The sequence below is a fragment of the Mesocricetus auratus genome, unplaced genomic scaffold (assembly GCF_017639785.1).
Source record: "Mesocricetus auratus isolate SY011 unplaced genomic scaffold, BCM_Maur_2.0 Super-Scaffold_100022, whole genome shotgun sequence".
NCBI classification, from domain to species: Eukaryota; Metazoa; Chordata; class Mammalia; order Rodentia; family Cricetidae; genus Mesocricetus; species Mesocricetus auratus.
Window position 1 is genome coordinate 17,629,230 of NW_024429203.1, and position 61,764 is coordinate 17,690,993.

Here is a 61,764-nt window from a genome sequence, read left to right on the forward strand (position 1 = left end):
TTTAAGGGATTTGTTGATTTCTTGCAATAATAGTAAAGGAAGCTATTAGGCTCATAGTTGACTATAGTCATGATATCGATGTGTTACATGGTTCAGTAAAAAATCCAGGGATCTAGGATTCCCAACAGTATAGTCTGATCCACCATCCCCGGGTTCCAGTTAAAGGTATGGTGAAGAACTGAGAAGGAAGGTTTAATCAATGAGGCCCTTTAAGGAAACTTACAGATTATTTAGGATGATTCAACATAGGTTCACAAATGCATGATCCACTTACTACTGAAAGGGTGGTTTGAAGAGTAGAACGAGCTAATGACTTCAGTCCTAAACTCCCACATAATTTAGGCAAGAATATTAACTGAAAAAAAGATGTCACTTTCCTGTTTGTACAAGAGGGCTATCTCAGAGACACACTAAAACAACGATTAAGTTAGAAATACCCACAGAACATCAACATGACCTGTTAATTTTAGATACTTAGAGAACATGAATACTATACTAGAGGGAGTTTAAAACTATTAGATCAATTAAAAAATTAAAAATTAATTTGAAAATAACATCAACAAAAATATAAAAAGACAAACAGTGCATTGCACAGAATGAACTATTAAGGTTCATTTTCAGCATGAGGTATTCTTTACCTATCAGGGTAATAGAAAATAAAGAAGCTGTAAGTACCCTCCTTCCCTAAATGGTAGCTGATGTCTACCAGTCTTGTAGCTCTAAGAGCTAAAGAGTGAGATTGTCCTATGTGACTGAGACCAATCTCCAGGCCCACGATATTAACTAAACGTTTTTTTACCCTGAATTTACAAGTATAAGTGAATTTGGGAAGGGAGCCTACGCTAGAAGAATGTTAAGGTTTTAATGGCTTGGAACACCAGGCTGTGGAATAGAGACCAAATTCCTTGTGGTCAGGGAGTTGACATTCTAAAAAATACTTATTAATTTTTATTTTTTGTGTGTTTTCAGCCTGTATGTATGCCTATTCACAATGTGCAATTCAGTGGCCATAGAGGCCAGAGAGGGATCACCTCCCTTGGACCTAGATGGTTGTGAATCCCATTGTGGGTACACAGAACCAAACCCAGTCTACAAGATCTGCTGGTGATCTTAACTACTGAGGAATCTTCCCAGGGCCACTATTTTATACTAAATCATTATGCTAGTGAGTTTTGCTTTTTCCTATATTAAAACCTCACTTTCAATAGTCTCTAGAATTTGTTACTACAGACTAAATGTCTTTTTTATCCCCAAAGAAACTGACTCATTATTAACATTTAGAAATGAGGTTAATCAGAAGAAAGGACCTTATATAAGATCTCAGTGTGGGACAGAATTAGAAAGAAAAGTGCAATAATTTAGCAAAATCATTCCAGGACCTCGAATGGAAGGGAAGCCTCCCTTTATGTTTCGCAGAGTAGCTTCATTAATATGAAAGTATAGTGCATGCACATATGGAACTCTCAGGGTTAATAAAGACACTATTTAGTCTTTATTTATTTTTCTCTCATATATTATATCCTCTCCATCCTCTTCTCCTACTTACCCCTCCTCCCACCCTCTCCCTAAGCACTATTTTTTAAAGCATGATAATAAGAGAGATAGGCAGAAATTCTTCTCAATGCCATTGTTCACTTGTAGTGTTTGGGAAATGTGCACAGCACTTAAGCTTCTAATAAAGCTCTACTTTCATTAAGGAAAGAGAAATGAACCAAACACACACACACACACATACACACACACACACACACACACACACACACACACACACACAAAATATTGAGATAAGTATGATGAGATAAAAGAGCTCTTAACTGCAGTTACCGGAAGTCTTTGACATTTCTCACTTAGAAGTATACTGAAGTACATTAAGGCAGAATCAGCAAGTCTTGAATAGTAGGAAATGTAAGAACTTAAACACAGTGGGGGTTTCTTCAGCTGTCAGTTAGAGATTTGACTAGAACTGGCCTAAGAGATCCCAAGTCTTCTTTCTTCAACTCATAAGATCAGTTGAAAGACTGTCCCTCTTGAACTGTCAAAGGTACCCAACAACTCCTCTTTATCCTCCTTAGCTAATGTGTCAGAGTATCCGAGATCTTCCAGCCAGCAAGAGCTAAGAGCTCTGAGTGCAGGATGTAGTGTAAATATGAGGAAGGTGGAAATTAGGAGAAGACACTTATCATGGAGGCTGGAAGCTGTTAAGGTTGACATTTCAACAGGAACTGTAAAGAAAATAAAATCACACACACACCACACACACACACCACACACACACACACACAAATACACACAGACACACACACCCCACATTTGGTAAGATCCATCATTTTAAATATTTTTCTTTCCTTAAGTGATGCACAGCATCTGGCAGCCTGGTTTAGCTTCTTTCCTCTTGTTATACATTACTTTGACAAAAATCATCTTATGGGAAAATGGGTTTACTCAGGTTACAGTTCCAGAGGAACACAGTTCAGTATGGGAGGGAATACATGGCAACGGGCAGTGACAGCATGGTCGTGGTAGCATGAATTTGGTTGACTACATTACATCGGCACTCTAGAAATAGAAACAGAGCAGGCAGAAAACAATCTTATGAGATAGGTGTAGTTATTGGGTGAATTTCACAGGTGAGCTAAAAAGGTTCACAGCAATGAACTGACTTCACTAGCTTAATCACCATTCCAAGTGGGACCACTAAACTCTAGGGCCACAAGTAATACTCGTTCACACAGGTTAATTTCAGAGCAATTACAAAGGATGGTAGGTCACTTTTTAATGTGCATTAGCCAGGCCTCTGCTTCCTACACAAAGATAATGTGAGGAAATCCACACAATCCATTGATGGGTCTGCATATGGAGCTCAATATAAAAGTCCTTCATGGCACTGCAGAAAAGGTCAACAGATGTTGCCTAGCATGAGACAGAGGCAGTTCCCTCTCACCATTGCTTATAAAATAATAGAAAGAAAATGAAGACCATGTTGATGAGGACTTGGGATTCTGTTTTTTGTTAGCAAAAACATTTTTCATGTGACTCTCTGTGTGGTGTGCATGTGTGTGTGATGTGTATATGTGTGTTTGCAGGTCTTTAGGTACACATGTGTGTGTATATATAGGTATGTTTGTGTTTGCATACTTATGGTGGCCTGAGGGTGATGTCACTGAATCTTCCCTTATTGATCTCCTCCTTAGTCATTGAATAAGGTCTTTCAGTAGAACTCAGAGCTGGCCAATGCAGCTTGATTCACTAGTTAGCTTGCACTATGGACTCTTTGTCTCTATTTTCTTAGGCTAAAATTATATGTAGATGTCACCCCACTCAGCTTTTAAGTGGGTTCTGGGTATGGAAACTCCAAAACCCATGTTTATTTGGTGTATGCTTTAACTACTGAATACCTTCCCTGCCTTGGTTATTTCTTAATTATACACAAGAACAAGATATGCTCTGATATTGCTCTATCTGCACGATTATTAATATCACTCCATTCTTTCTACCTCTTCTTTCCTTGCACCTATCACACCCTTCTCAGTCTCTCATCATATTTTCTTTGATGTGACTTGGATCTTTAATATTCTTCAATGTTCAAATTCCAGGAGCTAAGTTCACAGTGCCATGATGTTCCCAGATGAGAGCTTCGAGAAGAAACTGATCAAGAGGGATCTGCACTCATCAAATGGTCAACACATCAATTCAGTTGCAGACTTGTGAGAGGTTGTGGAATCTTTACAAGTTGATTCATAGTTATCCTCCTGAGGACCCCTCCTGGGAAAGTTTGTCATTGATTCCCAAACGTCTAGGTCTGGCTATGAGCAAAAAAGTGCAAAACTAGTAGAGAAATAAGAAAGGAATTTATTCAATATAGTAATACCAGTAAGGAGCAGAAGAGAAGCCAACCATCTTCATTACTCTCTCCAGAGAGCTAACATAAAGAAGGAACAGCAGTTGGGAGTAAAAGGAGGGAGGCAAGAAGCATGTACAACCAAGCAGGCTTCGTGTTTAGAAGCTTAATCTGGATTGGGCATACGTGATTCACAACAATAAGAAAGCAGGTGTTGTCTGGTGGCAGTTTCTCCTCTAGTCAAAGGAAGTTTACTCTTCACATCTGCTGTTATTGGAATCCAGGATGAAGGGAGGAGATCCTGACTCACAGAAAAGGATAAGTCCAAAGCCCCTGGTGCATCTGGTACCTTTAGGGTTACTGTAATGACTGGGGAACTCTGGGTCATGCCTTAGTGATGGGGAGCATGATGACGGAAGCCTGGTGGTTGACAACATGCTCATTATCATGTCCCTGTAAATCCTGAAAATATCGTTTTTCTCTTTACATTTTTTTTCAATGCATAATTCTATTGTAAGAAGAGATCTTTGTAACATAAGGATTCCATTGTTTTTACAGTTGGATACAAGAGATTGTTATATATGCATTTGTGTTTAAATTATTGTGCCATTTTGTAACCAAAATTATTAGTGAAAATTAAAACATGTGATACAATGAAAGAAATTACTTTAAAATATGAAATGCAGTTTTTATGCTTAAAGTTATAACATTAATAACATAGCAGAATATACCTCATTTGTAACGGTTAAATTGAAAAGAAACAAAAAACTTAATTCATGAATGCTTAAACTTCTGAATGCTTAAAGTTCTTGATAAGAACTTTTAGAGTTCTTATCAAGAGATACTTTATTTTTTAACAGTAGGATTTAATAAATATAATGTGTTAGCATTATTCCTACCCCCATCTCCACCATCTACCTCCACTTTAAAATTTTTCATTATTTATTTATTTAACATCTCTGATTCAGTTTCCCTTTCCTCCTCTTCTCCAAGTCACTCCCTCAACCACTACCTTTGTTCCCATCCTTAAATGCACTCCACTTCTGCTTCTCTGTAGGAAAGAACAGGTCTCCCATTAGTATCAACATAGCATGGCCAATAATCCTGCAGCAAAACCAAGTACCTCCCCACATGTTAAGGATGGCAAGGAGAACCACCATGTGGAATAGGGTCCCAAGAGTCAGCAAAAGAGTGGAAGACAACCTCTTTTCCCACCTACCTTTGAAAATATCTTGGTGTTTCATTCTTGAATAAGAAGAATTGTTATTTTTTATTTTATGTTTTTCTTTTTCTTTATTATTCTCACAGAACTTACATACTGGTTGCAGCCTCCCTTTAATTGCTTCCTCCTAACCTACTCGTACCCCACCATGTTCCCTTTCTCCCAGACCACTATTCTTTTCTTTCCCCTTCAGAGAAGGACAGAGGTTCCAGTGATGTCAACCAAACATGACAAAATGAAATGCAGTAAGATTTTGCACAAATCCTGATATCAAGGCTGGATGAGGCAATCCAGTAAGAGGAAAAGGGTCCCATGAGCAGGCAAAAGAGTCAGAGACATCCCACTGTTAGGAGTTCCCTAAAACCTGCAAAGTAAACAACCACAGCATGTATGCCGAGTTCCTAGTGAAGATCTGTGTTTGCCACTTCAGTCTTGAGCCCTTATAAGCCCCGTTCAGTTGATTCTTAGGGCCATGTTCTCCTGACACCCTGGAATCTTCTGGCTCTTTCAATCCTTCCCATGCCTCTTCTGTGGGGATCCCCAAGCTTTGCCTCATGTTTAGCTGTGGGTTTCTTCATATACTTTCATTAGTTGCTGAATGAAGCCTCTCGGATGGGCTAGGCATCAATCTATGAGTATAGCACAATATCATTAGGAAACATTTGATTCACTTTGTTTTTGGTCCATCCTTTTTGGTTCTACCCTATGTTTCTGAGACATTGAGCTTCTGGATCCCGGCCATCTGATCAGTGTCAGATCCCATCTCCCTATAATGGTGTGGGCTCCAAGTTAGATCTGTCATTGTTTGGCTACTCCCATAAGCTCTGAACCACAATTGCCCCAGCACATCTTGTAATCACGATAGGTGGAGAATTGAAGGTTTTTTGGCTGGTTTGCTGTCCCAGTCCCACCACTGGAAGCCTTGCCTTGTTGTAAGAGATGGCTCCATCAGTCTCCACATCCTTCATTGCTAGGGTCACCCTCATAGGTTCCAGGAAGTTTCTACTGCTCCAGGTTTCCAGATAGCTCCCTAAATGCCCAGTCATATCCCCCCATACTCTCTTCCTCTTTTCTTCAATTCCCCGTCTTTTCCCTCCTGTTTCCATCCCCACTGGCCCTCAGACCACCCACAAAATCTATTTCCCCTTCCCAGGGTGATTCATACACTCCCCTAGAGCCCCCCTTGCCACTTAGCTTCTCTAGGTTTCTGGATTTTAGTGTGATTATTCTTTACTTGATAGCTAATACAGAGGGATAGGATAATTATTTATCTGAGTGTTTCTTAAGTGATTACCATGTATACTCTGAAACTGAGATGCAAAATTAAGCTTCAGACACCAAGATTTCATCCTCTCACTGGACATCTGCATGACCATGTAGAACACCTGTGCTCATTAGCAGACTGTCTCTTAAATTCCTGGTAGAGTTTTACAAGATCAACAAAAATGTGGCCTTTTAATTTTATATTAGTTTTATTAATTTTGAGAGTTTATACCTATATAAAGTATTAGGATCATATCTACTCCTTACTCCTTTTTGTAATTCTTCCAAAGCCAAGCTCAACCCTTCTGACTTAACATTCAATTTTATTGCCCACAAATTTCACTCTGTGATATATATATATATATAAAATGATGTTATACCCTGAACTAACAGTATGGTGAATTTGGGAAGGGATTGTGTGCTGAAAAAATGTTAAGATTGTAATATCTTTGAGCATCGGGCTGTGGGTTAAAGACAGACCAAATTCCTTGTGATCAGGGAGTTTAGATTCTATAAATGATTTATTTATTTTTATTTTCTATGTTAGTGTTTTCAGCCTGTATATATTCCTATTCACAATGTGTAATTCAGTGGCCATAGAGGCCAGAGGAGTATCAGATCCTGTGGACCCAGATGATTGTGAGTTCCAATACAATACAGGGCACCAAACCCAGGTCTCTGTAAGATCAACTGGTGATCTTAATTGCTGATCCATCTCCCCAAGGCCACTGTCTCACAGTAAATCATTATTCCAGTGATTTTTGCTTTTCTCCTACTATTAAAAACTCACTTTCATGGCAGACTTTGAAGATCCCACATGAAAGGTCTCACAGTCCTTGGAAAGCAGAAAGGGGATGGGATAAGGGGTTGGTGTGGGGGAGGGGAGGAGAAGAGGGAGAGCAAATTGGGATTGACATGTAAAACAATCTTTTTTCTAATTTAAATAGAAAAGGAAATAAACCTCACTTTCAATAGTCTCTAGAATTTGTTTTCATAGACTGTGTCTTGTTTATCCCCAAGGAAGCTGATTCATTATTACCATTTAGAAATGAGGCTAATTAGAATAAAGGACCTTATATCAGATCTCAATGTGGGAGAGGATTAGAAAGAAAAGCACCATAAATTAACAACAGCATTCCAGGATTTTAAATGCAAGGGAAGCCTCCTTTTTTGGTGTGGAGGGGAGCCTCATTAGTATCAAAGCATATTGCATGCACATATGGAAATCTCAGGATTAATAAAAGCACTATTTAGTCTTTATTTAATTTATTTTCTCTAATATATTATATCCCCTCCATTCTCTTATCCCAGTTACCCTTCCTTGCCTCCTCTCACCAAAACTATATTTTCATAGTATAAAAATAAAAAAGATAGGCAGAAACTCATATCTATGTCATTGTGCAACTGTAGTGTTTGAGACATGTGCACAGCACTGAAGAGAAGAGGCTCTAGTGAAGCTCCACTTTCATTCTAGTAAAGAGAAATGAACTGGGAAAAGAGAAATGAACCAAACACACACACACACACACACACACACACACACACACACAAACACACACACACACACACACACACTTGACAAAGTGTTATGAGATAGAAGAACTCTTAACTGCAATTAATGAAAGTCTTTGACAGTTCTCTCTCTTTTTTTACTAAAGTATACTAAGGCAGAATCAGCAAGTCTTGAATAGTAGGACATGTAAGAACTGAGACACACCAGGGGCTTTCTTCAGCTGTCAGTTTGAGACTTGACCAGAACTGGCCTAAGAGATCCCAAGTCTTCTTTCTTCAACTCATAAGATCAATTGGAAGACTCTCTACCTCTTCTACATCTATGTCCCTATTGAATTTTCAAAGATTCCCACCCACTCCTCTTTAACCTCCTTATCTAATGTGTCACTTAGAGGATCTGAAGTATTCCAGTCAAAAATACAGACAGAAAGGGAAAAGGACTAAATAAATGGATGTGTGACAACATCAATAGGAATCATATTGTGAACTGTCTATGTCTATATATTAATAAGACAGTAATTCATGAAATAAGTATATGAATATACATAAATAGTTCAAGAGAATTTAAGTGCCTACCACCAGAAACAGCATTCACTTTGGAAATAGTACCCATAGATACATAAGTAAAAACTATTCTGAAAAATTTACTCCCTGTAGTCTTGTGTCAGTGTAAAAGTAAGTTTTATGTGAACCTTTATGTAAAAGGGGGAAATGGGATGTTAAGTAAGGAATTCTGATAGAAAGAAAAATAGTGTCCCACTAGATAATAGCACACAACTGTAAAAAAAGAATTCCCAGGGATTACTCCTCTTGACTTACAGAAGGTTTCATTTTCATGATAATTTGTAATTCACAAAGTTTAAAATTAGGTTTTTTCTTCCTAATAATCATGCTTCATGTTAAAGGACATTGCGTTTGCTTTGTGGATATTCTAAAAATTCTTAAATGTTATGTTTATTTTAATATATTTCATATTTCCTTTGGTGAAAACAAAAATCTGATTTTCAAGACTCATCAAGATCTTCCTATTCTTTTCTTGATTATTCATTTTTCTCAAGTATACTCACAATAAATTATAGACATAAGCATGTCAATTCTACCCATTTACTGTCATTAATAATATAAACTGAACATGATTTAACTTTCCACATGAAATATCAATGGTTTATTCAGTCATTAATTTTTCCATTATTTCATATTTTCATGTTAACTGAATTTATAACATGTTTACTTCCTTTTTTCAAAAGAAATGATGTGAATGAGTAAACTTTCACAAATTCATAGTGGATATTTCCTTTCTTCATCTCTTCCTGCTGATGTATATTTGTATTTTGAAACATTGTCACTCTACTCAACAAACAGAAACAATCAATACATAATTTTTACACTTGCATTTGCCTGATGATTAGTATTGTTCAAAAAATGTTTAAGCATTTGAAGACTGTATGTACTTTCCTTCCATACAGGATCTTTTCAGTTCATTAACTCATTTGTTGGTTGGAGGCTTTATTTCTTTATTTGCAACTTCTTCAGTCAATTGAAACCATTTGATATTAGCCTAAAGTCTAAAGTACAAATGGGAAGTGTTTTAACTCATATGATGTTCTGATGATAGTTTCCTTTGCTCTACAGAATATTTTTTCAGTTTTTTGTAGTTGAATCTTCATTAATTCTAGCTCTGTCTTTCATATCTGAGGCTAATATGTGTGACACTGGCACTGTATTCAGTAAGTTTCTGACTACACCAATATCTTGAAAATTATTAGATGTTCCTTCCTTTACCACTTTCTGTATTTCATTTTTAAGCTATGGAGTGTGATTCATTTTGAGTTGATTCCTGATAACCAATGTGTCAGCTGTATTTGTTGTATAGGCTATATGTTCTCAATTGCCTCTTTTGACTCATTGGTTAAAAAAATAGTTGTCTGTTCCTTTTGTGTTTAAGGACAAACATTTATCTAGAATTAGCCGCACACTACAGTATAATGCTTATCATTAAAAAATGAATCAAATGTATTTGAAAAGTTTTGTTTAGGAGATAAACTTATTTTCTGTGGGGGGGTGCATGAGAAAATATAAGGATATTGTGGAAATCATTTTGCAGGCTCATCAAACATTTAAAATAGATATAAAATTACTAATAAACCAGTTATTCCACCTCTAACCTCATTTTCAGAAAGCTATCCATCCTGTATTGAAAATTTTCTGTCTGTGTGAATAACATTCTTTTTTTGGTTTTTGTTGTAGCTGTGCTACTTTGTAATTTTAAATTTTTTCAAATTTACTTTGTTTCATCACACATTTACATTTATTTCAATGTGTTTACATAACTAGACATATTTGTAACAAATTTTAGTCACTTCTTCATGATGTAAATATTCTATTTTCTTTTCTAACTTTTCAAATTCCGGTGGGTGCATTGAATTTGTGTATGACATAGTTAAGTATGAATACTTTTGGTTCTTGGGAAGAGCTTTTAAATTCTTGGAAAATTGCCTTTTAATCATTAAAATATTTCTGTATGTGTATTCATATGTATATATATTGCCTTTAAAAGCACAGATAAAACTTTTTTATAAGTTGATGGCAATTTTCCAATATGCGCAACATATCCTGCTTTAGGAACAATAACATCTCAAAGGTAATTTATATCCTTATGGGAGATGTTGTAGAACCAGATTTTGGAAGAGAATGAAGGAAATAGTATGACCAGAACTTTTTATGTAAAACCTCAGGTTAATTGTTCCAAATAAGTGTTCAGGAACATAGTCATTTTTATTTATTTTAGCCATGTGGTTACTTTAATTAATTATGGATGTTTATTTAATATTAGTATTAGTTATAGCATTACTATGAGCAAAATGACCTAGGGCAAAGTCAACACTTCAGGTTGCAGGAGAATTTTCTTATAATCAGTTTGTTATTAAGTACATGACATGTACAACAAGCATAATCCATATGTACAGTCTATGCATAAATAACTATAGGGGACAAATTGTAATAAACCAAGTTTTTATGATCTACAATTTTATGACTAAATAATGTTGGGAATAGATTTTATGTGTGGAAATGACTAAATATTAATGATCTCTTCATGGGAAATATTTCTGTTCTCCTTAATAGTGAAAGTAACTCATCAATGGTTCTCTCATGGCAAAAGAAAAAAAGTACGTCAAACTTCTGGTAAAACACAACTGGGGTCAGGGCGTGAAGTACTAATTCAATTGGTATTTGAATTTCCAGAGATACTAGTCACTCAATGAACTGAGATGTCCTCTTCTTCTCATTATCTAATTGATGTTTAAAAGAATATTTCAATTTCACAGTAAAAGAACCAGATTACAAAATTAATGATTTTGAAGTGTATTATTGGGTATGATCCTGTCTGTTTATCATTACTCAGAATTTGGTTCTGTTCTTTAAGTTACTCTCTGAAAATTCTTGATCACGTATACATAGATTTTATAACATTTATGTTTCTACTAACTAAAATATAGATAAATTGTTTGTTCCACAAAGATAACAATTAGCAAGCTACATTAACAAGTAACTTGGGACACATATAAAAGATCCTCTTTTTAAAATTTGATAAAACTACTCCATAATGTTGCCTAAATTTACGTCTCTCTGTGTAGTGAATGGGGGTGTGGTGAAGAGATACAGGCAGGGGATGTGAGGACTCGAGGTAGAGGGAAATGGTATTAGCATGTAAAATGAGATTATATTAAAAATTCTATAAAATTGTCTTTAATGCCTTTATAATTGACTTATGTAAAAAGACTATACAATAGAAGCCTGTGATTATAATTGGTCATTTATTGTAACTCCCATGTTTCAAAGTGAAAGCAGCTCCAATATGTAGGAAATGAGTTTGAGGAATACTTGAAAGAAATTATTTTGACAGAGTTTTGCTAATAATGAAAGGCCAAAGCTAAAATTCCAAACAAATGACATTGAGATTTCAGTCCTGCTAGACACCAACACTGATGTGTTTATCATGTTTCAAAACTCCAAAAATCCCAACTGGCCTTTACAAGAAGTCTCTACTTAAATTTTGGACATAGGAACCTTATCTCAGGTAAAACGGAATGTAGAATGGAATAAACAAATAGGGCCTGAAGGGCAAATAGAGATATGAAAGCCTTATTAAAGATGTAATCACAGTCTAAAGGAGATGGTTGTTAAACAGAAGAGGGTTATGAGGACCCCTAACGATAACTACATGAAGCTCTACTAGCTTTAAAATTTTTAAACACTAATTAAACAGGAACAACAGCTGTTGAAAAACATTTGATTATGGAAAAAAACTGCCCAATTATGTAAGCCTGTGTAAAACCAAGGAAAGTGTTGAGATGGAGCAGAGGGTATGCTTATGTTTCCACAGGAGATAAAAGGTTGTGGACACTATCAAAACTGATAAAAATCTGGCATGATAAAGAGGAATCTCTTGAATGCTTAGACTTCTGCGTTGCCTCTTGGAAAGAAAAGGTAGGGAAGGACATTGGAGAAGATATCTCATCCACCCAGCTGCAGCCAGCATATAATTTGTAAGACATAACAGAGGCACTTATTTGAATCTCTCAGAAACACTGTAATGCTACAACACTGTTACTTGCTATGTGATATCTGTGTAGGTAGTAGAGACTGATCATAGTTACTGACCCTATAGTCACAATCATACAATTAACTCAGCATTTAAGTTGGACATATATGGATAGTCCTGTGGTGGTTAAGGGATCTTCTTATCTACCCGGTTCTTATGACAAGTGAGGTTCTGCTCAGTTAACGGAGGATGGTGAAGAGATTAAAGATTATACTTTGAGAATACAACGAATTGATATTTGTATGGGGAAATGTAAATAAATATCTAAACATAACCATTCAAATATATACTCAATACTACCCAACATCATCCCTACTAAGTTTTTATAAACTTTATTCATCTGGTTTTAAAGGACATGAGATTAATGCTACTAGTTCTAAAAATCTACCCCTCTGTTGTATGTGTGATACCAGTAAGGAATCTTACTGGGTACATTAGGAACAATGGAAGAGTGAGAAACTAGAGTGCTTAATAATATCTCCCATGGAGAAATCTTCGACTGGAGCCTTTATGACTTCCCTTGAGGAAAATTTTCTCATTCAGTCAAGATGATGGTTGTATAAACCATGTGCATTCAATAAAGCCTCAAGTGCTTTGGAGGAGATAAAGAAGAGGAAGTGTTTGGACCTATACTGGGTGGTTAGAAAATGCTGTGTCTTTTGAGGTATTATCTATAAATATATTCAAATCAAGATAGGAGTTTTAAAAATGATGGGCAGAATCTAGTCTCTACCAATCCAAAGTGTTGCCTTGGGTTTAGGATTTTGTTGTCTCTCAGTGTTTTCCCTATTGTTTCCTATTTGAAATTTCCTTCAGGTTTCTTATGGACCATTTGACATTATCCTGACTGAGAGACACCATTTCCCTTCTCTCTACCAGACAGCACCCAAAGGACACATCTCTGTCACATGCCATTGTCCTTTTGATGCTGGTTCTCATAGATGACCACAAAGGGGCTGTGATTCTCTCAGACCTGAGAGGAGAGATGGACAGCTTTTATATAAAATGTGTGCAGCTTTTACAGAAATGATTCCAAACAATGTGATTTCCTTTTATTTTAATTCTTATCAATTTTCCAGCCCATGATAACAACTGCAACTGTGGTTATCATTTATGGTGACAACGAGTCTTTAAGTGGAATAATCTTATATATAGGTTACTATTTAATGAATTGGAAAGTATAGGTCATGAAGTTCCCATAGGATATAAATGTTTCTATTTACTTTTCCATGTTGGATTCATTACACTAGAGTCTCATTTTTGCACAACATCATGTTCAGCTTTCTGAATTTAGGAAGTTTATCCAGGCATATAATACTTCCAAATACCAAGATGCCCATTATCTTGCTCTTCTTTGGAATACATATTTCAATTGCTCTTTTTCTGTACATGATTGTAAAATTCTGGTTAACTGTATACCCAATGTTTCCTTGGAAATATTACCTAGAATTGCCTGGGAAATGGAAATGACTGAAGAGAGTTACATTGTATACAATTCTGTATATGCTGTGGCTCACAGTCTTCATGAGATGACCATTAACCAAGTGCATAATTATCCCCAAGGAAATGGAGTGGTAAACATTAACCCTTGAAGGTAATTTTCATTTTGCATATTTTAAGAATAGCACTGTGACAAACTGAGTTTCTCATTTAAATTAGAAGCAAGCTTGCTTCATATATCAATCCCAGCTGCTTCACCATCTCATCCTCTGCTGCCCCATCAAACCCCACAACCTGCCACCCCACTGCCCTTCACTCTCCAGGGTGTGAGTGTGAGGACCTACATGGGGGATCTCCAAAGTCTGTCATATCATCCAGGGCAGGGCCTAGGCCCTCACCCATGTGTCCAGTTTGAGAGAGCATCCATCCATGTGGAATGGGCTCCCAAAGTTCATTCCTACTCCAGGGATAAATACTGATCTACTACCCAAGGCCACATTGATTTCCAAGGCCTCCACACTGACACCTGAGTTCAGCGGGTTTGGATCACTCCCATGCTGGTCTCTCAGCCATCAATCTGGGGTCAATGGGTTCCCCCTTGTTTAGGTCAGCTGTCTCTGTGGGTTTCACAAGCCCATTATTTACCCCTTTCCTCAACATTCCTTCCTGTTTGCACCTGGGTTCCAGGATTTCAGTTCAGTGTTAGCTGTGGGTGTCTGCTTCTGCTTCCATCAGCCACTGGATGAAGACTTTAGGATGACATATAAGGAAGTCATCAATCTCATTACCAAGAAATGTCATTTAAGGTAGCCTCTCCACTATTGCTAAGATAGCTAATTGGTGTCATCCTTGCAGATCTCTATAAATCTCACTATTACCAGATCTCTCCTCAAACCTATTATGGTATCTCTTTTCTTGCGCTCTTCTATTCTTCCACCAACTCAAACTTCCTGCCTCCCCTTGTCCTCCTCTCCAATACTCTTCTCCTCCTTTGTTTCTGCCTGCTTCCTCTAACCCGCATGATCCCATTCTGCTCAGGAGATCTTGGCCCATTCCTCTTTTCAGGGGAAGCTTGCATATCTCTCTTAGGGTCGTTCCTGTTTACCAGACTCTCTGTTGGTGAGATTGTAGGCTGGCACTCCCCTGCTCCATGACTAAAATCCATATATGAGTACTACATACCATGTTTTTCTTTTTGTGACTGACTCAGGAAGGTTTCTACCTTCCATTTGCCTGTGAATTTCAAGATTCCTGTGGAAATATACACATTTTCTCTATACACTCTTCAGTTGAGGGGCATCTAGATTCTGGATATTGCAAATAATTCTGCTATGAACATAGCTGAACAGATGTTCTTATTGTATGAATGTGCATCTTTTGGGTGTATGCCTAAGAGTGGAATTGCTGAGTCTTGTGGTAGACTGATTCCCATTTTCCTGAGGAATCTCCATACTGATTCCCTGCAGGGTCCTCCCTGCAGGTAGAGTGGGGGAAAGGGGCCATTCATCCAGTCTCTTCCTGGGGGCTGAGCAGGATGATGCATGTTGACGACTCAGATGCCCCCCAGTTAGTTACCGGGGAGACAAAATACACACCGTGTCAGGAGTCTGTCAAAGCAGGATCTCGATTTATTCTAACAGGCAGGAATTTATATAGGGCTGAGGTAGGGGATGGGAAACATAGGACAGGGTAAGGTGACATGAAGAGAAAGGGCCAATAGTATTCCAGCAAACAGGCAGGTAGACCTGTAACCCCTATGGAAATAGAAGCAGTCATCAAAAGTCTCCCAATCAAAAAAGCCCAGGGCCAGATGGCCTGAGTGGAGAACTGTACCAGAAATTCAAAGAATAGCTTGTACCAATTCTTCTCAAAGTATTCCACACTATAGAAGCAGAAGGGTCTTTGCCAAATTCTTTCTGTGAGGCGTCAATAACCTTGATACACAACCCACACAAAGACACAGCTAAGAAAGGGAACTTCAAGCCAATATCCCTCATGAGCACTGATGCAAAAATACTCAATAAAATACTGGAAAATCAGATCTAAGAACACATCAAAACAATCATTCAGCATGATCAAGTAGGTTTCATCCCAGGGATGAAGGGAAGGCTCAACATATGAAAACCCTTATATTAGCAGAAAAATCCATCAATGTAATCCACCATATAAATAAGCTGAAAAACAAATATCACATGATCATCTCACTAGATGCAGAAAAAGTCTTTGACAAGATCTAGCACACCTTCATGATAAAGGTCTTGGAGAGATACAGGATAACAGCAACATACCTAAACTTAATAAAAGCTATATACAGCAAACCAACAGCCAACATCAAACTAAAGGCACAGAAACTCAATGCAATTCCAGTAAAATCAGGAGCAAGGCAAGGCTTCCACACTCTCCATACCTTTTCAATATTGTACTTGAAGTTCTAGCTAGAGCAACAAAAGGAGATCAAGAGTGTACAAATTGGAAAGAAAAGGTCAAACTTTCACTACTTGCAGGTGATAAGATAGTTTATATAAGTTTCCAAAAAACTCTACCATGGAACTCCTACAGCTGATAAATACTTTCAGCAAAGTGGCAGGGTACAAGAACAACTCAAGAAAATCAGAAGCCTTACTATATACAGATGATAAAAGGGCTGAGAAAGAAATCAGAGAAACATCCATTTTAAAATTGCCAAAAACAACATAAAATACCTTGGGTTAATGCTAACCAAACAAGTGAAAGACCTGTATCACAAGAATTTTGAGTCTTTAAAGAAAGAAATTAAAGAAGACATCAGAAAATGGATAAATATCCCATGCTCTTGGACAGCAAAATGGCAATCCTGCCAAATGCTATCTACAGATTCACTGTAATCCTTATCAAAATACCAGCACAATTCTTCACAGACCTTGAAAGAACAATAATCAACTTTATATGGAAAAACAAAAGATGCAGGATAGCCAAACCTACCTTATTCAACAAAGCAACATCTGCAGGAATCACCATCCCTGACTTCAAGCTCTATTATAGTCCTGAAAACAGCTTGGTATTGGCACAAAAAATAGACAGGTAGACCAATGGAATTGAACTGAACACCATGATATTAACCTATTCATGTATGAACATCTGAACTTCTACAAAGGAGCTAAAATATACAATGGAAAAAGGAAACATCTTCAACAAATAGTGCTGACACAACTGGATGCTGACATATAGAAGAATGTGGATAGATCCATGTCTATTGTCATGTACAGAACTTAAGTCTGAATGGATCAAAGATCTCAACAGAAATCAAGCCAAACTGAACCTCTTAGAAGAGAAAAAGGGTGGTATCCTTGAAAAAATTGGTACAGGAGACTGCTTCCTGAATATAACACCGATAGCACACACAGTGACATCGACCTCCTGAAACTGAGAAGCTTCTGTAAGGCAAAGGACACAATCAATAAGACATAAAGGTAGCCCACAGAATGGGAAAATATATTCACTAACCCCATATCTGACAGAGGGCTGATCTCCAAAATTTACAAAGATATCAAGAAGCAACTCTCCAAAACACCAAAGGATCCAATTAAAAAGTGGGCTAAAGAACTAAGTAGAGAATTCTCAAGAGAGGGGTCCAAAATGGCTAAGAGGCACTTGAGAAAGTGCTCAACATCCCTACCCATCAGGGAAATGCAAATCAAAACAACTCTGAGATATCATCTTACTCCTGCCAGAATAGCTAAAATCAAAAACACCAATGACAGTTTATGCTGGTGAGGATGTAGATAAAGGAGAACAGTCTTCTACTGCTGGTGGGAGTGCCAACTCGTACAGCCACTTTGAAAATCAGTATGGAGATTCCTCAGAAAAATGGGAATCAGCCTACCACAAGACACAGCAATTCCACTCTTGGGCATATGTCCAAAAGATGCACATTGGTACAGGACATCTCTTCCACTATGTTCATAACAGCATTATTTGTAATAGCCAGAACTTGAAAGCAACCTAGATGCCCCTCAACTGAAGAGTGAATAGAGAAAATGTGGTACATTTACACAATGGAGTACTATTCAGCAGAAAAAAAAAACAATGAAATGGTGAAATTTGCAGGCAAATGGATGGCACTAGAAGAAACCATCCTGACTGAGGTAACACAGGACAAACATGGTATGTACTCGCTCATATATGGATTTTAGACATAGATCTGGAGAGTACCAGCCTACAATTCCATGGCCAGAGAGTCTGGGAAACAGAACCTTCATCCAGTGACTGATGGAAGAAGAGGCAGACTCCCACAGCTAAACACTGAGCTGAACTCAAGGAATCCAGTGACAGAGCTGACCCGAACAAGGCGTATCACTTGAATCCCAGAATGATGGCTGAGAATCCAACATGAGACTGATCAATACCCCCTGTATGTGAGTGTCATTGAGGAGGCCTAGGTAATCTATGGGGACTTGGCTAATAGGTCACTCATATGTGGATTTTAGACATGGATCAGGGGAGTGTCAGCCTACAATCCCAGTGCCAATGAGTCTGGGAAACAGGGAGGTTCCCAAAAGATATGCATGATACCCCAGGGAAGTGGAATGAGGCAAACTCTCCTGAACAGATTGGAAACATGGGGGAGCAGAAAGGGAACCAGGAAAGAAGAAAGGGGGATAAGAGACTGGGAGAAGAAGACATGGGGGAGCAGGAATTTTGAGTCGGTGTAAGAATAGAGGAGCGCAGGATGAGAGATACCATAAGAGATGGAGGCATTTAAGTTTGAGGAGAGAGCTGACACTAGTGAAATTTCCAGAGATCTACAAGGATAACACCAACTGGCAAACTAAGCAATAGCTAAGAGACTACATTAATACCCCATCCCTAATGATAAGGTTGATGACTACCTTATGTGCCATCCTAGAACCATCATCCAGTGACTGATGGAAGCAGAGCCAGATACCCACAGCTAAACACTAAACTGAACCCCTCCAAAACAGTGACAGAGATGGAGGAATGATGAGCAACAGGGTCAAGACCGTGCTGGTGAAACCCACTAAGACAGCTGACCAGACAAGGGGGAGCTCTTGAACCCCAGACTGATGGCTGAGAGGCCAACAGAGGACTGATCGAAATTCCATGAGTGCAGTGTCAGTGAGGAGGCCTCAGAAATCTCTAGGGCCTTGGGTACTAGATCGGTGTTCACCATGGTCTACAAATGAACTTTGGGAACCCATTCCACATGGAGGAATGCTCTCTCAGCCTAGACATGTGGGGAAGGGCCTAGGTCCTGCCCTGAATGAAATGATAGACTCTAGAGATCTCCCCAAGGTGGGCCTTACCCTCCCTGGGGAATGATGTTGGGATTGGGCCTGAGGCAAGGGGGCTGGTGGAGGGACAAGGGGAGGAGGAGTGGGAGAGGAAGGTGGGAATGACATGTGAAGCATGCATGTTTCTAATTTAAATAAAAATATATATTGAGGAAAAAATACAAGCAAATTCACTTTTTTCATTTTGACTAATATTTTGTGAAATTCCTTTTCTAACTACATATATTTTGTTGAGTCATTATAATCTCAACATAATACCACATTCCCTGTGAAGACATATCATTATACTTAATTTCTTTGTTTTATCTAAGATTCCTGATTGAGAGTCTCATGGGCCTACTACTCTGGGATTATTTTCTTTTTAATTTTAATTAGAAACAAGCTTGCTTCCTTGCTTCACATGTCAATCACAGTTCCCTCTCCTACCCCTCCCTCCCTGGACACATGGGGGAGGGCTTAGGCTCTGCCCTCAATGATATAAAAGACTTGATGTGGAATGGGCTCCCAAAGCCCATTTGTATGCTAGGGATAAGTACTGATCTATTATCTGAGGCCCCATATATTGCCAAGGACTCCTGCCTGACATGCACATTCAGGGGGTCTAGATCAGTCAGTCCCATGTTGGCTTCTCAGCAACCAATCTGGGTTCGATTAGCTGCTGCTGGGTATTTTGCCAGCCGGGTCTTGACTCCTTTGCTCATCACTACTTCCTCTCTGCAACTGGTTTCAAGGAGTTCAGTTCAGTGTTTAGCTGTTGGTGCCTGCTTCTACTTCCATCAGCAACTGAAAGAAGGCTCCAGGATGGCATATAAGGTAGTCATCAATCTCATTATCGGAAGAGGGCATTTAAAGTAGCCTCTCTATTATTGCATAGATTTCCAGTTGGTGTCATCCTGAAAAATGAAACTAGTGTCAATCTCGCCACAAACCTATAATAGCTCCTTATATTATGGTATCTCTCATCCTGCATTCCTCTATTACCCTGACACAACCTTCCTGCTCCCCCATGTCCTACTCTCTCATCTTCTCACCTTCTCTTTCTCCAAGTTCCCTCTCCTGTACCCTCTCCATATGTGCCCAATCCATTTTTTCAGAGGTCATAGGCCATTACCCTACCCAAACAGGTTAATCTGTTAGCCATTTTAAGGTGTATCACCAGCATCCTGTAACTGTACAGTCTGTATATGCTGCAACTGTTTACCATAGTGCCTTGCAATATTCTTTCTACCCCTAACAGCTTGCTTATAATTCATATCTGACACAGTTGAAATGTTAATGGGTATTCCATTGTTGTAATAAATCATGGCCCCAGAGATTCACAGCAATATCTGTGACTTATAGCCTCAATCTTCCTCTCTGTCTTTCTGGCCCAATATATTCTATCCATCTCATACCTTATTTCACTTGAGATAGGGTACTGATTCCTAAAAGTTGAACATTTACTTATTTTAAAGGCCAAATTGGGGGCCAGTTTTTTTGAGTTATTATGGTGACATCAGAACCAGACTCAAGATCCCTGGAAAATACCTTATTATTAACTTTAACTAGTAATTTGGGTCTATGATCCTGTACAGAAGTTTGCCAATATATATGTTTTTTGTTTCCTCTAGTATCAACTGGTTCCTCGTCAATAACTAATCTCTCATCCACAGTACCATTAGACTTTACAATAGGCAGTGGATCTTCTAATTGTCTTCAGAGAAGTCTTTCTCTACAATGACTGAGAATGTCTGGACAACTTTTGATATGAGGGCCTTCGAGAGACCCCTTTAGGAGTTTCCTGATTGTAGAGGGTTACCTAGCTTGTCTGTGATAGACCTACATTCATTGGTCCAGTGTCTTCCCTTGCCACATCTCCTACACAAACCAGAAGTCTGAAGCTTTCTGTTTGACTCTTTCCTGGGAGAAGCATTATTTCTAGCAATGCTTTGTCTACATCTCCTACTCAGATTGCCTTTTCTACCACAGTTAAAACATCTAGTGTTTTGAAGTCTTTTTAAACTTCTGGAGATTGCTTCCCCAACTCAGGTCTGTATCTCCTCACAGTAAGGCCATTTTCCATCTCATCTTGATGCCTCCTTAAGCCTTTAGAAATGGCCTCTCCTATCCAGATTCCTGCCTCTTGACCGTCATACTCAATATTAGCTGTATACAAGATCCATTTGTCCAATGGCACTGATCTGATCTTTAATGACCCCAGTACCTGTTTGCGTTCTGGGTTTGCATTCTCATAAACTAAAGATCCTATAAGAAGTCACCCAGTATTTGAATCAGTTACCTGTAAGTCTACTGCTCTGGATAATCTTTGTAAGAATTCAGCGACCCTTTCTCTAGGATTCTGTATCACTTTAGAATATGGTTCAATTTTTTCTCCTGGTTCATGAACCTTATTCAAAGTATTTAGCTCTGCTGTACGGCATAAAAAAAGTGTATGGTCATCAAAACCAGTTAGGGCCTGTGGGTCAGCAAATTCACCTTCACCAAGAATCTTACTTTAGTAAGCTTCAAAGCTATGCTTCAACACTTGAAGTTAAAGGTCCTTGGCTTCTTTTCTCCACAAATCCTCCCATTGTATTTGGGAAGCCTGGTCCAGTACCACTGATATTAAATTATTCCAATCTGTGGGAGTTGTGTTATTCATTTTTGCCCAGAAACTCAATAATTCCTTAACGTAGGGGTTGCGAAACCCATAAGCTACTATACCTTTCATGTCTTTCATAGGTATGGGTTCCCACTGGTAAGTGGTGGACCCATTTTGATTTCTCTGTGATGCTGGCTACCTCTTTCTTTGCCTGGTGGCTTAGTGGCTAGTACTTCAGTTTCTGATGATTCAGACTGTGAATATTCTAAAGATTGCAATTTTGTGACCATATCATTCTGAGGGCTTTGATTTTCTGCATGCAAAATTGTTCTAATGAGTTGATATGCTCCTTGGACTGGTCAGCCAAGTGTGATCCCAATATTTTCATACCATTGTCCCTAGAGGCTCTAAAGGCATCTATTTTGCCTTCTAGAAAAATTATCCAGTCTGCTAGATGGTTATTGTCTTTAGACACTGAGTGAATTGGTCCTGCTAATTTTGTAAGTTCCTCCTGGCTGGACTTTATCTTAGTCATAAATGCAGTGAACATTGAATTAAATGTATCTTATTAAGTTCTTAATTATCCGTTTTGGTGACTAAGTCCACTTTTTCCTGAAGATCCTGAAGTTTTGACTCTAATTTTTAATCATTTGTACAATTTGTCTATTATCTGTCTGTTTACTCAGTAGCTTCCAAGTGATTACGTGCATTCGTACACTAACCGTGAGCATGAGACAAAAATACATTTGAAATATATCATAATTATCTTTTAATACATATTCCATAACATTGGCAATGAGATCTCTAGTGTTCTGCAATGTTAAATTATCTGCCATGGTATAATTAAATGTTCTTACCACAAAGTATAAATACTGAATTGTAAAATCACTTCTAGTTGGTTTTGGTCAATGAGAAACATCATACCTGTAGTTACCAGGCCTGGCCAGAAGATGGCGTAGGTGTTCTGCCAAACATGGCTTCTCCGGGGAAGATCTACTGTTTCACTAAAAGAACCGGTGAATGCTTAGGGAACAGACTGGGGAGGTTGAGGAAAATGTGCCTATAAATAGCCGTGAAATCCTACGGATAGAAGGGCTGTGGGCGGTGGTCACACTTGTAGCAGCAGCAGCAACAAGTAGTGCGCCTGGAGCTTTGTGACAGGGCCAGCTGGGCTTTGTTCTGAATTCTGCATTGGCCTGAGGGGTTGCTCCCAGCCCAAAGCAACTCTCCCCAGGTGGTGGGGACACTCCAGAGAAGCAGTGGCTGTTAACATTTGCTCAGTGGCAACTAAGCCTGCAGGAGGGAGAAGCAGGCAAAAGTCGCAGTGGGTTTGGGGGTCCTTGATGGCGGGGGAGCAACTCTCCTGGCTGTAGCAGAAGCACCTGTGGCAATGGTGGATGTGTGCTGGTTGATACTATCCGGATGGTAGACGATCTTTGCGGTTCCTGTGTCTCTCAGGGCAAAGGAGGGCTGCCGATAGGCGTCCAAGCAGGGAGGGCAGGGACTGACATCCGCAGACGCCCTGTCAGCACTTTACCTGAATGCAGTGCAGCACAAGCGGGTCCAGAAACGGAGGCTCTGCACAGGCTGTGAACCTCCATTCTGCCAGCAACGGGAGGTGGGTCTGCACACCATGTTCCAAGGACTGATGTTCTTTGGCATGGCCGTGGCACAGTGTGCCAGACAGGGGGCAGCAGAGTAGCCTGGGGCTTGTCTCCCCAAGCCCGAGTTTTGGGGGCTGGGTAAACTCGTCTGACACCAAACGATGATGGCAATAATGCTGTCTGAAAAAGAGGTCTAATGTTTTTATACAATATACTTACAAGATGAACAGGGATAGAAGCTCTGGGAACGTGACTCGCTTCCAAGAGAGAGAGGTTTTCTTTTTATTTTCCTTAAATATCGCACCTGTGCCCATCCCATGTCCCCACCCATTTGTGCGTGGACAGTATTGTGGGCTCACCCCTACACCTCGGAGCTGGGCGAATGGAGGCAAAGGCCCCGTAGTTCAAACGGGGCCTGGAACTGGCGTTACAGAACACAGCTCAGCCTTGGGGCAGTTCTTTTGGCAGCATTAGCCGCGAGCAGCAGCGAGCATGCGGTCTTGCTATAGCCAAGGGACAAAGAAGTGTGGTCCGGAGCCACCTTTCTGGCAGGTCAGGGCGAATGCTCCTGCCTCCTTGGATGGAGGCGTGGATGCTGACACCAGCTGATGAGGAAATTATGGTATCTGAAAAGGAGGTCTAAAGTATTCATTGACTATAGAAGTTACTTACAGGGAGATAGGAGCTCTGGGAATGTGACTAGCTTCGAGAGATTTGCTTTCCCCTTGTCTTTTATTCTCATATGTCCCACGTACCCCTATCCACTCCCCAAAAGCTTATTGTGGGCTCACCCCTACATCGAACAATTTCTTGTATGAAATTGTACGGATTACCAAACTGATCACTACTACAGCAGATAGAAATTATATTCCAGGTAGGTCCTCAACCCCTTCCAAAATCTCATCCATACAAGAAACAAGAAAAGTTGTAATGTCCTGCATTGTAATGTTATTTGCCATATGTATAGAGGAATTCATCTTATTACCAGTTTATATACTACCAGAATACAAAGTTTCCCTTTGGCAATTTCCGGATTGGGTGTGGATTTTTATTTTCAGTAACTGTGTTTGGCCAGTAAGTGGCGCAGTCATACCACCAAACACAGTTCTGTTGCAGGTGCTCTAGGTGTTTTCCAGTGAAATCTGAAAAAAATTTACAGAAATTCAGCTGCAGGCTTTTATTAAACGGAAGGGAAAAGAGCCTTGCCTAGATTGCCTTGATCCACTGGGAGGAAGGGTCCAAGTTTGCTGAGTTCGCCAGGCTGCCAGTAAAGGAGACCATGGCTTCCAGAGAAATCTTGGGAGGCCGTGGAACCTTACTGGCAGGCGAACGCAGTGGCTTTTGGAATGCTCTTTCTGGTTGTGAGGGGGCAGGAATCGTGCCTTGCCGAGCTTTGGGAGCACACAAAGTGGTGAGGAACCGTTTGTTTGCTGGATGCTGCTCAGCAATGGGAGATCCCGTGTGTGTCTGGAGCTGGCAGGGCAAGCGATGCTCAGACTGAGGAAGAGCAGCCAGCTGCATGTGCAGGGGCTTCTGGAGCCGGGTTCTGATAACATTCCTCCATAGAAGGATATTCTCTCAGCCTAAATATACTCTGGAGGGCTTAGACTCTGCCCCAAATGATGTAACAAACTTTGATGATCCCCCATGGAAGGCCTCACTCTCCCTGAGGAGCGAGGAACCAGGGACCAGAAAGCCCATAGGGCCAGATTAAAACTAAACATGACCTGCAAAAGAACCAAAGAACAATGAACAAAACAAAACAATAAACATTCAATATAAGAACAAAAAGAACATAAAAAACAATGTCTTAAAGTGATTCCTAATTATACACTGCTATATTTGTAGACTAGAGTCTAGCATGATCATCCTTCAGAGAGGCTTCATACAGAAACTGATGGGAGTGGATACAGAGAACCACAACCAAACATGTGGAACCCTGCAGAAGAGGGAAAGATTGTAGGTGACAGAGGGGTCAAAATACCATATGATAAGGGCCCATGGAATCAACTACCCAGGCCTCATAGGGGCTTAAGACACTGAACAGAAAATCAGGGACCTATGACCTTTGCATATATGTATGTATAGATACATAAATATATGTGTGCATGTATAATATATGGACATATATGTGTGTATGTATGATACACACACACACATATATATATATATGTATATGTATGTATCTTCTTGTTCCTGTGGAACTACTAACAGTGGGAGAGGGGCTGTCTCTGATGCTTTTGCCTGCTTTCAGGACCTCTTTTCTCTTTCTGGGTTGTGTCATTCAGCGTTAATATGAGAGAATGAATGTTCCTAGTTTTACTATATCTTGATATACCATATTTGGTTGATATCCATGGGAGGACTGCACTTCTAAGAAGGGAAAGGTGGAGAAGCTCTGTGGGAGAGGGGATGTGGGGAGAAAGGACTCGGGGGAGAGGAGGGAGGGGAATTGTGGTCAAGATGCAGTATATGAGAGTAAAACAAACAAATAACTAAGTAAATCAATCAATAAATAAATAAAACCCACAAATTCAATGAATGCTTGTATACCTAGTGAAACTCTGTTAGAGAAAACTAATTTCTCTTTTATGAGTTATCAGTTGTAGATAAATTCTGAGTTAGGCATGGTGGCTTTTATCTACTTCTGTATGAGTTGGGACCCTACCTGGTAAAAATCTCATCAACGCCCTATTTCATGTTGCCACAGTCCATGAGTTCATACGGGAATTGGTTCTACTGTGCTTAGGACTTGTTTCATTGGTGTTCTCCCTTCTCTTTTTGATCTTAAAATATTTCTGACTTCTCTTCTGTAGGGTTTCCTGAGGCATGAGGGAAGACAATTGAATGAGACAGCCCAGTGTTCCAAGGTCTCTCAGTCTTTGCACCTTGTCCAGCTCTAAGTCACTGTATTCATTCACTGTTTATGGGTTCCAATGGGAGCATGTTGGCCAACAATTCAGTTGGCTATAACCCATCCTAGGAACTGCAGGTTTATTTGATATTAGATGCCCATTTGAGGCTCTGCTTCCCATTATATGGTGATTCTGTTTAGACTACCTTCACACACACACACACACACACACACACACACAAATGACCCTTAGTTTTAGAGTTCATCTCCATATTCTTTCCCTACTCCCTTTTCCCTTCACACTCCGTGTTTGACCCTTATATTCCAAAGGCCCCTCATTCAAACATAACAATCTATTCTATTTCCCTTTCCCGGGGTTATCAAATCCTGTCCCCAGTCCATTATTCAACCCCTAAATTCTGTGTTCATATTCAGTGTAGACTGCTAATAGAAGCTGTATCTTACCCTGATATATGCGTGAATAAAATCCTATGTGTCTTTGGGGCCCATGTTTCCTCCCTCAGGAAAATCAGCAGTCTACAGAATGGAAATACTTTTGCAATCTCCACATCCAATAAAGACCGCATAGTCAATGTATATAAATAATTTAAAAACCTAAATATCAAGACAGCAATACATTTTTTAAAAAAAGACTTAAGCTTGGCTGTGATGGTATATTGCGTTTATCCCAATACACAAAAGGCAGAGACAGGAAAATATCTGTGTGTTTGAGACCAGCCTGGTCTATGAAGTGAGCTCCAGGACAGCCAGAGTTACACAGAGAACTCTGTCCTCCCTCTCTGTTACTGGCTTTCTTGAGTTCAGCTCAGTGCTTAGCCGTGAGAGTCTGCCTCTTCTTCCATCAGTCACTGAATGAAGGTTCTGTTTCCCAGACTCTCTGGCCATGGGATTGTAGTCTGGCACTCCCCAGATCTAGACAGAAATCCCCTGTTAAATGTGTATCTGGCAAATATTTTCTTACATTCTGTGGTGTGTATCTACAATATTATAAGTTTATTTTATTTTATCTTATAGAAGGTTTATAATTTCCCGAGGCTCCATTTTCCAATATCTCTTATTTCCTGTACTAATAAAAGCATATTCAGAAATCCTTGTCTGTTTCTATAAATTGAACCATTCTCCCAATTATTTCTCTGAATTTTCATGATATCTAGTCTTAAGTTGAAGTCCTTGATCCATTTGATTTGGTGTTTATGTAAAAAGAAAGCTATTAATCTGTTTTATTCTTGTACATGTTACTGTTTAGTTTTACTAGCACTATGTGTTAAGGATAATTTTTCTCCATTGTGTATATTGGCACCATTTAGTTTTAGTTCTACAAACATCACTTTATGTCTTATAGTTTACTCCATTTTCCTGTTTATGTTTCTGTGACAACACTGTACTGTTATTTTAATATATTTTATTATGTCATATTATTATTACATATATATATGTATATATATAGTGTCCTGCCTGTATGTATGTCTACACTTCAGAAGAGGGCACCAGATCCCTTTATAGATGGTTGTGAGGCACAGTGTGGTTGCTGGGAATTCAATGCAGGCCCTCTGGAAGAGTAGCCAGTGTTCTTAAATACTGAGCCGTCTCTTTAGTCCCTATTATATCTTTAATATAACTTGAAGCTAAGTATGGGTTGCTGTCTTGTAGTATTTTGTTTTGGTTATTGTTTAAGATTTTAGTTTGTTTGTTTAATTATTTTAATCTAATTTTTAATATTTTCCTCTCTGTTTTTGAAGAATGGTTGAGGAATTTAGATAGGGATTGTATTACATTTGTGGACTGCCTTCCTAGGATGAGAATTTTGACCATATTAGTTGCTTTCATTCACGAACATGGGGAATCTTTCATCCTTTGATGTCTTTATTCATGTTTTAAACTTTTCATTGTAGAACTCTTTCATTTACTTGGTTAGGTTTATCTTAAGTTATTTTATTTTATTGGCTATTGAGAAAAGGATTTGTCTGCATTAGGGTTTCTATTGCTATGATGAAACACCATGACCAAAGACAGTTCATGGAAGTCAGAACAGGGAAGGAAGCTGAAGACAGGTACTGATGCAGAGGCTATGAAGGAGTGCTTCTTAGCAGAATGCTCCTCCCCTCAGGACTTGCTAAAGCTGTTGTTTTTTGTTTGTTTTTTTTCTTTTTTATAGAAGCCAAGCCCAACATCCCAGGGATTGTACCCCCCATAATGGGCTGGTACCTCCTCTATCAATTACTAAATAAGAAAATGACCTAAGCCAGAACTTATGGTGGCATTTTTGTTAAGTGAGGTTTCCTCCTTTCAGATAATTTTAGTTTGTGTCAAGTTGACACAAACCTGGCTAGCACAAAATTGATTTTCAGTGTTTTTCACTTGCATATGAGAAGACTATTGTTGGATTAGTTTTGTGTCTTGAAGCTTTATTGATACTGTTATTAGCTTTAAGTGTTTCTTTGTGGGCTCTTCAGATCATCTTCTCTGTGAAGCACCATCTGTGAACAAGTGTAGTTTTACGTCTTCATTTCCTATTTACATAAATTTTACTTTCATTTCCTTCTTGTCTTACCACTATTCCTCAAATTTTAAGGATTATATTAAACAGGAACCAAGAGAGTAGACACCCTTATCTCACTGAGGATTTGAATGGGAATGCTTTAAGATTTTTCTCCATTTAGCATGATGTTGGTTGTAGACCGGTCATATACAGACTTCACTATGTTGAGGCAAGGTCTATGCATCCTTTGCTATTTCATGACTTTTATCTTGTAAGTTTATTGTATTTACTTCAAAGGCTTTTTCTGTATTTCTGGAGGTCATATTCTGATTTCTATGTGTCATGATTACCTTTATTAATTTGCTGTATTCATCCATGTCTGAATCTTTGGAATGAGGACAAGTAAGTCCATAAAATAATCATTTCTATGTGATCTTTAACCTAGGTTTTAAAAATTGAAATTAGATTCTTCTCTCATATAACACACACTTCCCTCTACTCATATCTCTACCCACCTACTATTTTCCAGATCCATATCCTCTCCATTTATTTGGAAAAGAGTAGGCCTCCAATAAACTAGAGAAATACAGGACAAAACAAGATACAATAAGACAAGGCAAAAGCCCTCATATTGAGGCTGCACAAGGCAGCCAAAAAGGAGGAAAAGCATTTCAACAAAGGCAATAGATTGAGACACCTGTTCTCACTCAGGAGTTCCACAAAAACATCAAGATAATGGTTATAATAAATATGCATAGGACTTAGATTAGACTCTTGTAGGATTGTTGCTCACTACTTCAGTCTCTGAGTCCTATTTATTTGATTCAGTGGGCCACATTCTTCTGGTATTTTCCATCCCCTCTAACTCCTATAGTCCCCATATTTGATAGCTGAGGAACCCCAGGAACCTCTTCCATGGGGTTCATGGACCACCAAGGGCAGGAACCAGATGGAGACCTCCAATTTAGATTCTCTAACTTTGGAATGCCTGGTTGTGGGTCTTTCAGCACCTGTCCTCATTTTCTTTCTCAGGAAGTCTCTTTGATGACTAATGAACAAAATAATAATCTATGTATATAACAGAATATCATTATGAATCATTTCATTGATTTTTTCCCCAGTCATGTTTAGTTCTTCCCAAAGTCTCTGGTCTATCCAGTCTCTGGTTTCTGGTTATCCAGGCAGTAGAGAGCATGGACTCCCTCTTGAAGCCTAGGCCTCAAATTAGAACAAAAATTGATTGGCAATTCCAACAAGTTCTATGTGATGACTGCCCCAAGACAGCTTGCATGCAGGACAGATTGTAGGTAGAAGGATTTGTGCCTGGATTGGTATCCAGGTTTCTCTTTCCACAGCCTAAAGAATACCATCTCATGCCAAAGAGGCTATAAAGTACAAGGTGAAGGCCCAAAGTCTGCAATCCTTCTATGTTAATGAGTTGTATGGTAGTTGTCCTTGTCAATGGGTCAAGTTCAGAGAAAGAACTTTTGTCCTAGCATCAGCCTGGGTGGTTTAGGATCTCCTCAGCTATGGAGAATTTTTGCATCTACATTCTAAATGGATTGATTCTATCAATTTATGTGTTGTTGTTGCTATGTTTTTCTTAATTTTCTCATAATTCTGGCATTGCAAAACACTATCAATAGCAGTGCTCAAATTTTTCCATAATTACTACAGAAAGGAATGTTATGTTGTGTATTGTTGGAGACTTTCTTTGTTAATTATTGCTCTCTTCTGTTACAATAACTCTTCCCGCCAGCTGGGCTCACTGCCACAACAGCCCCAAATGAACACACAAAACTAATATTAATTATAATACCATTGGCCATTGGGTTGGGCTTCCTATTGGCTGGCTCTGTCTTAATTATTTACCAATTTCTGTTAATCTAAGTATTTCCACTTTGTCTTCTCTTACATGAGAAAGGTCTGGACCCCTTAATCCTTTGCATGCTACATCTTGACTGCTCTCTACCTACAGTTCCTAGAATCTTCCTTGTTTCCTAGTCCCACCTATCATCATGCCTCATTGACCACAGTGCTTTATTCATCAACCAATAAGAAAAACATATGTACAGAAGACAACCCCATCACTCTTCCAAACATTTTGTGTTGTTTTGTTTCTCTTCTTTCTATATTCTACTAAATGTCCCTTAAATTTTCTTCATTGAACTATATCCTACTCACAATCCTTTTGTTAAATGACCTCATAACTATTAAATAATTTTATTCATTATTTTCTAGTTTTTTAATCCTGCATTTAATAAAGGCATTTATTAGTCCATATTAGTCAAATTTGTTAAGACATTCTATATGGCCTAACATATTTAATCTAGTTGATATCCCATTACGTTCTTGAGAAGAAAATATTATTTGATGCAATATTCTGTTGTGTTGATATAATGTTTTCTAATTTTATTCTACTTGTATGAGTTTTTCATTTTTGGAAGTATTTTACTGATGATTCTATTCTTTTATTTCTTTTTCTGTATCCTCTCAGTTGAAACTTTTAAGTATTTCCCTGACATTTACATTTTCCAATATTTTTGCTTATATGTTCGCATGACTTTTGATAAATACATAATATCACTATGCAAATTCTCATTTTCAATTCATAGTCTTTGATTTTATGTCTACTTTGTCAGCTGTTTCTATAGTGTTTATGCTCCTGTTTGTTTTCACTTTCATTTTATATGAGTCTGTATAACTGAGGTTTGTCTCTTTTTCTCACAGTATAACACATCTTGATCCTGGTATTTGGATCACCCAATCTTTTCTATTTGAGGCATCAAGGGTATTCATGTTGTATGTTACTGACAGGTACAATATTTTACTGCTATTTATAGTTCACTATCTTTGGGTGGTTTGGCCTCATTTTATATCTTATAATTTAATAACCAGCATATTTTCCTGTGTCCATTAAACTTGGCAACAGCAATGCTCTAGTATATACAATGAATTTAAATACAATTTATAATTATTTTATTTTCAATATATGAAGAATAAATATGGACCAAATCCTGTCATATATCTATAAGCACTGGTACTTTCAGGTGAGATTTATATTGTTAGTTTACAGGGCTTTACTTTCTCTATTTTGTTTTCCTAAATTAATCACAAATATCTAATTAATTGTATACTTTATTATCTATGATTTATAATAAGTAAAGGCTTTGTAGAGAAATATTAACTAATTCTGCCTCATATATTGTATTCAGTATCCAAGTTTTGTATTTCCATAAATTTTCTTTAAAAAGTATAAAAAATGTTGACTTGGATTGTTAAATATTATTTTAATGACTTAAAGCATTTGATATATAAGTGCTATTTTCAAGAAACATTAAAAGCAAAATATATACATCATGTGAAAATTAATTTATAAGTCTTAGGAAAGAAATTCTATGTTTCAACTCTGGTATAATATCCATGAGTATTTAGTATCCTTGACTAAATCGGCAAACAAAAATAAAACAAATTAAAAATGATTTTGGAGAAGTATCGGGGGAAATTATAACTACAATATTACTATACTCCTTGTACAATTCTTATAAAATAACAAGAAGCCATTGGGCTTCTTCTGTGGAACAGGGATAATGTGGGAAACAAGAAAGAATCAAACAATGGATTTCTGTGAAGAAGGTGATTGGGTGATGGGAGTTTCATTTTCCCTCAACTATTAAGTATTATACACAATCCCAAAAGACCAGGGAAGGCATTGATTGAATCTCCAAGGCACTAAGGATGCATATAGGTCTAACATGTACAAGCCATCAATCACTTCAGTCCTTTTTCTTAAATTGGTCTTCAGGCACTTGAAAGACTTCACAAAAGCTTCTAGAGTATATTAAGAGTACATTATGAATAAAATTCATAAGAAACTGGAGTTTCACTTGGAAAATGTGAAAAAAAGAAAATTGTTTTGTTTTCCTCTTTTTGTTCTACTGGGTTAAGAAATGGCATTAGAATCCTGGGGCAATAATTGAGAAGGATGTCTGGGGTATGCATGAAAGTATCTGTGTTAAGCATTTTCATAGAATCAAAGCAATCAAAGACTCACTACCTGATATAGACTTTCTAAGACAGAAAGAGTGAGTAATAATTACAATGAGTCCACATTTTTCATCTTCAAATAGGGTAAGTTTTAAAATCTATTTATAGTAATACTTTAATTTTTATTCAATGTATTTGTAGAATTTTTCTTAATGTGCAAGATAGTATATATGTTAAATAATTCTTGGTGCTTAGAACAAGAAATGCATTGTTGAGGTGACCCAACGATAAAGCTAATTTATCTATGTCTGTTGTACATTTTTTTTGTTTTTGTGGCCATAGATGTGTATGTATGTATATATATTTCAACTTGGTCAATTCTCACCTGTTTTACGTTCCTATGGTGAACTTATACTATCCAAACAGCCAGTACACATTTAAGTTGCAGTGTCATTTTTTCATAATCTACCTCTCTATTACAGATTTAAAATTCCTCCTAATGGTGACTGATCAAGAGATTCTTAACTATTCTTAGATTCTGGATCTTTCGTTCTCTGTGGGAACAATGCTCATGACTTGCCCTCCGCAGAGGTCAGTACTAGGTTGTTATACCTTCCCTGTATATCCCAAATAGATAAGGAAACAAAGGATGAAAAGAGAGATGAGCAATTCTGTCTTGCCTAATTCCACTATCAGTTATGTAGATTACTTGTGATATTGTGGATGCTTGTGTGTGCATGTGTATGTGAGAAGGTATCATTTCTTATAACTCTGTAGACTAGGCTGACCTTACATTAAAAAAGGTCTAACTGCTTTTGTTTCCCAATTCTAGAATTAAAGGCAGGCATTATATTTATTTAGTAGGGAAGAATGCCACTTTATGTCATCTACGCATGTGGTACTGTGAATTTTTGCCAGAGTATTTTCTTGTGAAAACTTTTTGAATCATGATTCATGGTTTTTGAGCTATTTGGAATATGTGATATACAGTGTCTGTAAGAGTCCAATATAGTTTTCTTGCATGTCTCAATTCAGTCTTCCTAGTTAAGAAAGCTACACGTCCCCCCATGCAGATGGTGTTAGGAACTTCCTCAAATATTCTTTAATCCTTTATCTAGGATCTTGGTTCTGTGCTCTCTATGTTACATCATTTCTCTGATTAACTGTCCTTATTTCCATACCACATTGTTTTAGTTAGTAGGTTACTGCTGAGTTTTGAAATTTGTGAGTGTAATACAATTTTATTCTTTGTCAAGATTGTTTTGCATATTCATAGCCCTTTGCGATTCTTTTTTAATATTAAGATTAACAATCTGATGTGGCAAACACCCACAGCTAAACACTGAGCTGAACTCTGCAATCCAGTTGCAAAGAGGGAGGAGTGATGAGCAAGGGGTCAATACCAGGCTGGAGAAACCCATAGAAACAGGTGACCTGAACAAGGGTTTGCTCATGGACCCCAGACTGATAGCTGGGAAACCAGCACAGGACTGATTCAGCCCCTCTGAATGTGGGTGTCAGTTAGGAGGCGTGGGCTGTCTATGGGATCTCTAGTAGTGAAACAGTATTTATTCCTAGTGTACAAATGGACTTTAGGAGCTCATTCCCCATAGAAGTATACTCTCTCAGCCTAGACACATGGGAAAGGACATAAGCCCTGCCCCCAAATGATATGACAGACATTGATAATCCCCATGAAAGGCCTCACCCTCCCTGGGGAGCAGAAGTGGGATGGGAGGGTTGTTGGGGGACTTGGGAGGATGGCAGTGAGAGGGAAATGGTATTGAATTTTTTTATCATTTTTATTTTGATTTTAAATAGCTTGTTTTACATGTCAATCCCAGTTCCCTCTCCTTCCCCTCCTCCCGCACTCCCCTTCCCCCCCCACCCTCCCACACTATTGCCAAATCCTTCCACATAGGGGATATCTAGAGTCTGTCATTTCACTCTGGGTAGGGTTCAGGCACTCCCCTAAGAGTAAAGGCTGAGAGAGCATCCCTCTTTGTGCTATAGGCACACGATGACTGTTTGTATTCCAGGGATAGACCCTAATCCACAGCTCAGGGCCCCATAGGTTGCCCAGGCCTTCTCGCTGACACTCACATTTGGGGGGGTCCAGATCAGTTCCATGCTGGCCTCCCCACTGTCAGTCTGGGAGTCTTCATCCTGTGACTGATGGAAGCAGAGGCAAACACACAATTAATCACTGAACTGAACCCAAGGAACCCAGTGTCAGAGAGAGAGGAGTGATGAGCAAATTGGCAAAGAATGGGCTGGCAAAACCAGCAGAGACAGCTGATCTGAACAGGGGAGAGCTCTTGGTATTGATTTTTAATATAAGATTATAAGACTGTTTCTAATTTAAAGAACAAAAGACGTTTGTGTTTTTCTTCCACAAACTGTTCAGAATGTTGATTATTTCTTCAATATTTGCTTTTGTTTTTGGTGTATGTGTTTGGGGGTGCACAAGTGCAGGCAGGTTCACACGTGTTTAAGGGCTTGTGCAATCTGTACTTGCATGACTCTGAGATAAAGATACCAACCAGCTATGAACAAAAGATGTTTCTGTGTATTAGTGCATCAACCTCATTGAACAATGTTAGTCAGCTTTGGTGGTACACAGTTTAAGGTCTTTGGTTATGAAAAGTACAGTAATTCTTCAAGTTTTTGGTATGTGGACTTATTAAGTTACTCATTTTATTTTTATAGTTAGAAAATGTAATGATACATTAGTGTCCTACAGGTCAGTGGTAGAGTTCTCACTAGGTCACATGAGGCCCTGGATTTAATCCTATCATGTAGCAATTATAACAATTCTACTAAGAAATATTTGAAGAATTTCATTCAGAGATTTTTATTGAGATAATAGAAGAGGTTAAAATGGAATGGAAATATACTCTCTTTAAAACAGCATTAAATTAAAATGATTTTTTGCACTCCACAAATCTGTACAACTGGATTAAACATTACCTTCCCTCCTTTAATATACATAAGTGATAATTACCCCTTAGGTGTGATGAACAGTTTGTCTCTGCCTTGGACAAGTCTAGATTGCTCTGCAGTTTTATATCACATCTGTAGGTTTGCTTCCATGAGATCCTTTTTTTACTATATAGTTTGATCACATACACTTGGGCGTTTCTTCTTCATGCTTGCCTAAGTTTGTTACCTGTTCAGATAAATAACACTCTAATAAAAGATTTTTAAAAACAATTAATGATGAAAATAAGGATATATGCATGAGTGTATAAATATTATATACAGGTATATAATATAAGCACTATAACAAATTTTTTATGAAATGGGAAGTTTATAATGGTCATGTGCTTATATAAATAAATATGGCTAGTACTCTATTATTCCTCCTTATTTTTTTGTGGTACTCAGGTTTTCCCCTGAGAATTAACACTTATTCAGCAAGTACTCAGCACAAATATTTTCCATCAGCTTTTTTCTTATGTAGTTTGCTAAATTACTCATGCTGGCCTTGACCTGCTGAGGGCTTGCTCCTTAAAGCATGAATACCCAGACCTTTTGATGATTATTCTCTCCACCGATCTCTTATCATGACTATATTTAAATAAATTCCTGGCTTCCTTTACAGCCTCAGGTCTTAAGTGAGGTCTTATTATTTTAAAATTGCACAAGTATGGACAAGAAAAAAAGTGAAAAGTACACAATCTTGTGTACTTTTGTGTTTGTTTTGACTTGACTAGTCCTGAGATACCTCACTACAGCAAATACTGGCAAATTGCTATTCTTCAGAAGTGTACAGAGTCATCTCAGCTAATGTTATAGGCATCTATATGGACCATGGTTTTGGCTTATGATACTACATTGATATGTGATATGGAATCATTCCCCTTAGATAGAGAGAGATTTCCTTTTAAAATGCACAGGATATTTTTGGTTGTGAGTCTAGCCTTTAATGGCATCCTGAGTAAGGAGACCCAGACCCAAAAAGATAAACACCATATGTCCCAGAGGACACTGGGAGAACAAGGGCCATAAAGTTCATATAAACGCACAGATACAGAAGTTTATGGGTCTGCATTAGGGTCTCTGAATGTGTATGACAGATTTCAGTTTGTATTTCTATGGGAATCCTGAGTTTGTGAACAAGTGGTTCTATGATCCTTGCACCTTCTCTTGGGCTCTTTTCATTTTTTGTTCATATGCCTAGTCCTGATTCATTGTGATGGTTTCTGTTTTATATTATTAATTTTATTTTGTAATGTTTTGTTACTATCAAGAGGCTGTTCTTTACTAATGAGAGACAGAAAATGAGTGGAAATAAATGGAGACGGAGGTAGGAATAAAGAGAGGGGTAACTGTAGTGCAGGCATATTGTGTGAGAAAGAATCAGTGAAAGGAAACCAATAAAAATAAATGTATTAGTATCTATAAAAATCATGCACTCCTGGACACTTGTAAATGCAGGTATTTTAGTATGGATACAGCATTGATGGGGATTTTAATTTTGTAGATGAAATAAACTTCCTATTGCAAAACACTGATCATACATAAAGCCTGGAACCATTATGAAATCCTACACTTTCCTTAATCTATGGATTACCAATAAATAACAGTTGAAAGGAACATGTTGCTTCCCAATGGACAAAATACAGAAAAAGGCAGAATCAGTAGTTTGAATTATACATTCAAAGAAACTACTTCAAAGTGAGACTCCCCCCACATAGAGTGGAAACTGGCATTCTAGTGTTACTTCAGTTGATCATTTGAGGAACTGTTTTAAATCATGATAAGAAGAAAGATAAGTTTGTAATTAATTTGGGGTTTCATTGGCATTATTTTTAAATAAGAAATAGATGATAAAATGGTAGATACAACAAAAATGAAGATGGCAAATTCCCAAAATATTAAACAAAATATGGAAGACTCAAATTTATATTCATGATACAAAAGAAAACCTAAATTTCATAATTATTCAAAGGGTTTCTACCTCCTCAAAACAGGAAAGGCAGAATATAGTCAAGCAAAGTAAAACAACAAAGGTAAAATCTACAGCTGAAATATTGTCCATAAACAGAAAATATTTGTGTGCCAAAATATGAGGTATAAAAACAAGCATGTCCAGTCAAAATCCTGCTGCTTAGGGTTTTCCTAAGGGCAAATTTAATATCTCTGTTCCTCAAGCTGTAGATTAAGGGATTCAACATAGGAACCACATTTGTATAAGTGAAAGAAGAGATTTTTGCTTCATTAATAGACCCAGCTGAGGAGGGTTTGAAATACACAAATGCACCTGAAACAAAGAACAGAAAAACAGCAAAGATATGGGAGCTGCAGGTGCTAAAGGCTTTGGACCTGCCCTCAGAGGAACTGATGTGTAAGATGCTAAAAAGGATGAAACCATACGAGACAAAGATAGTTGATGTAGGAACAATGGTGTTGATGCTTGCAAAAACAAAAATTACAAGCTTGTTAACATAGATGCTCGTGCAGGAGAGCTGGAGCAAAGGAGGAATATCACAGAAGTAGTGGTTGATGGTGTTGGCATCACAGAAGGTCAGTCTCAGCACGCATGCAGTGTGAGCCACAGCAGTGGAAAATGCAATAAAGTAGGAACCAAGCACAAGGTTCAAACATAACTGAGGAGACATAAAAACATTATACAACAGTGGATTACAGATGGCCATTTAGCGATCATAGGCCATTGAAGTCAACACATAACACTCAGAAATAACAAAGAAGCAAAAGAAAAAGACTTGGGCCATACATTCCAAATAAGAAATTATATTCTTCCTTAATATAAAGTTCATCAGCATTTGGGGAGTGAACACAGAACAATAACAAAGATCTACAAAGGACAAGTTAAAGAGAAAGAAATACATAGGGGTGTGGAGGTTGGAATTCAGCACAATTACTATGATCAAGCTCAAATTTCCCAATGCAGTGACCAGATACATTGCTAGGAACACAAAGAACAAGGGCATTTGGAGTTCAGGCCGGTCTGATAATCCTTCCAGGATGAATTCAGTCACCAAGGAGACATTTACCAACTCCATCCTTCTGTAAGGGAATCTGTGGACACAGAAAGTAAAGCTGCATCAGATGATGATCCACACTAGTCATGGGTCCTTCCTGCCTATGAGATGTATGAACGAAATGTTTCTTCTAGCCCAGACTCATCACATAGAATCAACTGGTTCAGCCACAGAAAATGATCAGAGAGGAGAAAGCCAGTGGTATAAATGTTAGTATCATTTATTAAAAAGGAGAATGCACTGAGGAGGATTCAACATTCCACAACTTCCTGTCTTTCTTCAGGAGATTTCTCCCTTCAACAATAAAATTAGAAGCAGATGCCTGGAAAGTACAGTGCACGTTGGTGATGCAGATTCGCATTTGCTGTGGTCTGAACAAAAAACATGTGCCTCAACTAAACTAAATGAACAAGATCGTGGCAGGGAGAAAAGGTTTCCTGTTCTCATGTCACAATGTCAGGCATCTGGAAGACTTGAGTTGTGACCAAGCAGGAGAACTGTAGTGGAGATGTTGCAGTTTCGTTGGCTATTAACACTTCTTAGTCCTCTCTGATCCCCCTGAATGCTTTATACTGCAAGTTTTACTTGAGTCTCATTTAGCACAGAGAAAGGAAGAGAGGTGCTGAAGTTCATTATATCTTAAGAGAGATTTAAAGGGTATGTATTCAGAAGGGAGCAGAGGTGGGGAGGATCACTGAGGAGTTGGAAAAGAATAAGCTGCAATTTGAATATTATATGAAATATATTTTTAACAAAATAAAAAGTAAAGCAAACATTCAGGTAAAGATAGAGAGAAATAATTCTGTTACACTACCTGAAATTCATATACTCACAAATTTTACTTGTAGCCTTGAAGCTTAATGACTTTCCCATTTATTTCTGTTCATATGTACAAATAATTCAGATTCAATGGTTTCAAATATTTCACTTCAAAGAAGATATACACAAGATTTGATTTTCTCAGGCCAATTTCTGAATTGCAGAACTTACTTGTGTTTAAGACTTCGAGTCTTCCTGGAGGCAGAGAAACACCTTTTAACTACAGGATGTGTATGTTTATATGCAGGGTAGAAAACATCCAGGCTCTTCCTCAGAGGAGAACATTTATATTGAAGAAGGAGCTGAGGAAATTGTGCAACACCCTAGATCATGATCCTGATTTCCTGAGGGACCCACAATTATACTCACCTTTTGCATTTCCTCTAGAGAAAGTCCATCCCCAGTGAAGAGAGAAATAGACTCTGGCCTCCACAATTACCTTTTTTTAAATAATTTTTTATTTAACATTTTACATGTTACTCCCAATTTCCCCTCTCTCCCCCCTCCTCCCCTCAAATTCCATTAGCACCCCACTCCATCCCCCTCTGCTCCCCAGGTTGAGATGTGAAAGGAAATCTGAGTTTGAGTTTCTCTTTCTCTTGCTTCCTGCAGTTAAGTTATAATTATCCAAAGTTCTGTTGTCTACTTACTCAGGTCTGAGTCTGAAAGTTACAGAGTATTTTCGCAAGTCACCTCGAGTGCTGTGCTACCAGCATCATGAAAGTTGATACTTAAAAAGTATATTCCTGAACAAGAAGTAAGGAAATAGAAAATCTGAATTTTAGAGAGCGCACAGGGTCATGCATGAAAAGATCAAAATATTAAATAAAAAACTCTAAAAGGTTTTAATAAAAAGAATAAAATAAAATATAAATAAATCACTTTTCCCATACCCTTTCTTTCCTCCGAGCATTACCCTGTTCACCAACTAGCTTGCTCGAAATTAACAAAATTAATCACCTCTTTTACATGTATCTTTATTGATACATACATATATGCAAAATATGAAAAATCAATATAGTATCTGCAAGACAAACATCATGGTTTTGCCTCCCTGTGGTTAATAAATTTTAAATACATACATGCAATTTTATATGTACGTGTGATATGAATGTAAGGGAACAAAGGGCTAATAAACAGTGGGTTGCTGGGCCAAAAACTGAAATGTGAGCAGGTAAGCAGCAAATTTGATCTCTGTGTCCTAGGGTTTTACATGGAAATCTTATGTCACATATTACTATTTAAAATAAATATATACAATGCCAATTTTAAAGATTAATAATCTTAACCTCCAGTTATACAGTTAACAGAATTACATAATAAATATTCCTTTATAAAAACTTCAAGTGCTTTTCTGAACTACAAATCATCTAAGATATTCAAAAGTAATTATTTCAATATTTGAAAAATTAGATTGGCAAAATGTTTGTATTCTATTAGGAATACTTCAGACAAACATTAATCACTTGAAAACATATGAACAGAATGTATTAAACATTTATATAGCTCATATTATACAACAAAAATTACATTAATTCCATGTTTTTTCTGTTGTTTCTGCAGAATCTGTACCCTTTGGAGCATGCAACATTGGTGGGATTCCTACCCTATGTAAGAAAGGTCAGGTTTGATGAACTTCTCAGACCTTCTCAACACCTCCCAGCATTCTCATTGTGACTGTGTCTGCACTGTTAAAAAGAAAAAATAAACTGTAAGATCTTCTTTTTCTTCATTGTTTTCTATACTAACTTAAAGTGAGAATGTGATGTGAAGTTAAACATTGTTTTCTTTCATCTTCCCTGTTTGCATTAAATATACTCAGATGTTTTCAGTATAAATTGCAAAGTTCCATTCACTTTATGAGTTTCAAATGATTCAGCTTTTATTAGCACTTTATTCCCATTGACAAATATGCATAAAGAGAATCTGTAATACAGCTTCATGAAGTTACAACAGAACTTTATCATTTCCACAATTTCGCATCCTATGGGTCATACGTACTATTAAGAATAATATTAACAAAACTCTTGGATATTTTCACTCACTTTCACTAAGAATATTCATATATATTTGCTCAAATAATGGAAAATACTTCTTCAAATGATCATGTAAATCCACACTAATTGAATTTTTCATTGTTCATTTTATTTCTTAATTTGCACTGGTAACATGTCTTTGAAAATGCAATTTAGGACATCTGGTCTCTTCTGTACATCTTCCACTGTAGAGCAAAGTATCTTCTTTATTTGCCAGTATAACAGAAATGACAGGCTTCTTAAGACAAACTCAATGGGGGGAATGGACAAGATATTGAAATGGATGTTTCATCAAAGAAGACTAATAAATAATATCATTATGAAGAGGTACTCAGTGTTCTTTTAATCAGGGAAAACAAATGAAAATGATAATGATATTCCCCTCCAGAACCACATTTATCCTAAACATGAAAAAAAAAACAGACTATGGCATAAGCCTTGTTTATGTTGGGATTCCATTCCCAATAAGTCCCCACTTAAGGGACCAGAATGCACTGGGCTGACAAAAGGGTATTCCCAACTTAGGTACACAGCCAAAACAACACCTAATGTGACCACTAGTGTGAGATGTGGATGATGACAGTAAGGGAAATTGCTGAAAATGAGAAGGATTTGCCGCACCAATTCATGAAGCAAAAACATTTCACAACTCAGCTGCCATGATGACAACTGTACCCACAAAAAATGATCAGTTTGCTAAGGATTCTGAAATTGCCATGGTCTCCCTAACCCTAGCCTAGGAAGAACTACTTCTGAGAAAAGTTTGCAGGGCCAATAAGAAGCCTCAGTGGGTGAAGACACTTGCCACAAAACCTGATTTACTTGCCTTTAATCACTAACAACCCGGGACCCAACATGGTAGACACAAGTTGTGCTTGGACCTGTACATGGATGTCATGGCCCACATGAATTCACACACACACACATATAATAATAATAACAACAATAATAATAATAAGAGGCTATCACACACAATAATGATAATGATAAAATAAAAAGACTATCATATATATTTCATTTTGGATGTACTATGTTCCTGTTAGGTGAGTTTTGTATATATAGATGCAGCTATACCAGCATATATTGCACCGTTACCATCTGTTTACTGTATGTGCAGGACACCAATGTGATGAGCAATTTAAAACACTGAATTAGAAATGAAGATACTAAGATGAGCAAATTGGCGGAGAGTGGGCTGGCGAAACCAGCAGAGACAGCTGATCTGAACAGGGGAGTGCTCTTGGACCCCAGACCGACAGTGGGGAGGCCAGAATGGGACTGATCTGGACCCCCCAAATGTGAGTGTCAGTGAGAAGGCCTGGGCAACCTAGGGGGCTCTGAGCTGTGGATCAGTGTCTATCCCTGGTATACAATCTGTCTTCATGTGCCTATAGCACAAGGAGAGATGCTCTCTCGGCCTGGACTCTTAGGGGAGTGCCTTGACCCTACCAAGAGTGAAATGATAGACTCTAGACATCCCCTATGTGGAAGGATTTGGCAATAGGGTGGGAGGGAGGATGGAAGGGGGGTGCGGGAGGAGGGGAGGGAGAGGGAACTGGGATTGACATGTAAAACAAGCTATTTAAAATTAAAATAAAAAATGATTAAAAAAAAAGAATATCTGAAATGGCCTTGAATACAATTTGCCAATTTTATGTAATTTCCACAAAGAGTTGATTATATTGAAATAAAAATATTTATTAGCTCTGAAGGGTTAATGATTTCCTTGCCTGGAATAGTAAACATTCATTTAAGATATGATCTGTTATATGATAATAAATAAGTACACCTTTGTCATAAATACGTGAATTTGCCCAACAGAGAGAGGAGTGATGAGCAAATTGGCAAAGAATGGGCTGGCAAAACCAGCAGAGACAGCTGATCTGAACAGGGGAGAGCTCTTGGACCCCAGACCGACAGCGGGGAGGCCAGCATGGGCCTGATCTGGACCCCCCAAATGTGAGTGTCAGCGAGAAGGCCTGGGCAACCTATGGGGCCCTGAGCTGTGGATCAGTGTCCATCCCTGAAATACAAACAGTCATCGTGTGCCCATAGCACAAAGAGGGATGCTCTGTCATCCTGGACTCTTAGGGGAGTGCCTGGACACTACCCTGAGTGAAATGACAGACTCTAGATATCCCCTATGTGGAAGGAATTGGCAATAGGGTGGGAGGCTGGGGGGGAAGGGGAGCACGGGAGGAGGGAAGGGAGAGGGAACTGGGATTGACATGTAAAACAAGCTATTTAAAATTAAAAGAAAAAATGATAAAAGAAAAAATACTATAAATGTTTTTTCTATAAATGTTGGATATGCAACTTGTTTATTTTATTCCCTATGAGCTAGTTTTTATTTCCTTGTTGAAAATATTACGTTTCAATTTTTAACTTCGAATCAATTTGAGATTTAAATTTCGAAATATGATGTAATTTAAAATATACAGTACCACATATCCTTAAACAACGTGCAAAACATTTTTAATTCTTTTGTTTAAAGTTAAGTAAATAATATTGACACATTTATTATTGCCTAATGACCTCATTTTAACATCACTGACTTACCAACTACTGCTTTATTTTTGTGCCAGAAGCCTCCATTGTTATTCAATTATGTTTTATTGTTTTCTCTCTTTAGTTCCCTGTACTTCTTAACAGTTCTGAATTCTTTTGCTGTCTTTCATGACCTTGACATTATACTTTAATTCTCCATTAATTCAAATTAATACATTAAGAGAAAATCATGGATTACAATTATGATTGTGTAGAAAACCAAAGTCACAGAGAGATGATTCTGTTAGTATTTGGAGAAAGTATATGCTAGAATTTTGTGTTCTGAATTATATATGTATTTGATCCATGTTATGTACTTTTGTATTAGCTGTTAGCTATTGATCTATGATAATTTACTTTTTTTAGCTTTGTTCTTTCTTTTTTTTTAAATTTTATTTTCCAGTTTAAATTTAGATAAGAAACGAGGTTGCTTCACAAGTCAGTTCCAGGTCCCTCTCCCATTCCCTCCCCTCCTCCCGTGCCCTCCCCCAACCCCCCCCCCCGTTATCCCCTCATTTCCCCAGGGAGGGTGAGGCCCTCCATGGGGTTGTGCATAGTCTGTCATTTCATATAGGGCAGGGCCTAGACCCTTCCCCAAGAGTTCAGGGTGAGAGTGCACCTCACATTGTTCTATGGGAGTCCAAAGTCCGTGTGTATACTTGGGATGGGTACTGATCTGCTGCCCAAGGCTCAATAGATTCCCTAGGCCTCCTCACTGACACCCAGATTCAGGGGGTCTTGATCAGTCCCATGCTGGATTCCCAGGCTGATGCCTGGGATTCAGGAGTTAACCTTTGTCTGGTCAGCTGTTTCTGGGGTTAAACCAGCCCAGTCTTAATCCCTTTGATCATCTGTCCTCCCTCTCTGTTACTGGCTTTCTTGAGTTCAGCTCAGTACTTAACCAAGGGAGTCTGCCTCTTCTTCAATCAGCCACTAAATAAAGTTTCTGTTTCCCAGACTCTCTGGCCATAGGATTGTAGGCTGGCACTCCCCAGATCTATGTCTAAAATCCATATATGAGAGAGTATATGCCATGTTTCTCTTTTTGTGACTGGGTTACCTCACTCAGGATGGTTTCTTCTAGTGTCATCCATTTGCCTGCGAATCTCATGATTCCATTATTTTTTTCTGCTGAATAGTACTCCATTGTGTAGATGTACCACATTTTCTCTATCCACTCTTCGGGTGAGGGACATCTAGGTTGCTTCCAAGTTCTGGCTATTACAAATAAAGCTGCTATGAACATAGTGGAACAGACATCTTTGTTGTATGAATGGGCATCTTTTGGATATATGCCTAAGAGTGGAGTTGCTGGGTCTTGTGGTAGGTTTATTCCCATTTTTCTGAGGAATCTCCATACTGATTTCCAAAGTGGCTAAACCAGTTGGCACTCCCACCAGCAATGGAGGAGTGTCGCCCTTTCACCACATCCTCTCCAGCATAAATTGTCATTGGTGTTTTTGATTTTAGCCATTCTGACAGGGGTGAGATGGTATCTGAGAGTTGTTTTGATTTGCATTTCCCGGATGGCTAAGGATGTTGAGCACTTTCTTAAGTGCCTCTCAGCCATTTTAGACTCCTCTATTGAAAACTCTCACACACACACGTTGTTTTTCTCTTTACACCCCACACATTACAAACATACACAAAGACACAAATCATGTTAAAATTAATTTCTTTAAATTATTACCAGTAATTCCATTTCAAGTTTTCTTTAATTATATACTTTATATATCTATATGTCTATGGCTGTATAAATTTTTTCTCTGTTAAAACAGTGTTGAAATGGAGATGCTTAAGAATCCCAGATCTAGTGCATGGCTGGGTAAGTAGAGTCTATATTAAGGGTAAGTAGAGTTTACACTGATGCAATTGATATAAGCTTGTTAATTTTGCCATCTTGACACAAACTACTGTCACTTGAGGAAGAGATCCTCAACTGAGGGATTACTTTCATCAGTTTGGCTTACTTTATTTTGGAGGCAATTTCTTGGAGCATTAGTTCTGTGTAATGTTTCTAAGAAGGATTACAAACAAAATGAATAACCACACAAACAACAGCAAAAGCCACACTAGTATTACATTTCCTGGCTATATGCAAAAATTATTTCCATTACTGGAGAAAGAAACCTAAATTTATATTTATAGTAGAAAAGCAATGAAGATTTCTTGAGAATTATTCTTTTTATTGATCCTGTTTACAAATTGCTTTTATTTCTGTAGGTCTTTATGAAACATTCCATCTTTGCAGATCACAGTCCTTTATTATCAGATTTGCGTGTTCTTTCCTATCCCTTTAATACAAAAAATCCCCACATTATTCAATTAGCAGTTTTCATCTGACAATTCACTAAATACAGTATTCATATGTCAACATTATTAAATCAGTTATTTTATTCTTAAATATGACATTACTGGCATAGAGCATGTATAAATTATCAATAAGAAAAAAAGATATACTCCTAAGGATCATTGAGGTAACCCCTGCAGGTGTCATATAGGAAAGCAAACCACAAAAAGAGATAAGAATGAACACCCAGTACAGATTCACTTTAGCAACCAGGATCGGACTTACCAAGTATCTAATAACAGATTCCTGATACATCTAAATCCAGCATAATTTTTAAAAAAATTTATAGGTGTAATAAAATCAATCCCCTTGCACAGGGAATCATAATTACATTGAAACTCATCTCAGGGCACAGGTCATTTCTTCCAAGGAACAGGTTCCAGGCTACCTGTACTAGCTTAAGGGCCTAAGGTCTGGTCTGGTCTCAGTCATACAGATAGTGTAGAGATATAAGCCAACTCTAGTCCGTGTTGTGGGAGCCTAGAGAGGCTGGGGTGGAGCGATCTGGCTATAAGCTTCATGTATAGGTCCTCATAGAGTGAAGTCACGAAGAAGTTTTACAAGACTCATACTTCCTCTATTTTGCTACAGAAGACACTAAGTTAGTTTTATTACTGCATGAATATGTGTCTCAGGTTACTGCATTTTATATTTTAAACATCTCTAATAATACTAATTCAATTAATTGAAATTTCAAAAAGAGTACATATAATATTATAAAGAACAATAAGTAGAATAAGCTGTCACTGCTGAAGTACCATATTTGAATTCAAACTATCTCTATGCCAAAACAAAAGGAACGCAGCATATATGTGCTTTCCCCTGATAAACATTTTCTCAGGGCAACTTTAATATTTTTGTTTCTCAAACTATTGATTCATGAATCTATCCTGAATGGGACCCACACTTAACACTTATTAACTTAACAGTGCACACAAGCAAAAACTATGGTGCCCTGTATCTCAGATTTTTCTATGTGTACTGGCCATTTTCAAGGTCTTTCATTGCATGTATTTTGACACTTATTAAATGGTATTAAATGGTCTTTAACTGTTACAAATTTTTATTGTCTATATAATCTGGACATTGTGTGTGCCCTACAATTATTCTTCCAGTCTGATACAACTAAAATATTTTATTGATATAAAGTACATACTTTAGTGATTTTATTTGCTTTTGTCTTCTATATTTAGTGTTTTCTAAAAGATGACACTTAGCTTGCCCAATAATATTTTCTAAAGAATTGTGTTTAAGTTTTTATGTATGATTTTGGTCATTTTAGAAGAATCAACACTAGTGCATGCTTTTCTTTATGGATATTTCTGATTTCAGAACAAATTATTTAAAATATTTTCTGTTCCTTATGAAATTAGTATGTTGTAAGTCAATGAAATACCTACATAGAAATTTGAGCATTCTCTCCCACCCTGTGGGTTTGTACATTTTTACAATAAAAGCAATCTGCTGTGATTATATTATCCCCAGTTTAGAAGCTATTCATATAAATGACATCATTCAGTTGTGCTTAGAAACAGAATCCAGGAAATGATCACATTTCTGAGATATTTATTGCAGTAATTATTTGTGGTGGGCAGAATCAGTGGGAAAAACCTCAGATCAGAGAAAAAAATCTTGTAATGTAAAAAGGACATGGGGGAATTATCTGGGGAGAGTTCAAAATGAAGACAGTTCTGAAAGACGTGAGAAGGATCACAGGAAATCTCCAAAGAAGCATTTCCTTCTAGAAGGGGTTCACGGTATGGAGATGTTGATGAGCATTAGTACATACTACAAAATGAACGGATGCCTTTGAGTAAGACTGTAGACTGTACTACATTTGAGACATAACAAAGTAAGCACCATTGTCTATGTCAAGGAGACTTAGCTATAGATTTATAGCCAGCTGTGCTCTCCAGAGTTACCTCCCTGGATGAGGAGCAGAGTAGATTCTATAAGCCACAGTTGTTTATAACCAAAGTTAAATTGTTTATTATATCAGCATTATTTCTAGTTATTAATGTTTGCTGTGTTATTTAAAGAGGATATACTGCTTCTATGGGTATTTTTTATCTCATGTTTACCTAAAATTCTAAGAATAGGGAAATTTATCAAAGAATAGAATAATATGTCATAGCTTCTGTGCTAAATGTGATTGCTATGATACCAAGGGATAAGAATATCAGTAACAAACTTAAACACAAAAGCAATTCACATAAAAGCCACATTAGTATGAACAAAGTATCTCATTAAAGACAGGAGTAAAAAACTAAGATTCTTTAAATTTAAATTTCCCAGAGTAAAATGACAGACTGTAGATATCCCGTATGTGGAAGGATTTGGCAATAGGGTGGGAGGGTGGGGGGAAGGGGAGTGCGGGAGGAGGGGAGGGATAGGGAACTGAGATTGACATGTAAAACAAGCTATTTAAAATTAAAATAAAAAATGATAAAAAATTTATTTCTTTCTATTATGCTATTTCTAATTAGTTTATTAATCTACTATGAACTTTAATCACAACTTTCTTCAATGCTATTTTGACATCCTTGTTCCTCAAGCTGTAGATCAAAGGGTTAAGCATGGGAACTACGTTAGTGTAGAATACAGAAGAAACTTTTCCCTGCTCCATAGATTCAGAATGATTGAGGTACATGAAGGCTCCTGATCCAAAAAACAGAGAAATCGCCATGATGTGAGAGCTACAGGTACTGAAGGCTTTGGATCTTCCTTGCGTGGATTTGATGTTGAAAATGTTGACAAGAATGAAAACATAGGAAATGAGGATGGTAAAGCTGGGGACTGTGATATTAATACCCACAACTATGAGAATTACGACCTCGTTGACGTAGGTGCTGGTGCAAGAAAGTTGGAGGAGGGGCAGAATGTCACACAAGTAATGGTTGATGACATTGGCATTGCAGAAGGTCAGTCTGAGCATGCACCCTGTGTGGGCAGAGGCTCCCACAAATGCCATGCCATAAGAAGCAGAAGATAGCATAAAGCATACGTGAGGGGACATGGTAACCTTATACAGCAATGGATTACAGATGGCCACATAGCGATCATAGGCCATTGAGGTCAACATGTAGCATTCAGAGATGACAAAAAAGAGAAAGAAAAACAGCTGAGTCATGCACCCCACATAAGAGATGGTATTCTTCTCAGAGACAAAGTTCATCAGCATTTTGGGACTAAAGACTGAGGAACAGCAGAAATCAATAAAGGAGAGGTTGAAGAGAAAATAGTACATGGGGGTATGCAGATGAGGATTGAGACCAATCAGTGTGACCAATCCAAAGTTTCCCACCACTGTGACGATATAGATCATTAGAAACACATAAAAGAGGGGCAGCTGGAGCTCTGAACGATCTGTCAACCCAGCAAGAACAAACTCAGTCACCAAGGAGCCATTTCCAACCAACATGCTTATTATTTTAAGCCTGGAGGGACAGAAAAATATTTCATTGGCAGACAACCTTCTACTCAGTTTCTAAGCTTTAATTTATGGTTAAAGGACTGAGATAATTGAAGTTCTCCTTTGTTTCATGACATCCTAATGTACTACCATACCATAAAATAAAGAAACAGAATAGTCAAATAAAACCTGCTGGCAAACCTAGTGGGGCACCCTTCGAAGTTTCCTGTTTGTATAACCTTTGACTTCCTATTCCCTATTCCTGCTTAAGCTGCTTACTGAACAAATCTCTTCTCCAATAATGACCAAGAAGTGAGCTTTGATGTTGAAGAGACCTTCTCTTTCTCTGATTCCCAGAAAAAAATCTGTGCTAATATATTGGACTTTCAGACATCTTAATTTAAATGTCCAAAGAATCAATCTTTGATAATACATAGGGGAATATCTGTGTTACCTTAGATTCACATGTAAACACATCATATTCTTCTATTCCAACACATTCCATTGCAGTGTAGCTTAAATTAGGGAGTGAATGCAGTTCTTAACATGCTTCCAAAAGTATATTCCAGAAGAAAAGTTAAATGAACATTTCAGTGCTCAGTATTTGTAAACAAAGTTTTCAGAATGTATTCTTGTATAATATTTCTGTATGTGCAGCACACATCAAAGTTTTATGAAAGAGACAATCTTTCCTTCCTGGCTGCTGCTACCTTCTTGATGTGTCATCTGGTGCTGCTATTCTTCTCATGCTGTTCTTTCATGTGGTTCAAGTGAGACACAGTTCTGAAGTAGAGCAGGAGCCCTGCTGCAGTTTCTTGCTGTTGAATATAATAGTTCCCATTTACCAGCATGGGTGAGTGGGATGAATTGGGACCAGAGGAGTAACCTCTTTCACACAATTCAGTGCTGACACTTCATGAGTCTCATCCCTGCTTTGCATTTGTCACAGCCAAGCTGACACAGTTAAAGAATCTTCCTTCCCTTAATCTGGGTATTCCTCACAACTAGGATGTTCTAGGAGTCACTATCAGATGTCGCTCAAATCTGTAGTCAAGAATCTACCAAGAGGATATAAAGGAAAGCAACATACCAGACCTCAGAGCCACCACATCCTAGAGCACACTGATCTTGCTTCTGGCTTTTCAATCTTTCAGACCTCATTAGAAATCCAGAATTGCATGTCCCTTATGTCGTCTCTAAGGTGATCAAATAGGAAGAGGAGAAATAATGATGTTTGTGTTTCTACCCCAATTCATGGTAATTGAGGTGAAATACTCATTGTGGATTAAACAATCCCTAGGGCACACAAATATGCTCTCTCTAAAGTCATTCATAAATCTATCGCTTAACTAGTCATCAGTATTCACTAATTATACTTCTACTCTATAACTTTTAGTGTACAAAGTAGTTTTAATACTCTTTTATAATAATTTTAATATCTTAAATACCATTATTCAAGATACTAATGAATCCTACTTTTTTCATAGGCACAAAAATTTTCATTCAGCTATTTTTGATGACAAATATCACCTATACAAAATAGAGGACATTGGATGACATTTCACAAATACATATAGTGGGCTTTCATCACAATGACCTTTGACATTTTCAGTTGTGCTTTCTTCCCCCGTTCCTGTTTTTTCATTTCACTTACCTTAATAGTTCCCCCTTTCATGTACCCACTTTTCGTATTCTCCATGTAAACAGAAAGATATGACTCTTGCCTTGAGAGTGACTTATTTCACTTAATATGTAGATAATTTATTCCATCCATTTTCTCACAAATGACATTTTATTCTACTTTATCATTGAATAAAACTCTTGTTGTACAATACCCCAATATTTGGGAAACCATCTCACTACATAGCTGAGGCTCACCTGAAACTTGCTATTTAGTGTGAGCTAACACTGGACTCACAATCCTCCCACTTATCCTTCCCATGTGCTGAGGTTGCTAGCATCTACCTCCATGCTCAGCTCACTTCTGATCCACAGATTGGCATATAGACTGATTCTGTAACATGGATTTATGACTTGTGTTCCAATACAATCTTTGTCATATAAAAGTGACTTTGACTTTGGAGAACACATTCTCTACAGCGATAATGCTAGTTCATTATTAAGTTCACCTTTCTTGTTTTACTTCATTGGAATTATTCCCATATTGGTTTTTATGATGAGAGCTCTAACTTATATTCCACCAACAAAGTAACAGGGTAACATATATTCTCTAATGCTATAATGTTAATGTGTTTTCTTTGTTCTTGATGCTAGTATTTTTAGCTATACTAAGAAGGAATCGATGTAATTTTGATTTATATTTCCTCATGCCTGAGAATACTGACAATTTTTAATAATTTTAATAATTTTATTTGTGCATCATCTTTTGAGAATTTTGATTACATAGTTGTCCCATTTACTGACTGAATTATTTGGAGCTTTAGTGTATAATCTTTGCATGCCTTTAATACTTGAAATTGTAACCCCCTGTCAGATAAATAATGCCAAATACCTTGTCCTATTCTAGGCACTGTCTTTTGACACTCTAAAATGAAATGTAACACACACACAAGAATTGTTCACAGACCTACAGCAATTTAAATTTCATGTGTTTTTCTAACTCAAAACATCTTTGCTCTTAAAAGATTAAGTCAGCCCCTCCTTGATGGTAAGGTTGATGACTAGCTTATATGCCATCCTAGAACCTTCATCCAGTGACTGATGGAAGCAGAAACAGATACCCACAGCTAAACCTTGAACTGCACTCCTGGAACCTAATGACAGAGATGGAGGAGTGATGAGCAAAGAGGTCAAGACCATGATGGTGAAACCCACAAAGACAGCTCTTGAATCCCAGACTGATGCCTGAGAGGCCAACAGGGGACTGATCCAGACTCCATGAATGTAGTCTCAGTGAGCAGGCCAGAGAAATCACTGGGGCCTTGGGTGGTAGGTCAGTGTTTATCACGGTTTATGTATGATCTTTGGGAACCTATTCCAAATAGAGGGATGCTCTCTCAGCCTGGACACATGGGGAAGGGCCTAGGTCCTGGCCTGGATGAAATGACAGACTTTAGAGATCTCCCCAAGGAGGGCCTCACCATCCCTGGGGAATGATGTGGGGATTGGGTGGGGGGCTGGGGGGCTAGTGGAGGGACAAAGGAGGGGTGGGAGAGGGAGCTGGGATTGACATGTGAAGAATTCATTTTTCTAATTTAAATAAAAAAATAAAAAGATTAAGTCAGATATAAAAGAAAAAATACTATGCAAAGGCTGTTATTTCTGTGTAGAACCTGCAAAATGTTTCAGGAAATAAGGGGAGTTGTTGCTAAACCTGAAAGCCTGATTGTGGAAGGAGAGAACTGACTGCAGCAAGTTATCTTTTCCATGCACTCCGTATTAAAATTGATTCTTTGCTCATAATATATCCTAGCTACAGTTTTTCCTCCTCTATTCATCCCACCTCCCCTCCAAACCAGATGTATTTCTTTTCATTTGCTCATTAAAAGAACAGGCTTCTAAGAGATAACAAAATAATAATAATAGTAGTAGTAGTAGTAGTCTTTGTAGTGGTAGTAACCATCACACTGACATTAGACAAAGAAAACAACAGAAGAAACATAGCCCACGAGAAGGCACAAGAATCGGAAACCCACTCATTCACACGATCAGGATTCCAATAAAAATACTAAGCTGAAAGCTGCAATATTTATGCTGAAGACCTGAGGTAGAATCACGGAAGATCTATTCTTGCTGCTTCAGTATCTGTGAGTTCATAAGAACTTTGCTCAGTTGATTTAGAAGGACTGTTTCTCCTGTTGCCTTCCGTCTACTCTGACTCTTACACTCTTCCACCTTCAGTTCTGAGGGAAGTGATTTGATGCAAACATCTCATGTAGAGATGTGTGTTCCAAGGTCTTTTTCTCTGAAAAACATCTGACTTCATATTGGTTCAAATCTGCTTCAGCATAAAGCTTCTCTGATAATGGCTGGATAAGCCACTGACCTATAAGTGTAGCACAATAATATTAGGAATTATTTTAAAAGTACATTTTTAAAAGACCAGTATTATTAAGTTTTACACTAGGTCTTGGACTATCTACTCTCTGGTTCCTTACACCCAAGCAATGTTTGGTATGGGTTCCATCTCTTGGAATGTGCTTTAAGTCAAATCAGTTACTACCACAAGTTTTGTGATACCATTACCCTAACAGATCTTGCACTCAGTATATAACTGTAGATCACAGGTTGTATGGCTCACTTGCAGTTTATATTTCTCTTTTATAGAATGCAAAAGAGTTTCCTGTACCAAAAATACTAGAATGTAGGAGTGGATGCTCTATTCAGGTATCAGTTCAATATCTGCATATTAAATGAATTGTGTGAGTGCTGTTTTCAGCAGTGGGCCCTTTGCTGTCTATTTATTGAGAGCAGTCTATAGTCTTGGCAACAGCGAGGGATGTTTGGGGATTCCATGAGATCCCTTTATTCAACAACTAAATGATATCTAACCTAATCCTGGTACTGGAAGCATCATTTGTTGGTAAGAAATGGCCAGTTGGGACTCTGTATCCCTCATTATTTGGTGTATTCCTTTAGGTCATATATACTAGGAAATATCTACTATTTGGGCCTCCATATGATTCCTCAAATACCCCTTAATGTTAGTTGTCTCTCCATGTATTTCCTCTCACAACTTCCCACTCCTCCTTTTCCATCCCCACCCATACATCCATATTATTTATTCAATTTCCTTTTCCTAATACTATCTATATGAGAGCATGAACATTTTCTCTGAGATATATCTTAGCCTTTATTTTTCTTCTTTTGAGTATTCTCAATTCCAGTACCAGATTTATTGTTCTGAATGGGTCGATTTTTTTACATATTTAATTTTATGGATATGTATTACTTGTACTTCTGCAATTTTCTTCATTCCTTTCTTATCCTCTATCTTTCCTTTTTATGTAAAAATTTACCCAGTCTTTCACCATGTTTGAGGAAGTCCTAAAGCATGGAATCCTCCTGCTTTAGCATCCGTAGTCCTAGGAATATAGGCATGCATCCATATATTTTGCTTGCAAAATTTGAATTATATCTACTTGTTACATAAGAGTAGAATTTTAATTATTTTCATATACACTTCATTGTATTGAGTGTCTTAATAACACTATACCACTACATAACTACCACCACTACCCAAGTATGAAAGACTTTAAATTCTGTCTCATTTACACATTCAACCTACAATTATTCTTATCCTGAAGTCCAAGACAAGCACTATTTTAATATTTGTCTTTGTCTTGGTTAGTGTCTACTATGGATACTTCATACAATTTACCTTTCAGAACTTTTCTTATTTTATATTTGTCAATTCCTTCTATTTATATAATAAATTCTGATCATACTTATTCCTCCAACTTCCCATACATCCTTTAACACACCCCAGCTTTCTTCCTCTCTTTATCCCAAAATATCCACCCAGCTTCCAAATTTTTTTTGGCTTGTAGGTTGTTTTTATGAATCATTAGATTTATCCAGATTTATTCATGCAAGCGTAGATGTGACTCTATTCACTGGATCATACATAATTCAGTAGTGGCCAAAACAGTAAAGCATAACTTCTCCCCAGGTAGCTCAATATACAGTGAAAGTTTAAGGACTCAAACTTTTGGGACCCTGTAGATATCTGCAACTATTTTGAGTTTTGGGGTGTTGTGACCCCTGCCTGATTTGCTGTTAACCTCTAAGCTTTTATATGGAACCCCCTACATTCAGCTATTGAAACCTTCTTTCTATACTGCATTCAATCTGTCTATTAATCCAGACCTCCCATTTCCTTCCCCAAGGTCTGGCCAGGTGACTCTCAAAATCTGTGTCCAAGCCTGCTCTCTAATCCACCATAGATAGACAGAGGCCCCCATCCTGTTTACCAGCCAGGAAAATGGAATCAGAGAAGTCATACATTACATAGAGCCATGTGTCAGGGACAGGCTCATATAGGTGGAAGGGAGCATATTGTCTGTCTGGTGTGACAGGATGGGAGATGCTCACATGATCATATGGGTTTATGAGGCTTCAGTTGATATGTGGACAATAATTATAGTATAAGATGGTGAAATTTGCACAACTCATGAATATATAAGACTCCCAACTCTACATTAAAAACTACAGCTACACTTTAGTAAATATAACCTAACAAACATTGGTCAGTGAGATGATCCTTTTGGTAAAGACACCCATTCCACAATCATGGTAAATTGATTTCAATCCGTGTTGCCTACTTCAATGATGAAGGAGAAAGCTAACTCTACATAGTTGATTTTTCACCTTCACAAGCACACGTACATACCATACATAAGCACAAATATAAACAAACCCATAAGAGCAATACTTGAAATTTTTGCAATTTACAAATGCAACAAAATAATACTGACATCACACAAACCACACAAAACAGCCCACCACAGCCTGTTACTTTTCACCTTCCTGGATGCCTTTCCCACTAGAGTACATCCAGCAGGTACCTCTTTATTCATGCCAAATACATTTATAAGAGGCTGCTCAAAACTGTGACATTTCTTTGTCCCGTGAACAACAGAAACTACAGTATTAAAACATGGGCAAATATCACCATAGTTTTTTTAATATATGCAATATATAAATATGAAACCATAGGCAGTTCAACTGTAACTGCTGAGTATCAAAATCACCATAGACATACGACTGAAAAATATTTATTATGATAGCATACAGTAACAAAGCACAGATATGTAAATAGTTTAAATGACTGAATGTGTAAGATAGGAGAAGAAACCGTCAACAACAATAAAACCCATCAAATTTACTGCCTGATGCCTCTATGCTGTCCTAATTTGCACCTAGGACAACCATCTCAAATTCTGTTTCAATTCTAGACAAGTAGAAATAATACGTAGGTGTTAAAATTATTAATTTATAATGTGGTATCCTTTGATGACCCCCACTTATTTTTATAAACCTCTACTAATAATTTTAATGATGACTATGCTATGGTCTAAAGACCCAGAGAGACCAGGTAACAAGGATAGTTCATCATGAGACATCTGAGTCTCCCTGGAAAGGGGAAATAGAAGAGATTTCATGAAGGGACTGAGGGTGGGTGGGGATGGGAACATGAGCAATCACGTTGGGAGTATGACAGATGGGGAGAGTAATGAAAGAAACTACAGGAAGGGGGCATTTCAGGTCAAGTAAAAACCTGGAGCAAAGGAAATTCCCAGAAATCTACAAGGATAATCCCAGCATAAGACTCCTACCAATAGCAGATACATAGCCTGAGCTGGCCATCTCCTGTGACCAGATTTGTGCCCAGTCCAACTGTCACCAGAGAGTGCTCATTTAGTAACAGATGGGAGCGGATTCTGACCCACAGCTAAACATTAGGCAGAGTTCAGGGAGTTCATCAGAAATGGAGACAAAGAATTGTAGGAGACAGAGTGGTCATGAACACTATAAGAAAATGCACAGAATCAAGTGATGAGATTCCATAGGTTCTCACAAAGCCTGAAATGATAATCAGGTAGCCTCATGGGACTAGAAGGAGAAGAGGAAGAGGAAAATGTGGCAGGAATGTGAAATAAGTACAAAAATAAATGTATTTTAAAAACGAGGTTGAGTTTGCATGATCTAGTAGATACGATATGTCCCCCAAAGTCTGTGCTAGAAACTTACTCTATAATATAATAGAGCACAGGTTGAGGGTATTCTAGGACGAATAGGTTATAAAATCATCAATTTAATGTACTTTTATAAGTAAAGTTATTGTCACATATATAAATTCCTAAAATAAGGAGGAGGTTACCTATCTCTGCACTTGGTAGTATTCCCTAAGCTTCCTTCACAGCCTGATGCAAAAGTAAGGTACATACCAGATATGGTTCCTTGATCCTGGACATCCCTCCATATCAACTGACCTAAACAGGTTCTTTATCATTGTACTTTACCTAGAATATGATGGTCTGTTCTAGCAGCACAAGAAATGCAAAGTCACATATCCTTCTGTGGTTTTGAATGCTTTCAATGTCTACTCTCTGGGTTTTCTATTTTTATTGTCTCCTTCAAGATGCAGAAAATGCTGGTCCTACCACAGAAACTCCATTCTCTTTTGTATAGTCTTCTGATGTGTGTTGTGCTGAAACTTATGTCCATTTTTATTTAATTATACTTTTATTAGATTAAAACAATGGAATTTTTAATAACTCTGTGTTAGTTTACAAGATCATTGCTAAATCTCAAATATCTTAGTTTTAGGAACCCAGGGGACATCTAAAAGTAGTTGTAGAATCATAAGTATTGTTGTGGGACATTCCATTTCACCCTGCCTTGACAAAAGCATTGTATCAATAACTTGCCATATATACTGATAATCACTATGTAAATTTATTGAGAATAAATACAAATACATCCATGGTGATAATGCTTTAAGAAATTAGTTAGATATGGGTGTGAATTGAAACTAAAATAGTTCTTAATGACAAACAGAAGTTCCTTGTGAGTGTAATTTAGTATAGAGAGATACATGATGTATAGTTACTGCTCCTCAGAGTGGTACAGCCTAAAATGAGATGGCAGAGTAGACCATTGGGAAAATATGATTGGCAGGTTCACAGGAGTAGAGCTACTAAGGTGTTGGCTGTGGACAGTCAAGGAAGAATGTTAAGAGTCTGTTAGGATAATTATAAACAAGTCCATACAATCCACAAAGTTTAGAAGCAATAGAGCAATAGTTTTCAATGTTAAAAATATATGAATCAACAAAAATCACTGAAACATGCAGATAACCTTAAGTGATTTATAAAAATGAACAACATATGTAAAATAAGGAAAACAAGATAACACTTGGGGAATTAAGTTACTCTGAGGGTATATTATATTATAGAGTTTCATGAACATGAATTATCCACAAAAATGAATATTTACATGAAGGTCACTTACATACAATATGTACATGATTAATAATGCAAATCAAAAGTGCATTTTTCCTATGTGATCGAAAAACAGACAGAGACATTTAATGAGATTTATTTTATGCTAATATCAAAATAAGAATATCATTAAGGATACCTAGAAAATGTTTGAAATGAAATAGTAAAAAGATAATTTCCCATATTCTGAAGATTCACTGTGGAATATTAATGATCATGTACTCCTACTGTGATTATGTTCTTATCATTTCTGGAGAACAGAGGTCATTATGTTCTGACACATACTTAGACGGAATGGTGCTAGGAGAAATGGTAGTCATGTATTCATTTCAACTTGCAAATTTCTGTCCTACTTATTTTGTCAATTACCAAAATGATAATGATATGTATGATTATGTACTAGTAGGTAGCAATTGACCCACATGTCACTTAGCAAAAACAAACAATTTTCCTAGATGTTCATACATAGAGTTTTATGGTATAATAGAAGAAATAAGATGAAGATAAGTCAAGGATTAAAGAAAATCAAGGACCTTTTTTCTTTTTCTTCAAAATGAATGTTCTCCTGTTTTTAGTTCTGGTGTTACAAGATGAGCCAGAACAGGCATGTCAAAGAGGTTCTTGTCATATACTTGAAGTCAAGCTGAGACAAAGCTGCCAACATTCAGTGCCTAGTACAGGATTCAGGAGGGGAAATAATAGTTGAAAGGTAATAGGCTTAAAAAGTGATACTGGAAAGAGAAATAAAGGCTCCAGGGCTATGCTTCTGGATACAGATTAGCATAGTGAGCAGGCTACCATTTGCTATTTGAAAACCTCCAGGCTTATCTCATAATGTGACATGTTTAATTGCATTGGTACTCATGGGAATGAAAAAAGACTAAAAGTTTCTAAAGCAGTGAGATAGTGTCTTACTCTAATAGAATCTATTCTACTTACTGAACAGAAAGCCACACCGCTGCTGCTGAGGGCCCCAGAAGAAGATGGAAAAGAGGACACCACCAGGAGATACTGAGATTTTCTATTGTGGATGATGATATTTGACTCAGAACTAAAGTTTCTTGTTTGGAATTTAATTTGATGAGGGTTAGAAAATGAAATATATTGGTTGTAAGTGCTATGTCTTTTCTATGGCAAATAATTCTTTACACACGGAATGTCTTTTTGTGAAATAACTTATTTAGAGCAAGTTTGACATCCCTGTTCCTCAGGCTGTAGATCATGGGATTCAGCATGGGCACAACAGTAGTATAAAACACAGAGGACATTTTCCCTTTGTCTTTGGAACTGACTGAGAAGGGCTGTAGGTACACAAATGCCAAGGAACCAAAGAAGACAGCAACAGCAGAGAAATGGGAGCTGCATGTGCTGAAGGCTTTGAATCTGCCCTCAGTGGATTTGATACGGAGAATGCTAGCAATGATGAAGATATAAGAACCCAGGATGGCCAGGGCTGGAACAAGGATGTTAAAAGCACTGAGGCACAGGAGGAATACTTCATTGACAAAAGTATTGGAATAGGAAATCTCCATCAATGGGAAAAGATCACAAAAGTAATGGTTTACTACATTAGTCTTACAGAAAATCACTCTTCGCATGCAGAGAGTATGAACTGCTGCACAGATGATGCCCACGCCATATACCCAGCATACCATCCAGGAACAGACTTGGTACTCCATGGTAACATTGTACAGCAAGGGATTACAAATGGCAACATAGCAATCATATGCCATGACAGCCAACATGTGACATTCAGATATAACAAAAACAAGGAAGAAATAGAGTTGAATTATATATTCCTGGTAGGAGATGACATTTTTTCTGTCACAAAGTTCACCAGCATTTTAGGAGTAATGACAGTGGAGTAACAGAGGTCAATGAAGGACAGACTGCTGAGGAAGAAGTACATGGGGGTATGCAGTTGTGAGCTGAGCAGGATCAGGATGATCATTCCCAGGTTCCCCAGCACTGTGAGCAGGTAGATTCCAAGGAAGAGGAGGAACAGGGGCAGCTGCAGCTCTGGTTGGTTTGTTAACCAAGAGAGGATGAACTCAGTCACTGCAGTGTCATTTCTTTCTGCCATTTCTACTTGGGTGTTCTGTGTAGGAAGTGAGGAAAAGATTATTTATCACACATCTGCTTGATTTGTAGCATTAACCTTAAGTTTTTCATTCTGATATTTCCTGTTTATAACATCTCTTCATTTATGTTACCTGTTAAATTTTTAACATGAGACATGCAAATAGATGTTTAATGTATCTGTGTTACATGAGTAGCCAAAGAATAGATATGTCTAATTCAATGAAGTTTTCTAGCAATTCCTCATTGAAACTCTCTAAATAGTTATGTGTGTATTTGAAAACAATCCTTGGTAAGTCTATATAATTATTCTAGGGGTATTACACAGTCATGATTTGTGCAAAAACACAGAGGAAAATATCTCATAATATTGCATAGATGTATGAACCCAGGGAAAATGTAAAGTTTGTCCTGGAGCTAGAATTTTGTCTTGAAAAGGGTATTTTATTAAGAAGTTAACTGGTAATTATATACAAAGGCATTATAAAATGTATAAAAATAACAATTGATACTTACAGGATGATACCATTCAGGGATACACTGCTGGGATGAGAAAGTGAACCTATTTTTAAACCACTCAAAAGTCACAAACAGAAACGATGTTTCCAGTGTTCAGTATAGACAGAGGCATAACACAGAGCCCTGACTCCTACTCAGACTACTATAGTCTAGGAGGAGAGAGGGAGGTAAACTACCTCATTGCTAATATTCAAGTTAAGTGATAAAATTGTGGTTTTCATATTCAAAGCAAATGGTTCTATAAAGCACATGAAGAATTTAAATGTTCAATTGATGCAAAAAAGGTATGTATGTGAAGAAAGAGATAAGAATATAAGATATAAATTTCTTTGG

General features: G+C 37.7%; 2 protein-coding genes and 1 pseudogene across 2 annotated transcripts; all 3 read right to left on the reverse strand.

Moving 5' to 3' along the window:
• Positions 1 to 23,037: 23,037 nt before the first annotated feature.
• Positions 23,038 to 38,724, reverse strand: LOC101840355 (annotated as a pseudogene).
• Positions 38,725 to 47,303: 8,579 nt separating this feature from the next.
• On the reverse strand, positions 47,304 to 49,876 carry LOC101834621 (olfactory receptor 147). Its single transcript, XM_005069362.1, has 2 exons — positions 48,971 to 49,876; positions 47,304 to 47,324 (listed from the first exon to the last, which is right to left on the reverse strand). The coding sequence occupies exons 1-2, from the start codon at positions 49,874 to 49,876 to the stop codon at positions 47,304 to 47,306; spliced, it is 927 nt and encodes a 308-aa protein (XP_005069419.1).
• Positions 49,877 to 59,743: 9,867 nt separating this feature from the next.
• LOC101840634 (olfactory receptor 150-like) lies at positions 59,744 to 60,919 on the reverse strand. Its single transcript, XM_013112822.2, is given in 2 exon segments — positions 59,744 to 60,658; positions 60,661 to 60,919. Coding segments are annotated over 2 exon segments (936 nt in total). The 5' UTR covers positions 60,917 to 60,919; the 3' UTR covers positions 59,744 to 59,978.
• Positions 60,920 to 61,764: the final 845 nt, after the last annotated feature.

What these genes read in the sequence shown, in the direction of transcription:
- LOC101834621 (XM_005069362.1), bottom strand. Translation starts at nt 49,876, where the DNA reads ATGTTGGTTGGAAATGGCTCCTTGGTGACTGAGTTTGTTCTTGCTGGG. An exon ending in AAATAGCATTGAAGAAAGTT is followed by an intron (nt 47,325 to 48,970) that starts GTGATTAAAGTT and finishes ATGAATCAATAG; the next exon opens with TTTGAGAAACAAAAATATTA.